The 70,830-nt window shown below is 37.9% G+C and overlaps 1 long non-coding RNA gene across 1 annotated transcript; it reads left to right on the forward strand.

Annotated features, from left to right (window-relative positions):
- Window positions 1-11,042: 11,042 nt before the first annotated feature.
- LOC121674101 lies at window positions 11,043-53,845 on the forward strand. Its single transcript, XR_006019450.1, has 3 exons — window positions 11,043-11,335; window positions 35,357-35,556; window positions 52,413-53,845. It is a non-coding gene; the product is annotated as an uncharacterized LOC121674101 (long non-coding RNA).
- Window positions 53,846-70,830: the final 16,985 nt, after the last annotated feature.

Raw genomic sequence — 70,830 nt, forward strand, 5'->3', positions numbered from 1 at the left:
CTAACCCTGCCATAGGTACAGCATCCTGATGTACCTGGCAGGAGGATTATGGACTGCTGTGTGCTAATGTATGTGGCATAGTCATCTTTGTGCTGATATGAGACTGGGTTTGAAAACCCAGTTATCCAGATGTCTATTCCTTACCACGTTGTGTCAGAATCCTCCTGCAAATCAGTTCATATAAGGACATGTTAAACTAGTTCTGAATGTTAGTCAAGTTACTGTGGCATAATAGCAGAGATTAAATCATAGAATCATAGAATTACTAGAATACTTTGGTTTGGAATGAACCTCAAAGGTCATCGAGGTCCAACCCTCCTGCCATGGGCAGGGACACCTTCCACTAGACCAGGCTGATCAAAGCTCCATCCTGGCTTTGGGAGAGCACCGTCTTTTCTCAGATCAGACTCATGGCAAATGGTGGAGATCTGCAAGCCGGGAAGGGGAATGCAGCTCTTGAGTGTTGAGGATCTTACATGCAAAGACACTGAAAATCTTCATCTCATGACCTTTCTACATTTTCTATGTTGTTTATTTAGTGGTCTGATATTTGTGAAACCCCAGGAATCTTGTGCATAATTAGTTCTGACTTCAGAGGTTACACAAACATTTAGAGAAATCCTATGTTGTCTCTGTATGAGGAGTCTTCTGGTAAAACATAAAGAACAATTACAATAGCTCTGTTTTGAAAAGTTCACTCATTTTTTTTCTCTCCCTCCTCTCAGGCTCAGTTTAAAGGCACAGAAAGTCACAAAATTAATTTCTGGGCATAGAGCAGCGATAGGGAATACACATCATAAAGTCACCCTGAGACAAATAGATAACTTTATTTATTCATACTGAAATTTTAGGACTGTTTTGTGAGCTCAGGATGATGTTATGTATGGTTCTGTACAAAGAAAAAGACAGTCTACGCACATCAGATAGGAGAAAAGAAGTAAAACAACTACCTTTTTATAGCTCAGAATCTGAAGGCTACTGATAGTGGGCAGCCCAAGATCACACAGAAAGTCTGTGGAAGGGTTGAATGTTTGAACTGAGGTCTTTAGTCCTAGTTCAGTTTCTTAATCACAGCACAGCCTTTACTCAGACCAGCTCAACCTGTTTTGGCTGAGCCAAGTTCTCCATATCACGTTCCGCTGTAATGTAGACGCACAAAGCAATTTAGAAAGGCCCCCTTTTTTATGACTACAACTAATTTACCAAAATTCTGTGAGAAAGCATCATGACGTAAGCAGGGATTTGCCTCTTTTTTTTAACTGCAGTTGTTTACATTGCTCCAGTGACAAAGAGGAATATTGTTAATGAAACTTTGAGAAGGAAGGTTGAGTTATGCATCCCCGAAGTCCTCCATTTGCATAGTTTTAGAAAGTGGATATATTTGGCAGGCATTCTTTTTATTCAGCCATGGGTTTGGCACATGCCAGAGTAGAGAAGCTGAGTGAACATCATGCAGCAATTTAAACTGAGAAAACAGATGTGGTTTTGCATTTTGTTATGTGTTGAGTCTCAGGCTACCATGAAAATATCTTTGGGTAATCAGCACACCCAAAGTGCACAGTTCACATGTTGATACCTTACAGCTATGCTACAAAAATAAATATTTTCCTTTTTTTTATTTCTTCATTTAGTTATGCTGCCCCAAATTATCTGAGTATTGTGGATAATTATAGTTGAATTTATCAGGATTAATTTTATTTCACATAATCATCCTTGCGTTTGGGTTCTTTTATGCATTATTCCAATCCTTGGGCCTACAAACCAGCAAAGAGAGATGGTGACATCACAAGATTATTTATAACAGTTTCATATGAGCAGAGTGCAAAACTTCTATTTCTGAATGGGAGCCTATACAATGTGAAAAAAACGAATGAAAATGACAGTTAAGCAGTATTGAACACAGCAAAAAATATTTTCTTAGAAATCACTTCGAATATAGACTAAAGAACTGGTGACTGCAGTGCAAATTTAACATAAGGGATTTAAGACCTGGTCCCATATCATGGGCAGAATTCCCTTGATTTAAATGCATGTCAGTTCAGGTCAATAAAAGGCAATTACTTTTTTGTATGATGTTAAGTATGAAACCCTGAACAATGTCTGGAATGTGTTTGTTGCTGATCTTTGAATTAGATGGGGAAAAATAGCAATTCTTGCATTGTTACACAGAATCTTGCTAGATTGTGTTAAGTGTGAGGTTTCAAGTTGTTAAAGTAGGAAGTTAGGGCTATTAAATCATGATTTTGTGTAATTATAGAAAACACACATTTGTACTTTATGATAGCTATTGGCTTGCTAGATTTTTTCACAAGATTATGCGAAAACAGTACTACTAACTTGTTCATAGCACTAATTTTACAACTGAAAAACCAATTGTAGATCACTTTAGGGCAACCTGCAAACAAGGCTTATAAAGTAAGAGTGAAAGTAGCTGTAAAGTTCCTAGCTGGCCAAAAAAATGTGTTCATTCAGACTGACTGTCCAGTGTGGCTGCAATTGTGAGTGTTTCTTCTTTGGTTGCTACTTTAATCAATCCAATTTTTTCTCCCACAGAAAGTTTTGCATATATAGTTCCAATTTATAGATGTGACCCTAAAGGAATTGATTAAGATAGTATTTTTAATATCACTTGTTACTAGAAGTGAGTTAATACTTCATAAAAATTTCTCTCCAAATTTGATCTTTTTTTGTCTCCTTCTCAAAAAGTCTGCAGTCAGACTGAAGGTTTTTGTGAAAAGTTGTACCAGAGGAAATGGTTTAGCAGATTATTTTGCCTATTTCTGATATTTGGAAAGCAAATTTCAATACATGTACCAAATGTACTCATCCATAACAACTGGCTATGTCAGCTCCCTTGAGGGCCAGGTTTAACAAGGGTAGTTCAGGGAAATAAGTTTATAGGTCCATCTATTTCTGCAGAGCCTACGAGGAAGTGCTTTTGGAACATCCTGAACACTGACAGGATCCTGGATAAAAGCTCATTCATATCTTCAAGAACTCCATGATTTAAATTTTGTTTCTCCCCACATATCAAGGCATGGAGAGCTCATTTCCTCACTTTCAACAAGAAACATGTTAGGGTAGCTGAAGTGGCTTCTTACTAATAGCCACAATATGCCATGAATAGAAGAACTGTAAAAAAAAAATTCTTAAAACAATTTTTTATTATTCAAGTAACTCAATTTCTTAAGTCATCAACTTCAAGTGAGGAAAGACTGACAATATGTGTGCTCTTCATGAGGGGAGTAAAACAGTGGGGGAAAGCTGTCCTTTGATTTTGGTTCATATTCAGGGAACAGCTTGGGTTAATAATTTAAAGGTAGGAAGTTAATTTATGCATCCCTGAAATCCTCCTTTTGTGCAGTTTTAGAAAATGCATACATGTGACAGGATATCTCATTGTTCTCAGGATGTGTTATCGTGTATATGTGGAGTAGCTTTAGTGCGATATGAAATGCAAATTTGACTCACTTTGTTCTTGCCACTTTTATGAATATTAAAAATATGAGTAAAATAATTGTGAACACTTGGAAAAGGTCTTTAGCTCCTAATTTCAGTGCTATGAAGTTTTTATATCGGTGCAGTAGAAAAAAAAATTGAAAATTTTACCAGCTTATATTGGCATGAATGTAGGAAATTTAATTGAAAATCTGCATTTGAGTGTACTCTGAGTGGAACTTTATGATGGCATGAAACCCTAATGCCAATACCACAACAGCCTCTCAGGCCAAAACAATATAGCTCATTCACGTTAAGTCAAACAAAATGTGGTCATTCAGGTGATTTTACACCAGCACTAACCTCCTGTAGCAACATGTTTGTAATAAAGAAGGGGTTAAAGAAGAGCTTATCCTCAACAGACAAGGCAGTTAGCCAGGCATGGGGCACCAGCAGTGCCACCACTCGACATCCCTCATAACACCAGTCCCACTTGATCCTCCCTGCTAAGTGCATTGGCTTGATGAGAAGGCTTTATGTAACAGTTTCTACTCTCACTAACAAATTCCTGGTAGTAAGGATGACTCTAAGGCTGCCACAATGTGCCTTGCTTAACATTGTTAAGCACTACCTTTGTAAGCCATTCCTGATTGTGGATATATGCTGAGCAGTGCTCCAGAAATTGATGCTATGTAAAATCAACAGAATAGACTTGTTTAAATTATTGTGGGAGACCAAAAGGCCAAGTCATTACTTTATGCATATGATTCTTTAATGTAAAAATAAAAAACCAGATACTTTGCTTCCCCAGCATTCATTGATGTTATACCTGTGCATTAAGTGCAGACTCCAATACTTCATATTGCAAGACAAAGAATTATGGTGTAAGTACTAGAAGAGACTATTTTTCTGGTCCTTTAATTTAATAGCACTGTAACTGTGAAACTGTGGACACAGAATCGTTTGTCTTATTTGTTTAGATTATTCAAATAAAACATGAGTAGTAATCACAGCTTGGGCTGAGATTCTTCTTTACTTTAACTCTTCTAAAATCTGGACCTGTTTCAGGAATTAAACATCTTTTCCTCCATGTGGCTTTTAGGCTGCAGTTATAAAGCTCTTCATCAGCACGTAGTGACTTTGCTCATTTCTTTGACAAAAGGCTGATAATCTGCACTAATGGCTTTGGCTGAGTCATATGTTTAGTTCCCAACTGACTTTGACTGGCAAGCTGGGGAATATTAGCAATGTGGAAACGAAGGTTGATCATGGAAGGAGATGGACAAGCATCTTGGCTGAAATCCTGCATACCTTTACTTTTATTAGAGTTCATTTTTTTCTGAGGTTAGACTGTCTTTAAGTTACATTACCTTCTCTGCTAAAAGAAATTTTCAGGTCCTAGACTGTCATTCCTGCACTTAGAAGTTCCTCTTTAGACAGGTAGCACTTAGGATTATGTCTTCCCAGAGGTAAAGTTTCTCTTGAGTACGAACTATCTCTTATCCCTAAACAGGAATGTATGAAAAGTATAAAAAAAAAAGAATCTTTATTTTCCTGTGGAAATCATTCACATCCAGTACCTGGAATTATAACCACTTGGCAATTTACCCACCAGCAAGGAGGGGCCATTTCCAGCTTGGAGTGGGTTCTTTATTTGTTTTGGTTTGGCGGTAGTGCTCTCTGGGGTAGTTCAGTTCTGAGCTACTATTCTGTCTTTTACTCCATATATCAATATAGGAACACATATCCTGACTCATATAGATGGTGATAAATTCTGTATAGAAGAAATTGCAAATTGTATAAGCCTTTAGGTGACGAATAACAGGATAGGATTGAATAAATAGTGATTTAAGATCCATTTACCCATAAATTCAGAAAGATAAACATTGTCCAAAACTTTGCCTAGCATGTGGACTGTCCTTGAGCAAAAGGATTGGAAGGTGAGGTGTAGGTTGTACTATTAATTTAGACAACCTTAAAATAAAATTTGGCAAACCCCACCCCCCAACCTCAAATCTAAAGTTAAAAAATAAATTTAATATAAAAATTCATAATTTCAAAGTTTGAAAGCAAAGGTTTTGGCTTCCATGGGCAAATAGAAATGCTTTACAGGGAAAAGTGACAAACATGCAAGTTTGCAAAGGTTTTGAGTTAAAAGAATCTTTCCTGTACTAAAGTTAAAAACTTGTGCTTAAGTTCATCACTTGCATTCAACAAATATGTCCCTTCTGTTTCTCAGCAGGATCTCCATAAGCGCAGGTGGGAAGATTGGTTTTGCTTTGTAGAGATAGAATGATATAAATCCTGTGTCATAACCAGGATAAATGACTATTTGTCAGCCTGAATGGAGCTTACAGATTTTTGCATGACAGAGGCCTCCAAAGCATGCACATTTGGTTATTCCAAAACAACAGTCAGAAAAGTCACAATGTGAAATGTTTCTTCCTTCTTGAAAGCCAATTTCTTCCTGGAGGAAGCTTTATGTTCTTTCACATACATGAGATTCCAGCAGGTGTTTAAGCTTGACTCTCAATTATTGGCAGGTGATTTTGAAGAACAGTCACCCAATAAAAAAAGAGACAATAAAGAATTCCCACCTGGAAATACCTACCTATCTTAATAAGATAGCTTTATATAAAGATCTGAAGCCTTTTGAGATTGATGAGGACTGTTTACTTTCCATTTCATTCTGAGCCCCCTCTACTACATGTGTTGAATCAAAAGGCTGAGAATTTCGATATGGGAAACTGAAAAAGGAATTGATAAAATGTAAAAAGTCAGCTATTGTGCTGGATTTGAAGTCTTTCTCTCTCCCCATCTTTGCCTGGAGTTGATCAGAAAGACTGGAAGACAACCGTTCTCTTTTATTAACAAAAAACTTTAAAAAAGAAAGAAAAGCTCTCTGTACCTCTGTGGCTCCAGAGACAATCACATAGAAGTACACACAAATATAAAATATGTGTGATGTTACATATTGGTGTGCAGTGGTGCAGTGGTATTGTATAGATGGAGACATAAACCTGTCAGTTCGGGTTTTATTGCCAGGAGTGCCAGATGCACTGTCCAGGAGCCCAGACATATCAGTCAGTGCCACCAGCCCAAGAGGCCATGTCAGGGCTTTCCTCTGCTCTCACAGATTTCTCATTTGATAGACTCATGTTCCCAGACTGTAAGTGCCGTGGCCTCCCTCTGTGAGCTTTTAGCTTTTGATAAAGATGGTATTGTGTGTAACAACATTCATGTTTCTTAAGAGTTCCCATATCGCCTGGAAGAAACTCCTTAGGTGCTGACCTAAAACAGATGCTGTGAGCACTCTTTTTCCTACCCTTTAAACTTTTTTAATGGTTTGTGTATTTTAATTTTACCAGTCACTTAGCCTTCTCATTATATCCTGCTTCTCTCCCAGCTGCCTACAGGGGAGACGTGGAGAGATAACCTTTCCTTTTCTCTCTGTCTAAGTGCAACATAAAAGAAAAGCAAAAAAAATTTACATGCCATGGTGTGGCTGTGGACACTGCTCTGCTTTGCCAGGACCTGTGGACTCTGTTTCAAGTGACTCTGTTTCAAGTGTTGTTCAAACTTGTACACAGGAGTTTTGCTCAGGCTGCTTGGCTCTGGTTTGAAAAGTGCAGTGGTCTCTGGTTCTTTGGGTGTCACCACTGAAGTGGCCATGAACAAGGCTTGGCAGGATGACCTGGGACCTAGAAAGGTGAATGTATAAAGATCTCAGGACAAAAATAAAGTGAAGATAGATTCATCTTCATTATAAGACAGTTACAGAAAAGAAATCAAATTATATTGCAGAGAGACTGGAGAGCTGGGAGGCCTGTAGCCTAGATTCCTGACACTATTAAATATTACCCTATGTTTGCACAGTTTTTATCACCTCTCTGCAACGTTTCTGTTCAATCATGGAAAATACAATGAATTAAAAAACATATGTTAGGATCTTAAAAAGCATTCCTGTTTTTTTGAGACTTTCAGCTAAAAGTTGCATAGACAACTGGCTGATAAAGTTTGACATGTCATAGCTCAGTCTTTTTGAGTCACAGAGACTCCACAGGAGTTATTCTCTCATCGGAAGAGGGTAGTACACCTACTACAGAAAAGGAGAACAAAACAAAGCCTGTAGACATACTCAAATCCACCATGCCAGGAGAATTTTGTTTTGCCTCAATGACACTTTCTGAGACTGTGGGCAGCAGATTGTGTTTGGATTGTCAAGGAAACAGTCGGGCCATTATTGTTGTTGTTAAATTTTTGGTGGTTGAGGGTTTTTTTCCCCCTCCTAGTCAAAGTATTAAAAAAAAAAAAAAAAAAGAAGTTGATTTCTTCAACAAGCAGCTGCAATGACAGATGGCTGATGAATGCACTACCAGCAGTTCCAATGGAACTCGACTCCGTGGGAGTCAGGGCACTGCGCACCTTCCAAAGGGCGCCATGGTAGTCGCTTGGGAAAGGGAGTGAGAGTCGGAATTTCTAACCATGGTGAAAATGTACTGAAGGAAGAGAACATGATGACAAGGGGTGAGAAAGGGAAGGGAGTGATTGAGATCCATCCAGCTGAGTCTTTATCCCCAAGGATGAATTAAGATGAAATAGGGGCCTCGAGCCATAAAAACTTCAGGACTACTTTAAAAATAATGCCTCCTCTGCTAAAACATATCATCTTAGCCACGCACTTTACTTTAGTCTTTGTTGATCTTTCTTCCTTAGACCCCAGATAGACTCCTCCTCCCTCTGTTCTTTCTATACACCTTTTTCTTCTCTTTCCTGTTCCTTCTTTTCCCATAGCTATCTCTTCCTAACTCAGGACTGTGTGTGATTGTGAAAGAAACAGATAAGCTGTTGCTCTTCTCAAAGCTGCTTCCTGATGCCTGCCAGATGTCCCCCATGAGTCTTTCTTAGCACCCAGGGTCTGGCAATCCATGATCAGCCCTGCTGGGTGATGTGTGGTGCAGTGTCCTCCCTTGTAGTGCTCGGGCTTGAAAAAATGATTTGTCCTGGCCAGTAATCACCTCTTTGTCCAAAGGCGCCACATTTAAATGGGTAGTCAGCAAAATTTATGACCTTGTATTGGAAGTCCTGTGCCAGGTGTGAAAATTTGTTGCCCTAATGCCTTTGAGTTTTAGCACATCGTGGAGGCAGAAACATGACAAGAAAGGAACACAAGCCACACTCTCTGAAAGGAATTTGCAGACAAATGTGAAGAGTCAGTTTCCTGCATCATGCAGAATATCATAACCTGCAAAATCCCCAACTTCTCATGGTCCCCAAGACAGTGCAGTTCCCCCTTTCTTCACCTCCCTTTGTGAAGTGAGAAGAAAAGAACTGGTGCCAGCTGGAAAAGCAGCAGGGGTTTGCAACAGGGCAGTGAGTAAACGAGGAACAAAACTCCTCTAGCAGTAAATGTACTGTGTAAACATAAACAATAGCAACAAGCAAGACACATATTCCAAATCTGTCTCCAGTGAGAATCAATTATGTTATATCCGATGAATCGGGGGAGGGGGCTGGTGAGAGAGAATGGGGGCCTATTATTATTTTCAAGTCAAGTCAAACAGCCAAGTCTGCAAACAAAAGCATTTTCTGTCTTTTTCTCTCTGTCTTGTTGATGGCCCTCCCTTGTCTCTCTTCCTTGGCATATTTCCTGCAGTTCCCCCACCCAGCAGTAGTTATATACATCTGAATAACACTGCAGTTCAAACACCAAAAGAATTGTTTTCCTGTGGTTTCTAAATGTCTTTTCTATTTTCTTATATTCATAATCCTAGCATAAGCAGTTCTTATCAAGGGGTGTTCCACATCAGAAAACTCAAGCATGAGACAACGTGTGTGTGTGTGTGTATGCTCACATGTACATGAACACATGTGACCAAGGAGGCAAGAAAATACTGCTGCAGATAATTAATGAAATAATGATAGGTACTTCTTTTACACCTGTGGTTGTAAAAAGAAAGGAGAGGTTTTATTCTTGTGTCTGCACATCACTATCTAGTACTAACACACAGAGGTTTTTTTCTGTATCCCCAAAATCACAAAATGGGAAATGAAAAGGGGAGGAGGAGAAAGAGAGAATTGCTGGAAATTATTGTCTCTTAGGGTGTTCTCTAATAATAAGAAAGAAGCCCCACTTTGAACTCTTGATTCTTTGCCAGAGAACAAAAACCTTAAAGCATTTTGCTACCTTTAATTGTATTACTCTTCTAGTAATCAATAAAGATAAAAAAAGATCATTCTATGTACGATATGAAATCACACAGTGTCTGACTATGTGGAGATAGATTCCACTTATCTGTCTCTAGGGGTAGCTTCTCTTGTATGAGAAAACTCAATTTTTATTTGGATTTTAAAAATGTTTCAAATTATTCAGTCAATGCTACATGCATATTAAAAGATTTATTACCAAATATTCTCATCTTGATGTACTGGATCTATGCACCCAATTCCCACTAATGTTAATGGAACTGCATCTGTAAATCCCTGCACATCAAAGGCAGACAGTACCCATAAGTATTGCAAATACATAGGTAGCTGGATAAATAGCACAAAGATTAACCACCTCTGACATTACTGGTTTTTATTTCTTTGTGTAAACGTTGGTCTCGTCTTTCTAAGGCTCAAGATGAGACGTAAGAAACTAAATGCATTGGGGCCAACTTCCCCCACGCTTCAGCATGGGTGTTGAAGGGAGACACCTGACTGCTGAGTGGTGGCGCCCACTCTAATTGAAGAGGAGAGGGAGAGAGGTGCCTCCACAGGGTGACTCAGATTTTAGGTGGGCTGAGTCATCCCCACAGGTGCCTTTTTCTCTCCACTGACTGTTAACTGGGGGTGTATAAAGAGATGGTAATTTGAGCACCTGAAGGGAGATAGGTTACATCAGGCCTTAAAGTATTAAGCCCTCATTCCTGCCCTCTGGTATGGGGTGATGGGAATGCTCCTGCTCAGGAAATAGGCTGCTCACCCCATGCTGGGGTGCCTATTAGCCCTTCATGTTAAAGGGCTGAAGAGAGATGAAGAAAGGGCAACCATCCCATGTCTCTCATTCACACCAGTATTAGAAAACCTACACTCATATATCAAAGCCAAGATTTTCAAACATGGATTCCTAGAGTTTAAGCCTTAAATCCCTAGATGGAATTCATATAAAGCAGCTTGGATTTCACTGCTCCAGAACTTGGTTTTGGGTTAATTATCTAATCTTAGGCATCCATGCTTTGTAACTTTTGGATCATGTTTTTAAATTAAAAGAAAACTAGTGTATTGTTATTATTAATAATATTATTAATAGATTTACTAATTTCAATGTCAACATATATACCAATATGAACTGTAGTTAAAGTAAATTAAGTATACTAACAACAAAGTTGTATAGAAGTGCACATGCCATGTTGGAATTCAAAGTAAACAAATGCATGTTTTAAAGTGAAAAAAGGATGAGGTGGAAAAAATAATAACCATGGGGCCAATAACTATATTAATTGTCAGAAGAGAATACAGCTACAATAAAGTCACAAGGAGTGTGTACAGTGAAAGATGAGTGGGATGATTAGAGCACAGACAGGCTAATAAATGTTAATTAATAATACCTTTCTGAAACTTCCATTTCTTATCTCTAGATTCACAAGTGCCTTACAAAGGAAGCATCATTAGCCCCATTAAGCAGAGGAAGGAGGAAGAGGCATAGAGTAATAAAGTACAGTGGCCAGCATCACCCAAGGGTACGGCTGCACAAACAAGTTACAGCAAGTTAAATTAGAGGATATATTAACGGAGTCAGATGCTCTGCTCTGGCTTCCTATTTGTCTGCTTTTGGCCTGCAGAAAATGAAACCCGTCTTACCTCAGGTCTAATGAAAAGACTAAGCCTCTTCTCCGGCTGCAGGAGGGAAAAAGTGAGTACCTGATACCGTGAAACCACACTGGCTAACTTGCTCTAACGCCAACTCCGTTAAAAACCTGGCTAGTGTGTGAGATGGCAGCGATAATTCTGTGAGGTTCTGCTAACATTGGGATGAGTGTGGTATATAAATGGAAAGGGTTGACGGGAAAGGAAGGTTCCGGGGGTGAGATACATCGTGTAGTTCAGCACAGAAAAGTCAAAATCTGTTGCAGATCTGCGATGTGACAGTAGGGTTCCAGGAAAAGCAGGTGGTGTGGGAACACAGCTCCCCATTAGGGCAGGGCTCAAAGAAAAGGGGATCCGTCATAGCCAGAGCCTTTATTACTTAAGGCTTTAAAATCTGAAAGGGCCAACTTAAAATCAACCTGCCACTTCAGAGGCTGGCAGCGTGGAAAATGCATTGTGGTGTAGTGTGTTCCTGCTGGCTCACAGGGCTGAGCACACGTGCTGCTGTGCTCGGAGCAAGCAGTGCTGAGCAGCCTGGCTCTAAGCTCCTCTAAGAGGGTATTACAATAATTGAGCTTGCTGGTAACGAGGTCTGCGCTGCTATATTTGTGATAGGCATGGGATAAACTGAGCACGCAGCCGGTGCCTGTAGCAGAACTGGAGGAGGGGGGAAAAGAACCTTTTTGACACCAGGGCTGGAAACCTGGCTTCAACTTAAGCAATGGCAAAACTCCATTAACTTCAGCTTGAGCCTGTGTTTGCCAGGTCCTTTTCACGGAGCACAGAGGCCTAACACAGTGCCAGCACACACCCAGCCCGTGACCTCTGAAACACAATTCTTCAAAGTGCAGGGCAACATAATAGAAATAATTCTACGTGCCATCACCCAACACATGCTTTTACCAACTCAGAGAAGAAGTGTCTCCAGCTGTAGAGCATCCCTCTCCTCCTTTATGGCTGAAATAGAATCAGGATAATGACGGCATAGGATTCTATATAAATTTTATTAAGATATTCAGTCTTTATTTTATTGTTCATCTGTTTTGATCTGTCCCAACTTACTGCCTTTCTCACATTGTAAAATCTGGGAGAAGATCTGGCACAGACTGCATTTTCCCACATGCATTTTCCAGTGGCTCATTCTCATTTTGAAAACCCTCTTCATCAGAAATCCCAAATCCTTTGTCCCAATCACGGCTAATAACATGAAGCTTGAGTTAGAGAAATCTTCACTTTTTAGTGCTCTCCTATGAGTCTCACATTCTTCCATGTTCCAAATCAGGCAAATGCCTTAACTGTCATTTGACTGTGGAACCTGCACAGGCACTGTCTCTTGTGGCCCACTTGCTCTCCCTGATCCTCCTGACTTTGTTTCAGTTGTTTTCTGTTGGGGGCTGGATGCAGTAAGTTCATTTAGGAAGATCTAAAGGGTTTTGGTTGCTCTGAGGAAAGCAGTTCAAGGGTTATTCCAGGGCAACACTATCTTGAAGGAGCTGGGTAGGCAGTTCCTCCCCACTACCAGCACAATGGCCTCCTGGGTTTTCTCTTACAGTGGGGTCTCTGAATGGTCAGTGTGAGGGACAGGCACTTCCAGAGCCTGGTGAGAGTGTTGGAGACCTGCTATGCTCTTTGCCAGTGCCCACTGTGCTCATGAGAAGCCCTGGCAGGATTCTCAGCTAACAGATTAGCATTAGGTCATTAAATGAGGGACCCATATATCTCTTGTGGCTTAAAGTAGGCACTCAAGGGCTTTGGTCTTGCTAAACTTAGGTGGTACTGAGCTAGGGATTTGAAGATCAAAAGCTGAGCGTTAGGATTTAGGTATGCAAGTCTTCTTTGGATTGAGCCCTTTGTCTAACCTTTTTGGCTCAAGAATAGGCACTCTGAAATTCTGTGGTCTGCCTTGTCAGCCACAAATTAATGATGGTAAGTGCATGGAAAGAAATTATCCATTAATGAGTATATTATGTAAAGAATCTTGTGTGTATATGTGTGTGCACCTTGAGTAAAGTGAATGTTTTTTGCACAAATAGAAAAGCATTTTTTAAAAACGAATGTATGATACTCTGTGAAGTCTACAGTCATAACAGGAAATCATGCATTTTCTGCAGAAAGATTTTATTTAAAAAAGCAGAGTGCATCTCATTGACCTACATTCAGCTTCCCCAGCATACACTGTACCTGCAGAACTTTTCTGCAGAGATACACTGTAGATACAGATCAAAGGGAAATGCTGGTGTCAGAATTGTCTAAATGTCCCTTTTTGGGCCTGAAATCCTAGATCATTGCCATGCATTTGCACTGACTTTGTAACTTTAATCAACCTGTAAACTGTTCCTTGGACTGCTGTCTTTAAAAGCCAGGTAGGCTGTTCCTGGGGATAATGAATGTCTGTATCTATAGAGCAGACAAATGAAGGTCTCTGTTGCCTCAGAAAGAAAATACCTATATTCAAAGAGCTATCTAGATACATTGCAGTATATAAAAGTAGCAAAATAAGGTTAGCATCTGTGTTAGAAGAACTGCAATCCAAACAAAGCTAGGTTAATCTTGTTCAACATATACCCTAATTGCTTTGCAGAACATTCGGTCCCCTCTTTAAAAAAGGCCGTGGGGGTGCTAAACATCGCCTATCAGGGTGCTGAGTTTTATGACATGCACATCTGCCTATTCTGACTTAGCCTGAGACCTGCCAACTCATTTCTCACACACCCACTGTAATGGGCCTGGATTCACAAATGTGTCTGTGGGTGTATGGGGAGCTGTAGAGTGAGGGAACTTCAGGGGTTAACACTGGCCACTGCCATGCTGACCTTTTGGTCACCATTCTTCCTGGAAAGGGTAACACAGGGGCATGGTCCAGCTCTCTTATGCGGTGCCTAGCTGGGTGTTTAAGAAATGAAGGTGACCAAGGAAAAATGCAAAGAGAGGAAGGACCCTTTAGAAACTAGGAAGCATGTAAAACACAAGGTACCTATAGACCCACTTGGTGTCTCTCTCCCTGTTGTACAATCAGGTAGCTGTAGACCATAGCTTTTGTTTCTGTTTGTAGTGAAAACACTGCATAAATAGATTTTTTTCTGTAAGATTGTCTTTTACTGCTAGACAAATTCAATAATTTGGACAGTGGTGGTGTTTTCAATTATTATATACTAAAACTACTAAAAAAACAAGACAGCCACATAAAATTTCTATTAATAAAAAGTGTTCACTGAGATGGAATGTATTGTCCTATAGTCTCTGTTTTCAATGTTGTGGGTTTGTTTGGGGTTTTTTTGTTTGTTTATGCTTGTTTGGTTTTGAGTTTGATTTGATTAAGGTTTTTTGGTTGGTTTTCGTTTTGGTTTGGTTTTTTAAATTTATTTTCAAAAAATTAGAATGGTGGATGAAAAAAGTAATTACAAAATATATTCCTACTCCAAAAGTTAATAATTCAGCCTTTATAGAAAATTGTTTAAACATGAAATATTTAGGGGAAATGTATGTCACATAAAGTATAGTTGTGAAATGACTCTGTATCACAAAACATTACCATTTCCAATGAGCTGTACTTGATACCAAATCTGCACAACTGTGAGCCTCTGGAGTGAAAAAATGAATTGCTCTGAAAGTATCTTGTAGCTTATTCTTAGAACAAATTCTGTTGCTTCAGTGTTGTGCCCCTGTACTTCCATTTTCATAGGCTTGGACAATTTCCAAGGTCTTTCATTAACCCTCGACCCCTCCCCAGATTCATAATATCTTTATTTTTTGTGCTACTTGTATAGTAAATATTTAAGTAAAATGGCATTGATATGTCTCTTTCTACATTGGGTAGAAGTTTCTCCTCCTTGCTCCTACATAGCTGTTCAAGGTATCCTGAATTCTCCTGTCTTCCTGATGTCTAGTCACAAGACAGATTTTAATCTCATGAATTTGGCTTTCATTGAACCTAATCATCAGCCTCTTTCTTGAAGACAGATAGGAAACTTTTGCTGGAACATGATACCTTTCATGAGATGTCCTTGGGTCACACTGGCTGGAGACCATAACTGCTTCACACTCCTATGACCTTTACACAATTCCTTCCTGTTAGTTACCTGAAATGAGTAACTAACGCAGATCATAGGATCTGTGCTACGTCAACCAGTGGCAAACCAACTCACTTGTTGCACATCCACATTGTTAATGCATCATATAGGAATGGCACAAACACATCCAGGTGACCCAAGGAACCTAAATTTACTTTGGTGAGCATAAAGAAAATGCTCCATCATTGGATAACTCCATGTACTTGGTTTGTACTGAATAAGCCTAAAATCAGGGACTGAAAATTTGTTTTATGTTAAAAAGGGAGTGGGAAGGACACAGTTCCAGAAAATAGATGAGTGGGAGGAGAATGTAAGTACTAACAGGGGTTTTTTTGGGAAGTAGTTAAGGAAGAAAAACTGGGTAAGAGAACTAGGGAAGGATTTTTCAAAGAGAGAGTCAAATCAGGAAGGGAATATTGTATCTTGAAAAAGACCCAAAGAGAACACATTTATTAACTTGTATGACCATCCTCAAGCATTAGAAAACATGACAATGGGAAATCAGACTGTATGGAATTAGAGACTGCTTTAAAAGTTGTTCAGACCACATTAACACCAAGTAAAATGCTTTAACTTTAAACCCTTATCTAGGAAGGGGTTTGAGGCTGTAGAGGTCAGACCTCCACTATGAATCTGATAAATTGTTGTCTCTTGTCTACAGATTGTGTTGCAGTAACTTGCAAGGATTTTATCATCATATGCTTTAAAAATCTTGCTTTTGGCTGCTGACTAATTAAAGGAAAATGGCCTTTCCGAACATGGTGGAAGGCAAAAGTGATTTAAAGGGAACATGGATGACACAGAGAAGAAGAATTTGGCTGCTAGGAGTCAAATTCTCTTGTTTTGGTGCATTTTGCAAGGGATAAATTTTGAGAATTAGAGCACTGTCAATGCGCGCTATAAAACTGCATGTCCTTTAAGAGGATAATGCTCCACTAGACCTTTTGCCACAAATTACTCTATATAATTGGACCTAAGATCACAAAGAGTGCACATTTACAAGATAAATTGAAAATTAATGAACAAATAATATAGTAATTACCAAATCTTTATTATTTGAAGAATATACACACTATGGGGTCTATTTCTTCCTCAATGAGCATATGTAACCCCCATTAATTTTAATGGGAGTTAAGCATGCACATCAAAGAAAGAATTAACTCATGATTTTAAAACTGACTACTAAGATTAAGACCTGCACTTTTGGCTTTGAGTTGAAAATGTGGCATATCTTTTGATATTTATCTCTTTTTAATTGTGTATTTGTAGCTGAACCAATTTGCAAATCATTGTTATCCCTATCAGTACAAGGCAAAGATAAATTGCATTATATACCCTACTTCTTGGACTCCTTGATGTTCTTTTCTGATTAAATTGAACTGTACCAGCAGTATCATAATTAATAATCTATGCTGATCAAGTTGGCAGTGCTAAGTCTGTTTGGTATCTGATGGCAATGAAAAATTGTTGAAGCAAGGTGTGTCATTTGTTGTTTTTTTCAATAATGTGAGAAATTTACAATTAATAATACTGAGTCATGGAGATTTTCAGATAATGTGAACCCTGCAGTTTAGGTCTGGACGATGTAAAAAACATCCAGTTTAAAAAGACTTCTGAGGCGATTCATGAACTATGATGTTAAGCTTATGTAAAAAGGATTTTACTCCTTAGAAAGAGATTATAAGATGCTCAGATGGAAACTTTCAGTCCCAAAAGAATTGGTACCAGTTGTTCTTTCTACCTCTCATCTCAGGGAAGGGATATTTTCTTGTGCCCTTCTATGGTTGTCCATTAATTAATATTAGTGAAATGGCTTCTGCAATTGTGCACTGTCTTTTTTGTATCAATCAAGGTATTTTTCCCCATATTAGAGCAGGAATTAAAAATATTTTTAAAGTGTAAACCAACATGGATTAAATGTATAAAGACAAAGAACTTCTAATTTATTTTTTAAAAATAAAAAGTTGAAGTATTTGTTTTTTCAAATGAATTATCCAGTTCTTTTTTTTACACTGAAAAACAGCCCTATATAAGTAGTGAAAATCTCAGAAACATGTCTAACATGAAGGTGACCATTGTGATCTTAATGTCAGAGTTGAAGAAACTGCAAAAAGTAAACAAAAAAAGGGGGAAAATTAAAATTTTAAAATCCTTTGCCTTTTATGTGGGCAGTATTTCTTGTTATATTTAGAAAACTTACCCTAGTAGAAGATTGCAATATATATGTTGCATATTCTGTCTCTCCTTATGCTATTACAAAGTAGAATAATTTTCCATTTGTTTGGCTGTGTGAACATATAACTGAAGGAGTGCACTCACAAAAATATTTATCCACAAAGGTATGGCTGTTGAATAGCCCTTTTACATTTCTGTTTATTCTGTTCATCTGTTCATTTAATTTTAAATGTTTCAAACTGTTGCAGCTTGTCGCTGCCATTTGCACTGCCTCAGTTTAGTCCCATTTCAAGCTAGAGAGTGAGATTAGGGGAAGGAAGCCCTAGGTCTCAGTAGTGGAAATCAGTCAAAATAATTTAAATCCTATAAACTTTATTTTCTCAACAGTAACTAATTACAGAAGGTTCCTCCACATTTCTGTGCAGACTGTAAGATACCACAATGGACAATATTTGCAAAATCTTCAAACCGAAATGGGGCACTCAGTATCCTTAGTCAGTTATTGTAATGCTAAGTGGGGTCTTGCTGTCCTCTCATTATGGATGTTACATTTGAGATAAGGGAGCTTCACTGTTTTGCTACATCTGTGAATCAGAGGATGAGAACTTACAATCTGATCAAAAAGAGAGTAGCAACTTTTGAATAGTGAGTAATGTGAAGAAGGTTCAGGAAGGAGACTATTTTCTTGAGAGAAAAAATAATTATGAACTATCAAAATGAGGGTTAGGTGAAATGACTTGAAGAAAATGATCATAAAAGGGTAGCCAGAGAAACTGAAGTATATTAATAATTTTGAAACAGGTGGTGAAGATGTATGGTAGTTGCACTTGTATATTCAGTCAAGGTAAAATTTCAGAAGGGAAACACTAAACCTGTGGAGGGGTCACTCAGCTAATTAAGGGGATGGAGCTGATAATGAATGAAGAAGTGCTAATTGAGCTTTTTTTGTTAAACTTTTAGAAGAAAAGGCTAAAGAGGGAATCCAGCTAGAGCACACATGCAGCTCAGATGCAGCGAAAGGGAAGACAGAGAAAACAAAGTGAATTTTTTCTCAGAGACTTACAGCAGAAGGATGAGAGACTTAAGAGTAAGGGAAAACTCAACTGAATATAAAGAAAAGTTTTCACAAGAAAAGCAGTTAAACACGGACTGTATCTAAGAGAGGCCATCTATACAGCTTTCCACTTATTAAATAAATTTATATTTCCACAAATATTTTCAAGATGAAGACAATTTTTTAAAAAAGTATTCAGAAAGAAGCTTGTGAATTAACATCCAACTTTGTGCACTGGTGAAGCTATACATTGTAAGTGCAGTAAGTGCACTGGTGAAGACATTACCCATGAAATCTATGATCTTTAGAACACAGAAAGTTATTTATAAAAGCAAGAAAATATAACTTAGAAAGACCTCTTCAAAAATACAATCTTTTACTTGATTGACTTCTACATGATAGCTTATGAAAAATTAATAATGATTAATATTACTTTTCAATGGAGATGAGAGTATTATTAAAGTTATTTTTTTTACCTAAATATGGTTAGTATTTAGTAAAATAGCTTTAGAATCCTAGTGATTGTGAAAGGAAAATAGTGTGTTCTGTTGGAAAGCAGAAGTGATTCTTTGCTATGTTTTTTATTGGCTTATGATTCAAACAACCATTTGCTGAGAACAGTATCCAGTGCCTGGTATTTTTTATTTGGAGATCAGGAAAAATTAGTACCCAAATAGAATATTTGCTTCCAAAAAATCTTGGGGTCATTTTTGTCATTATGGTTCTGACTGCCTCTGAATTTGAAAGGATGGATTGCATTTTTTATGGTAAAAAGAGCCCCGAAATTCACTTAAATGTCCAAACTGGGTGCCTCTGGTCTTCAGATAATGACCTGAGTTTCTGAAGAAAATCCATCAAGGCTTCAAAACACCAATCCTAAGAATTTGCCTATCAAATGGCTTGATTTAGTGCCACTGTAATCATTTGGCTCTTTGTCATTGTCTTCATTAGGCTCGTTATCGTGATCAGAAAGGTTTTTACCATCAGCAGGAGAAAAAGATATTTAGGAAATCCTCAACTTTTTTCAGCTGTGCTGTGGTTTTTTTACAGCATCAGCTTTCTCTTTTTCCAAGCAGTTTGCATTTTGGGGTCTGACACAGCAAGTGTGCCATAGCAAGAGTACACTACACAAATATCATGGAAAGCACAGGGAGAAAAGCTTTATATAAACTTCCCCTGCTTGTCTGAGCCAAACAGTTCTTTATTAATGACACTGTCAAAGTTTGTATTGTGCTCACATTGGAAGGGGAAGCTTCATCCTCACAAAACCAATAAAAGTTGATTACATACATATGAAATCTATGGATTAGGGGCAGGATTCTTGGATCCTTTACAAAGGAAGTGTCATGTTTCATCTCCTGTAGGGGAATGTATGGGAATGCATATGTGAAGCCACAGAACTCCATATAGTTCCTTTCAGTAAAATCATACAAACAGAACCAAATTTTCTTTAAAGCACAACTATAGGTTTGTAATTACAAGGGGGAAAAATATCCCTTTTTTTTCCTTCTCATCTTCAGTGCCACCTGAAGGCTGTCAAGAGAAATTAATGATTTTGATCAAGGGACAAAACATGGTAGATATTCCTAGTTAATAATAATACACCAATAAATTAAGTTAGTCAAAGCAATTTGAAATGGCATTTTGAGAAGAGAGAGATGTTGCCAGACCTGTGACCGAAGGGCCAAATATTCTAATGGGATCAGTTAACCATCAAAATAAAAAGTCAGGTTTTCAAAGGCAAATATTATGCTTGATTTTGTAGAAAATACAGGAAATGTGATTCACAGTAGCATGGGTATAAGAAACAATATTATTTTCTTTTGCAATATGTGGTTCAGTTGAAATATAAAGCTTTGTGAAAGAAGATGAATATACAAGCATGTGGAGTTGCATGAAAATAAAAGCGTGGAAATCCCAATAAATCACAGTGCTCTCAAACCAAAGCATTTCTGCTCTTTAATTTCAAAGTGGCATTTCAGAAAATATTTTTTATTTTCTCTGTCACAATCCACCACATAATTACAATATAAAAATATAAAAATTAAATTATTTGACCAAGCTGACATAATTTGTCCTTCTCAGAGTTCTTGAAGTCTGCAAGATTTTGCAGTTTGAATGATATCCAGATTTTCAGAATCTTTCCCAAGAAAGAAATTCCATTCTTTTCATATTTGAAATTCTCTACTTAAACCATTTTTGGTTGACTAAAAAGATGCAGAGCCTTTTGGACTTATTCAAATGTTCTGTTCCAGAATATGTTTCCTAAGTAGACATCCTTGGCAAATACATTTTTATTACTATAGTAGCTCAGATAATCTCTGTGACATAACATTTTCTCATGTATTCCCATCACCTTCATCCGACTCCTTTTTTAAACTGAAGCTAACTCCAAAGGTAGCTGATGAACCCCAGTGAAACAAGAGAGGAGCACTACAGAGTAGGTTTAAGACATAAAGTCAAAAAAAAAAGACTTTCATAATGACAGGACAGGATTTGGCATAGGCAATATGTAATCACCAAAGCCATAATATGAATCAGACTCCAGAGGTTAAAGGAAAACACCTGACATTATGAAATGTGTGATGAAATATTCTTCACATAATCATGTATTTCAGAAAGTCAGCCAGCTTGATTGTTACATTACCTAAATTGAAGATAAAAGATGAAATATATATAGTGGTGTGGTAAATTACAACAGGGCCACCTTACCTTAATTGAATCTAATGGTATGGGAATTTCCCCGTGTTAACTGGATGGGAAGGAGCACCTGGTCTTTAAGCAGTCAGACCATTGGATTGATGGCACACTGCATGCAGGAAGAGGACAAAGCCTCTTTTGTACCTGAAGTTGTGGGCTTCTTCATCAGTTACTGGAAATGAAGTGACATATATTCAGTAGTTCCAGTCTATCTCCAAGACCTGCAGCACTCCCATCTAGGACGTTCTAACACATTCAACATATTTAGATTTTTTTGCAATGATTGTTCATATTTTCTTCCTTTCTTTATTTTCTTGCATGAACTGTATGGAAATGACTCCAATATCAGGTCTGTGGAAAGCCATGGACAATACCTAGGCTTTTAATAGTGCAGAGCGACAGTTCTTGGGCATTTTTTACACTTTATAATTGTAAGCTGCATATGCTACCCTCAACCTCCACAGCTTACAATTAAGTATTCTATCTTAGTACTATACAAATAAATATAAATTTTGTGTGGATCCAAGTTCTCAAATGCAGAATCAAGTCACATGTCTAGGTGCTCAAATGGACATTTGGCTGTGTGAAGGAGTTTTGCACCAATTTGGAAGCTCATTGTGAAGCAGCAAGTCTGTTCTGCTCCTGGGGGAATGAAAATCATCACATAGAGACATACACATCCTTGTTTGAAAAAGCAACTTTGAGAAACTTTAATCTGTAGCTTCTAGAAATTTGGTAATATTAGGTTGCATCTAGTCAGAGTTATTTATAGCAAATGGCCTTTCCTTGGAATACTTTTTTTCCCCACTGTTTTTAAAGGATTTTTCCCTTTCTTGAAAAGGTATTGTTCTGAAGTTCAGACCATCAAAGTGAAAAGTTCAAACATCACTACGAAATATGTTTGATGATAAAACATTAAATATTCAGTAATAAAGGCACAGAAATGATTATATAACTCTTTGGGTTAAATGCGACCCACTTAAACAAATAGCTGGAACTGAAAAAGACAGTCTGTAAAATCAGTGTATTTATTCCCAGTGCTCTGAATGACATATGTTTAAATTGATCTCACAATCAACTCATATCTGCTTCAGCATAGTCATCTGATACCTATTTAAATGAATCTCATCTAAGGGGTGCAAGATCACTCCTGGGTGACAATTCCATGGCACAGTGGGATGTATGCTAATACAGCTGAACTCAGGGACAAATTCTTGCTGATCCTGATTTAAATGGGAATAGAAATTTGTTGTCTCCCTAAAACGAGAAAGATCAAACTTTGAAAGAGAAAGCAATCTATTGAGATCTGCATGCTCCTTGATTTCAAATAAAATCCTTGGTTTTCAGGATCCCTTTTAAATAAGAACTGGCATTAGACTAGGGGAGTATGTGGACAGTAATCCCAAGTAATTTTTTCAAGGGAGAAAGAATGAGGAAAAGAGATAAACAATGAGGGAGCAGAGGGAATTGTAACTTAATTGGATATTTAAAATATAATTAAAATACATTAAAAGATGATAAAATAATTCCATATATGTAAATATAAAGTATCAAGCAAGCTGTATATATTGGCCCTGTTTCAAGTGCACATTCCTGTTCATTAATGTGCATAAGCTTCTGCTTAAGTGCTGTTTCTTAGAGGGAATGGTCTTAAGTTCTTATTTAAGTGTTCTCTTGAAACAGGGCCAACATACAAATCAGTGCCATTTTCACTCAGACACTCTGCCTTTGCTCACTACAGTCACCTATTCCATCTTGACTCCAGTACAACAAAGTTTTCCAGGTTGAAACCATGGCTCTACATTTATTGATAGAGTACAGTTTTGCCAGCTTTAAGTCCTGAATGGGGTTTTTTGGATTTTCTGGTGTTTCTTAGCTGAGCTGTTAATAGTGGTAATACAAATAACAGTTAATAAATCAATCTGTCTCTTCCAGGAATTTTGCTAGGAGGCATTAACCCCTTCTCACCATCTCCCAGGCCACACCCCTGCACTCTTTACAATGAGTGCAGCATATTTTTTATTTCTTCAACTGGCATTTGCAATCTGTCCTGACATAATTTACACATTTACACATTTTACAGAGCAAAGCACAGTCATGCAATTTAATTCCAAAAAACATAAGCATAGGAGACTCGGCACACTCGATTAGCAAAGCATATGATCGAGTTTTGCCAGTATGATATCAAAGGCACACGTTTGATTTGAATTTGTGTCAAAATGTACCTGCTGCTCTTCATTTCAAAACAGACATGTGCTGATGTGTTAGCCCATATTCACACACAGGGGGCTTTTATATGCTGCAAACTGCACGTGTAGACCAGTGTCCTTTACAAATGCACTTTCTTTCCCTTCCTTTTCTCTTATCCAAAGGCAGCTGGTCTTCACATCCTTAGGGAGAGGGAAGGCCTGTCACCACCCGAGAGACAGAGCAGGGGAAAGCAAGAAATCACTATTCAACCTAATGAAATAAAGTTCTGACCCAGATAAAGTCATCTGGGTTCTTCCACTGATCATTGCCCTATTGAGCCACCATTCCAGTTCTATTATTTCTTTTAAATAGGGATTTAATGCTCATGAATGGAAGGTGAATGCTTGAAAATGAAAGGTGATCAGTGCAGTAAAAGACAAATCAATACAGAACCAAAGTGCTCTACTTATCCACAGGGCAAACTAAAGTGAAAGGAAATGTCTTCGAGACCCTCTCAAGCAGTTGTACTAATAAAAATGATGATTAAATTTCCATACTATTACGCTTGGACTTAAAAAAAATCAGTGATTAAACACTTACTAGAAAAGGAATTGGCAGCTACCTAGATAGTGGGCGTTTTGTTGTTCACTTTCCTTTAGCTTCATTTAAAGGAAATTTATTTGATTGAGTTTTGTGAATTTTTGATTAATAAAGACTGATAGCTGCAAAGAGCTATCTTAGAAGGACCGGAACAAAATTTCTCCTGCAATTTGTTTAAAGTTCAGTTTCTAGGAGTGCAGGGAATTACATAATTTGCTTGGGTTCTTGTTCACGTAATTATAAATTAGTATATTTGGAATAATAGCTGGAATGTTAGTTTGTTCATCAGGTGTGAAATAGGCTTTTTTTACCTCTAGTATTGGAGGCTGAAAATAATATGATAGCAAGAGAAGGGCTCATGTTCGCAGGTAAAATATTTTTCAGTCTCATGGAAACTGCAAAAAATGAAAATGGAATTTGGGCCACGAACTTTCTGTGCTAATCTGGTACTGACATTTGGGGGTGTTGGTGTCAAAGATTTTGGTTTTGGGTCATTCTCAGCAGTAGATGGAACAATAAAGGATTCACTTTCTTTGATCCCCCAGCAAACTCTGATTGGCTGGAAGCAGGGAGAGACAGTTAACTTCACAAAGTCAATAAATGTGGCCATCTGGGAGAATGCAAATTTAGACAAATGTGATATATGTGGGATGACACTTTTTCCTTAGAACATGCCACACCATAAAAGCATTAAAAATACATTCGTATGACCCAGAGCATTTGATTAAAGCCTTTAATATGCAATAAATTCAGCCCCAAGCAAACTAAAAGGGACAACATGTACAAATTCCAGACTCAGATCCATTCAGGTTCAGTTTTCTGCCTCCTCAGCCTCTTCTCTTCAGGCATCTCTGTCTGTGTTTCTTTTCAATTAATTTGAGAGGAATCTGTGTAAAAAACTGTAATTCATTGTGCTGGAACTCCTTCTTTATGTGGAAAACTGTTTTTCCTCTTTCAGCTCTTTACATTTCATCCTTTTGAGCCACTGGCTTGGGAAAAAGTTAAGTATGTTTGCACATGGGTAATTTTTACTTGGGAGGACTCCCAGTATGTCTAAAATGAGTAAAGCTGACCTGATCAGGACTTGATCCCCATAGCTACTGGTAAGAATACTTCATGTCCAGCAGCATGTCCTTCCCCAGCTGCAGGAACATCTCTGGGGCTCAGCTAGTTCCCAGGCAGGAAGAAACCCAAAGCTGCTCACTGTTCTTGTCCAAGTGCTGCTAACCCCTAACTTGCTGCCTGCAAAGCAATATTTATCTATCAGTGTGCATCTAGATCTTTAGATTATTCACAGAGTGTTTTGGTATGATATAAAATGGAATGTTTCCATAGACTGCACTGCATCTTGGACATGCTCACTCAACCCAGAGACCTTACTAAAAGTCCACTTTAAAGCAGTGAGTGAACTTACCTGATCTGAAACGGTAGCTATCCTTTTTGTAATGGTTGAATACCTACATTGTCTGTTCCATGGTAGGAAAATGGGTAAAACCAGGGATAGCCTTTTCCTTACAATGTCTGGACAGAAATGTTATCATAGTGTACACTATGATTTTCTCCTTATATAAATCCTACTGCACCCAGGACAGGATAGAAGTTTAAAAAAACATGTGTGTGAGCAATATAGCTGCAACACAGCACCTCCAGGAGATACAGCTGATGTGGTACAGTTCCTTCAGCACTTCTTTTTACGTGGAAATTGAAAGCTCACCCCAGCCTTACTTAAACTTTTTTTTTTTTTTTTTAAGAGGAGACAGACTAGTTCTACTTAAAACAAACACAGAGGACTTGACTGCTTCCATTTTTTTTTGTGAAATTTTTTTTTTGGCAAATTATTTTGACTATTTGCATTGAACAAAATAATTGAAGGGATGAACTTGCAGCCTTTATTTTACCTAGCAATAGTGAAACTAGCTGCAGGAGTAAAACTTGCCTAACTAAACCTTTGATGTGATAAGAGTTATAAGAAAACAGATAAAGAGTCCTGACGTGTGGATCAAGATTGCTGCAGAAGAAAAGCTGTAGTTAAAGCTTTTTAAAAAAAAGCTGTAGTTAAAGCTTAAAGCTTGTTTCTTCCAAAACAAGCCACAGCTCTGTGTGCCTGGTCCTCAGATGGTGTAACCTGCCATGGCACCAGCATGACCTGCCAACACTGAAACATTTCCTGTCGCCCACTGAACAGTCCTGGCTTTGCAGTAGGTGACCAGGCTATCACACCGTGGGCATAGCTGTAATACTGAAATGAGGTGGCAGAGAAATGAGGTGGCAGGCTGAGTGGCATTTACATATGATGGGGAGGTCTGCTGGAAATCATGGTGTTAAGCAGAATGCAGAGGACATGACTGCTACTCTCTGTGAGATACACACAGAAAAAAGTGAAGGTTTCTGAGAAGGAGAAAGGAAGGGGTGGGAGACTCTGCCTTTGAAAGAGCACGAGTCCAAAGCCCAGTTTCCTGTAAAGTCTTTTGTGATCACATCTACTTGTGGTTGGAGAATGAAACATTCCACAGGACCAACTGTGCACTTGTTTGTTCGTACTTTCTGTTCACACCAGTCCTCTAACGGCTCTGTGCAGTGAAGTACACAGTGCTAACCACCACAGACTACTTCATCTGCACTTCATCAGATTAGCATTAGGTTGAAATCTCCAAGACAATATAAATGAGATCAATAAATAGTGCAATCAATCTCAGCTGGTTTTAAGTGTCCAGAGACAGACTGAAGCAGAACTCCTGTAGGATGACACTGCATTACCAGCAGAGAGAACACCAAACACATTGCATTGATGGCAACATGAGCATTGCCCCTTACGATCCTTCTTGCATTTAAACAGCAAAGACAAGAGGACTTGCTGTTGATTTATGGATGTTTTTGAAGAAGTATTTAAAACATTGTTTGAATTTGCAGAGAGAGAAAAAGAAGATGCATCTATACAGTCCTTCCTTTTCTTTAGTTTTCCAAATGGGTTGAGTTTTACCTTGCTTTGCATATCTGTACATTTCTCAGGTATTCAAGCAGGGACTGAACAATTCTTGTTCAGCTCTGAGTGCTTTGTCAGTGGCAAAGGAATAAAGTGTAAGATTTGAAAGGAAAAAGAAGAATAACCCAAATGCTCCAAATGAAGAAAACAAACGCAACATGATCCCAAATGTTTAAAAGAACAGTGACAAGCATCTTAGAAAGCCAAAGCAGCATAGCACAGTCACAAGTTCTACAGGACAGAATTCTATCTAATGGACAGAATTAATTGAAATCCATATCCTGTAAAAGGTTATATAATACTGGGGGTAAAAATCCTGTGCGTGATACATATTTTGGAGTTTTCTTCGTCACTTCATCTTTACACTGAAATCAAAGCAGTTACAGCAGTCTCACTCTGTAATGATGACTCAAGACATGACATAGGCTCCAGAGCAAAACAGGGCAAGATAATTCAGAACATTCCAGGTTTTTTTATTATTGCCGTTTCCCTAAAATGGCAACAACTGTTTCACTGGGTTAAAAGAATCTTCCTTTTCTTGACAAAAGTCATAAAGTAAGCTTGATTTTTGAAAAGCAAAAAGAAGGTAGGGCATTTCTTATACCCTCTTTTCTTTTTACCTTTCTGTGACCCCTAGGAAGTCACATTCCCCTCACAGTCTAATCAGCATGGGGAATTGCAAAATGAATGGGCTGGAAAATTCCTTTGAAAGGCAATAATAATATTTTTTCATATATGAATTCCAGCTTAGGGGCTCAGCAAAGTGAAGTCACGGTTATTGTTCTTTTAATTTTTTTGCGCCTTCACAGAGCTTTTCAAAGGCACTTGCGTTTGCATAAGTTGTAAGTTTATGTTAAAGTCCTGTGCTAGTCTGTGTTACACGTTTTAGTGTGTTCTGTACTGCCCTGGGAGCTAACCCCCCTCCCCCAAAGAACTCTTTCTCAGCCCCTTCATCTGTAACCTTTCTGCAAGTAAATGCTAATTGAAAAAGAAAGAACACCACTAATCTTGGAATTTAAATGCATTTAACAAAACCAATCTCGGTCTAAATTGTTGTTTCACCATTCCCTTTTCCCCAACAGATGTCGAGAAACTGCAATTCCTATTAAGAACACTTGACTGTTTACTCAGCAAGAGAACTTCAGGCTCAGGCTGCATCAATCTAAATGCGTTTCAGGACGTCAGTCTTTTGAAAAGTGCAGACTGTTAGTTGGTTATTTTTAAATGTAATCTTCACATAAAAGAGTTGCTGCATTTTTTTCTTTTCACTTTGTCATCCATCTCTCCCTCCTCCCTCTTTTTATTTTTTTTTTTAATGATAACATCAAACATAGTTGTCCTGAATTTTTAAGTCCCATTCCATTTAAGTTTCCCTCTCTCCATGGTGTTTTATTTCATTTTTGCTCCCTTCTTTTCATTTTTGACCAATGAAATATCAGTGAAGACTGTGAACATTATTACAGGAAAAAAAATAAAACCCCAGAAATATTATGTGGTAAGAATGTTAGACATCAAAAACATGAATGTGTTTTCTTAGCGAGCTTTAGAGTAAAGCCCCCGTGGGCTTTGACCACAGACCTACATAAAGTTATCTCTGCAGATAAAGGTGGCTCTCTGGGGTTTTGTTTTGTACCCCGGGTGTCACTCCTTAACTATGATCAGGAAAGTAAACATGTGTAGGGTTTTTTCCCCCTTTTTTGTCTTATCTCTTTACTTGATTCTTCAGTTAGTAAATGCAATATTAGTGTTTGTAAATACATCCTCAAGTGATAGTCACTGAAGTGTAGTTTAGGCCCTGTTTAGCACAGGTCCTTCAAGCATATTTTACCACAGAATAAATTTTATTTGTTTTACTCATCAGGTGTTGAAACATGGTGGCTCAATTCTTCCCTTGTTAGGGGGAGCTAACAAGGCTGAGGACCAGAGGCAGGTCTGAAGTGGCTGGGGCAGCCCCACCTTGAGCTATGTGGTGCCTGAATGGGGGATGTTCCTTTCCTAAGGTCTTTTATATAATCCTCCATTTTATTGGACAAAAGCAGGTGGGGAGAATACTCTGGACCACACAAGGTCAGACTAAGACACATGGCTTTAGGTCCCACTTTTCTTAACTATTGCAATGCAGAGAAAGTCAGCAAAAGCACATCAGTTAACACAAGTCAGAAAATGGCATGTAGGTGAAAAAAATAATTTAAAATTTGAATGCAAACAAGCAACAGATAATTGGGTGTGTGGGGGTGTATGGGTGAATGTCTGAAACTGAACTTCTGAACTCTCAAGCAGAAATCTACTACTTGCTGGCTGCAGTCTTTATGGGCTGGCTGTAAATTTTGGTAACACCTGGACTGAAAAAAGCAGCACATCTTGAATCCTCCGGTTAACAAAGAGGAGTTAAACACAACTAGCAAGTTCATAGCTGCTCATCTGTTTGGCTTCTGCATATAGACTATGTAGAGACTGAAAATGGTTCCAGAAAGAAGACCCAGTGCCTAAACAAAATGCCAGGGGATGACCACCATCATTTCTGTCCAACCTCCCAGAGGGGAAGTAAAAAATTAGCAAACACAGATCTGGGGATGGTAATGTGTAAGTGAGATAATCAAATTGGGTACTATCTCTGATCCCGTTCGTTCAGATCCACCATGGGGTGTTTTTTGATCCATCTCACTTGTGGCACAAGGGGGAAGAATGCTGAGCCAAGTGTTAAAGAGTGATACTCAAGTACTGTGAACATTGAATATTGGTTTTTAAAATAGGGCAGGTGGTTCTTTAAGACTTCTAGGAAAAATGAAAATGTACAAGAAGAAAAGTTAGATAAAAAATGGACTTTAGGATTACAGCGAAAACTACAATACTCCACAATAAACTGAAAATGGAAACAGTTATAAGGAAAATGTAAACTAAGTCAAATGAAGTGCCATATGCAAAGAAATGTCTCACAATGGCAATCTAATGGGTAATTTGCAGTCTTTATTCAGTTCCATATTCAGAAATCCATTGGAATCAATTACTAGTGGGAAGAGCAGGCATGAAACCATTTTCCACCTGCAACATGTCATATCAGAAACAATTCCATTATGCAGCATGAAAAAGGAGACAAATCAAACCTTGAGAAGTTTACCATGTGGTTTACAAATCTTTTTTTATGGAAGACTGTGTCCTTCCGAGAGTTTACTTGGTCTCTGAAAACTCCAGAGAAAAATCCAGAAAGTTAAGTTTATTCTGTCTTCATGCAAATCTTAGTTGAAATAATAGATTATTTATAATTCAAAAATCTATTATTAAAAAACTCACCACCACTGAAAGATTTTTAGAACTTAGGAAACTCTTCAGGTATCATAGAATTAGCATGATCATGCTAATTGACTACTTTGACTTGAATACTAAGTACCCACAGAGAGCCATGAAAAAGAAGTCAAATAATAATTTGGCAAGAGTGTATTAAAAGTCTGTGATCCTTTAATATGATATCTTTATAGCAATGAGGCATCTACATAGTTGGAAAGAGTCTGAATTACATGTACAGTTTCTCAGAATAGCCCCCAACATTCTAAGTAAGTTTACTCTAGTAAGCTTGATAAACCAAAGTTGATGGCTCTCCCGTTTCTTTGGATAGCTTTCTAAATTACAGTAGCACAACCAGTCATCCTAGCAGCCATGACAAACACAAATGCCTGGGCAAAAAGGGCAATCTACTTTTTGGACACTGCTGTTTAGACAACATAGTTTAAAATTCAAAATAAATGTATAAAGTCGCCAGCACTTTCAGTATAGTTAAAAATGTTTCTGTAAATCAGATATCTAATTTTGGTCCAAAAAGTAACCTTGGTAACAAAAGTCCTTTTTTGAAGAAACTGAATTAGAACTGAACAATTTTTGTTTCCAAAATGTTAGAACCCAAGGAATTGTTTTTATGCTTTGCTTTTCTTTAAATATAAAAAATGCAGGTGTTTGTTCTCTGTTTATATTTCCTTCAGCAAACACATTCATTGTGGCCACTGTAAGGGAAATTTCCCTCTCTGTGAGTGTGTGTCTCACCTTCTGACCCTCTCTTGTAGAATCAAGGTCTAACGAGAGAACAGAAAATCTTGTACATTCCTGTTTTGCATGAAAAATCATCATCCTCTTTCAAGATGTTAAAATTCTACTCATAGTGTTCAGTTTTCTTCTCCAATATGATTTCATTTTAGATTTGTGCTTTTTACATGTTTTGTGGTGGATTTCTTTCTTCATTCTGTAGTGGGAAGATGCTTAAACTCCTGCTCTCTGCTCCAGTAGTGAGCTGAGGGAAAAGCCAGCATCTGCAGAGGGGCAATAACAGAAGAGGAGGATGGCTGGGCCCATAAAGACATAAACGTCCATCCCTGGCATGCCAGGCTGCACTCACAGTACCACAAGGAAGCATAAGAGTGTCTCTGACCTGTGTGGCAGCATAGTCAAAAGCTGGAGCCATTGATGTGCACCTTGCAGAGGATAAGTGATCTGGACTTTCTGCTCTGTAGGCAAAGCATCCAGCCTGAGACTCAGAGACCCTGTCATCTAAAGCTGTTCCATTGGCATTACAAAGAAATCTTTTGTGTTGAGTCTGAAATGTTGTGTGTTGAGCCTGGAGCCCATTCAGAGCTTCCTTCTACTGCCTGCTGGCACAATGGGTTCCCTTAGCAGCCAACCCAGCCACATCCTAAAGGTAATTCAAATAGAAAATGTCCCCAGCCCAAAGAGAAACTCATCTCTTCTGATACAAGAGTACTCATTTACTTCACTGTCAAGGGCCAAAGCTGAACCTTTTGTTGTCACCTATAACTTGCCATGTGAGTTACATGGCTACTAACCCTTTGGTCTCACAAAAGTTCAGAGGAATACTTTATTGCTGTGCACAGCCCAAGTCATCTCCCACTGATAGAGCAAAATAAGGTGCTAGTGACACTTTCTCTCTACTGCGGTTTTTCGTTGAGAGTGAATTGATGTTTTGTTCAAGGTTATTTTGTAGTAGGTTTGCAAACTGCAATTAGGCATAAGAAAATTTTCCTTCAAGAATGAAATTTACACTCTCAGTAGTGGAGGGGTAATGGGTAATGGGAAAGAAAATAATGCTGAAATCTTTAGGAAATTCACTTTAAAAGATTTGTTGGTTCAGTTAGGAGTAAAAGCCTGTAGCCTTGGTACTCCACCTCCCCCAAATTCACCATGCTGCAAGCTGTGTTTGAGAATCTTTTGGGAACAGCCATTTTTGTACAGTGTTCTTCATACTCTGTGCCATGAAAAGTCAGTAAAGTTGGAAATATAACTTTATTTCTGAAAGGCATGAGGTCTTTAAATTCTGGGTCTTGGTTCAACTTTTATGTATTCTTCACTTTTATTCTTCTTGCCTTTAAGTCTTAAATTAAGACTTTGATAGACAAAGCAGCAAAAAGAAAAACGAATACTTTTCTTTTATCTTCTTCCCCTTTGTGAATGAGTAAGACCAGTTTAGACCCCAACTGATATTTCCTATCAGTGGTAGCACTAATGTTACCACTTGTGATACAATGAAAATTTAATTTAATTAATTCTAATTCTAGCTAATACATTTTAATAATTATTCAGTATAAAAATTTTTAAAACAAACTGTATGGTAATTTACAGATGACTTTTGCAAGGCTCACCTCTATTACTCTTCTCATATAACACCTCATAGAAGGTGATAGTGAGAAACACAGAGGTTTGCCTGGTGTTACAGGAAGAAATGCTCTGTCTGGAAGCAGAAACTTTGACTTGTGCCATGATTAAAATCCACAAGATACATTAAAGACAATGAACAGCTTACTGTTCACTGTTATTCAATAGGCAAGTGATATTCTTGCCTCAGCCACTACTAGCTCCGAACTTTCTGGAAAGTAGTATTAGATTGTTAAAAGAAGTTTACCTCTGGTGAAATGAAATATGATGAAAATCAAATACAAATAAATATGATGAACTTTCAGAAAAGCTGAACCATTTGTAAAAATTAACATGCTTTCAAGAAACATCTGATATCATTTCACTATTAGTTCAAATTTATACCCTTCGCATTTTAAAAAAATATGTAACCAGATCTGCAAGGTGTTTATCCTTTTTATTGCTCATCTTCTCTGTAAGGTTTAGCAGTATGTACCCCACACAGAAATACTGGAGGGCTCATCTCTTATGCCAAATGAGAACCCTATATTTCATGTTAGGGAGCACTTACTCAAAGAATGCCCACATTTTTTATGGATGAACTGTTCATTCACTTGTGTGAATAAAATATTCAAGGGTTCAGAATTCATAACCTGTTTCTTTAAGATGCTGCATAATTGTGGATAAAAGGTGATATTACAGTGAAAAACACTGCTAATTACCATTTATTATTATTTTCATTCATATCTCACTATTTTTAAGTTGCTCATAAAAATATCTCTTCCTATGACTTAGTCCAGATTGTATGATAATAAGTGAATAAATAATGCCAGTGCTTTCCTATCCTGTTTTCTTTTTTTTTTCTCATGAAACCAGATTTCTAAATGTGAATCGTCACTTTGCATTCCCCACCCGAAAACACAGCTATAATTTTGTAGACATTGCTAAGTATCTGAGGTGAATGTTTGGTAGAATTCTGCTGGCATGTGACAAACAAACAAATACGTAAACAGAATAAATACAAATACAATACATTCTGCAGTATTTACCAGGATTCTGGGAAGATATTTTACTGACCTGAAAAACTATTTTATTTTTTTTCTCACATTGTGTCACACAAAGCATATTCTCTACAATCTGTGAAGCCTCACGTTAGGCAGAGTGAAAGTTAAGTGAATTTTAGGAGGATTATTTATTATATTGCAAATCACAGCCTGGCATAGTGCATTTCTTCACTGAAATATGCTTTTAGCACTTTAGAAATCCCTTTGTATGCATCTGAGTCGATTAATTTCTCTGCAACTATACGTGCTACTCAATATACTTGTTATGTGTTTGTCGCTCTCGGTGTGTAATGAGACATTTTTGCTGTTGCTGATAATTCTGTAGATTCCATTGTACCCAGACATATGGTGTCAGTTGTTTGAAGGCTTTAGAACCCCTCGGATTGGCTGTGATGTAAAAATTCAATAATCCCCATAGAAAACTTCGGACTTCTCAAACCAGTTTAAAATCCTCATGCTCGCTTGCAGACTGGGGAGTTTTAAAAACAAACGGGCCCTTGTAGATAATTTAACATTAATGGCCCGAGTCAACAAGAAGTGCAAAGCATTAAGCCCCCAGGAAGAGTGATACATAATCTGAGCTGTGCTTCCACAAGGTATGTGCCAGATGGAAATATGTATAACCAGAGTTTTACTAGTAGTCAGAGTGTATTAAACTAGTCTTATTAAAGGACAGGTTTTCAATACTTTAGTAAGGAAGAATGACAATCTGCCTTCTCATTGTAGTCCTAATCCAAAGACAGAAGCAGCCAATTGAAAGACCCCATTGCTTTTGATGTGTTTTCTATTGAGCCAAGTTGAATGCAAGGCAGCTGCGGGGAATTGGAGGGCCCTGGTTTAGCAGATGCATCCGGTTTCCTCTAAACTCATGGAAGTCACCACAGGTCCTTCATATCATGTGTGTCTGGAGTGAAATAATGACTCCATCACAGTCATTAAGAGTCTTACCGACGACTAGGAGTGGATTTAAAATTTTACCCCTGGTATAAGTAGGCCAGTTTATTTTATTTGCTCTGGATATTAAATTTCCCTGACAAGGGTGTTCTGCTTGGATTGTCTCAGCGGGCCGGTAAGCAGAAGTGTTTGACTATTAAGTGTCTATAGCCCTGTTACCTGATTTAGGCCATAAATACATACTTTCTATGCTCAGAACCTTGGTGCAAAGCATTTGTTATTGTAGCTGTCTAATAAAAAATAGTTGGTCAAAGGCCAAAATTAAGTGAATAAGGACCATTTTCCTTTGCCATATCATGCCCTTAAGCAGTGTTTCACCAAGGCTGCAAAAGAATTTGTTAAACATGGCTCAGTACAGATAGTGTTTGAACAAAGAAGGAATAACATTTCCTCCATCCTTCTAATACATTTATTTCCGTGTACTGTGGTCAAGCATGGGTTTTTTAGGGAAAAGAAGTACATTAGTCTTCCATAGTTTTTAATGAACCACAGGGCCTGCACTTATTTTTATGTGTTACTTTTATAACTCTTTTAGGGCAGCAGTGCTCTGAAATCCAGGTTGTAAGTAGATCCCAGAAATACAGAGTAAATCAATTGAACAATGCACAACAGTTTGTAACCTCATTGCTCTTGTATATTGCAGGAATACCAGAATGGGTGCAGCCCAGCTAAAAATATTTCCCATCTTCATCTCTTTCTGAGAAAACTGCTTAAACCCCTTGGTTGAGCACTGGCCGAACACTGACCAGCCACTGTCCAGCAAACAGAGGTTAAATATGCAGCATGCAAGGCAAGGCAAGATCAGTCTGGCTGCACAGCCTACATATGGATGTACAAAAAAAGGTAAGTAACTGGGAAAGCAAAAAAGGTTTTGGTCTTTAGGATTCCTTGAACTGCTTTAGGCTAAATTAATCTTTTAGGTCATGCCAGGAATAATATATCCCTGGTGATGAAAAGACACTTTTTCCTTGTAACACCTTTTCACTTTCATTCCCTCCTAGCATTAGTGCCAGGGGAATTTCCAGATGAGATATTTGAAAGCTTTTTGGTTTTTATGTGCTGCTGGACCAGCATTAAGTGGTGTTACGTGTGCTGGAAGATTGAACTCCATTCATGTCTATATGATTTCTCTCCTCCTGTCTCTATGCAAGATATCCAAATGAGCAAACTCCATCCAGAGTTTCCCAAAACCACAAAATGAGAGTGTTTCCTCCTTTAAAGCTGGCATGGAGGGAGAGGAGCTGAGCCTTTTCTGAAGACACCTCTATCTCAGCTCTCTTTTGAAGTTCAAAAGATTAGGAGTACCCAGGTATACCACTCAGAAAACCAAAAAATGGTTTACTGAAGCCAAAAGTTTTGCCAAAATTTGATTTTACTCTCAAATATTTTCTTTTATATGACCAAAAAAATTCCCAAAATTAATCTTGCTGGAATTATCTAAGTAAGACAAATTTAATTCCATGATCCTCTCAGACACAGAGGCCAAGTTCGCTTGCAAGGTGCAATTTTCCCATTTCTTGTTCTTTGGATCATCAGAAGACCCAGCAGTACCTTCAAATCTAGTTGTTACCATTGCAATCTCTGATGTTTGTGTCAATATTTCTGCTGTCTGGAAGGAAAGAAAATGTTATATTTGACAATGGGGAGCTGTGTCGTTTGGAGATATATTGTTTCCCTCTCATATGTAGGCAAGAGACCGTAGCTGATATCAAAAGAGTTGCACATGATGAGTTTTATTCTGTGGATAGGAAATAGTGTGATTCAGAGTGCTTGTTACTTTTTGCATGCTAATGCCCTGTTTCCCTAACTGAAAGGGTTCTATAAGTTGCAGATAAGTGTTTTGTGAATCAAGCCCTAAATCCTCTCTTTATTTTAACTGGAGACTTTAGCCAGTGGATAAGCACCATCAGACATTATTCAAACATTTTACGGCTTGCAAAGAAAGTATTTTATTTTTTTTTTAAAGAACACTTTAAATAAGAGAAAACAAACAGTTTCATTGGGAGAAGCCTGGTTATGGATATCTTCTTTCCACCCCAGTGGCTTGATGTGACTGTTAACCAGCATTTGGCTGCTTTATAACTGGTGCAATTATTTTGTCAAAGGTTGTAGGGTTTTTTTCCTCCTGTTGAAAAAAAAAGTTAGTTTACAGTTTATTAACTTAGATTACTGCTAATAGCTCCCATGAGTCTTTCTACTGAAACAAGGACCAGGATAACTGATTTCTTAAGGCCAATCTGGAAGACTTTAAAACACATTAATAGCTATCACTGAAACAGCAGGAGGAAGAATAATCTGTCATTTGGGTTTTTTCTTTTTTTCTTTCTTTTCTCTGCATAAACTTTTCCCCCAACTTTATCTATTTATCTATTATTGTTGCTTGCTCTTTCTCTCCCTTTTTATCTTTTCCTTCTTTTTACAGCTATTAACAGGCTAAGTTTTCAGTGAGTGCAAATAATCAGCAAGGACTCATTTTTGACTGTTCAGGGAACACATTAGCACATAAATAGGAAACAAAGACTGGTTCAGGGAAAAAGTAAAATGATACTTTAAAGTGTGGAGGCCTGGAGTCAAAACACCCCAATTTCAAAGGAGTATAGATCCAGTGCAGAATATCATTCATGATTAACATTTGATACCCACCCCCCCCACCCGGGGGGGGGGGGTGATGCATAAATATTTGTAAAATCAACACATCCAGGTTAAATAGTAAGGCATGCAACTGTGTGGTTTACATGTGTTTGAAGAAGGCAATAACTTATTGTATGGTTTTATCAGAAGAAAAGGGAAATTTCCTTCCTTCACAGCTTTGGCATGACTTCTCCAGTCATATCTTTCCATCCTAATCCTCAGTTTTATGGCCAAAAGAGGAATGAATGAATGAAGGGTGAGCAGAAGTCCTTATTCAGTCTGTCTGAAATAGTGTCTGGGATATCTGCTGAAGACTACGACAAAAACCTTTTGCTTACTTTTGAGTCCCTTGTCACAGTTGCTATAGTGAATAATGGAGGAAATCTGATTTTCTGTGGAAGGACTTTAGGCAGTTAAAACAGCTGGGATGTTTGTTATCCAGGTACTAACATTGCAGTACTCAGTGCCAAACATCATGAGGAAGTGAAAGTATGAGACCGCATTTTCAGGAATAAGAGTGTAGATATAAACAGGGAAATTATACTATTCTGAGTGTTCTCGTTTCTTCTATGGATTGCAGTTGTGGTGTTAGGCAGTCTGGAGCATCAGCCATCCAGCTGAGATGCTGGGTGAAATTTCCTGTCTTTCTTTCCTGAGTAGTGAAGTCATGCACTTGTTACATGTCTTGATTTTCATGGATTTGGTGCATTGCCTGATCAGAGAAGGAACCTTTACAATGATAGGTGCTACACAGTTAAAGGAACCAATAATTGTCCTTTCCTGAAAGATTTTATAATGAAAACATTCTTATTTCTATTATCTGAAATAAAGAGGAATTGGGGTGGGGGTGGGAAGAAGGGATGCTCCTCTGATATCTAATGGGAAGATGCAATAAATCAGATATAGGCTTTGAGACCTGAAAAGATCGAGTAAGTTCAGCTTAGATGTTTCAGTATTGTTCTTCCCACTACTTTGCAGGGGGGTTTTGATCAGATACAGCATTGCACACATGTGGGAAGTGAACTGAGACAGTTACTAAATCACTCGGTCTCTGCCCTTCAAGACTGCGAACTGGTGTTTGTCATAGCAACGTACTTTGAATTGTCCCTGATGTTATTAACCAGAAAGTAGAACATGAAGGAAAGATCTAGCCTACCTGCAGCAGAGGTGTATTTTATAAAACAAGTAATAAAGTAAGAGCACAGAACTACTTCTTAAGAGTAATTCCTGAAAATGTTACCTGGGAAATAGATTAAATTATGCAGATTTCAATTATTGGCATCATCAGGTGCCATAAATCAGCATAAATTCCCTCAAGGTTGGTTTTATCATATTTACAGTATTTTACTGTGGTCTGTATTTTTGTTTAGCTGAAAAGCTTTGCAGACATATATTTTCATTAAAAATATATGCTTCCAGGAGTTTATGTCAAACCTACTCAATGCTTTAGTAGAAATGTTTTATTTTCAGTCCTGAATGGGGGTCATACCATTGTTCTCTCTCCCCATCACTTTCTGGTTTTGTTCTTTATCGATTCACAAATGTGTACTGAAGGACCCAATGTTATCAGACAGACAAGTTATAGCATAATCCTATTTTCCTGGAATAAGTTTTGCATATAGTTCTGTAGTGTGCTAGAAACATCCACTTATATGAGAAAATCAAAAAGTTAAAAAAAAATGCCCAATGGATTTATTGGGAAAATACACGTAATTTTCTACTACCAGTCCTTTTTGACACTCAGCTGTTGATGTTCAAGCACTCCTGTAGTAAAAGTGACTACAGTCTACGACAGATAGTATGGTAATGAAGTGGCATACTTTTCTGTTACACTGAAATTTCAATAAGGGTGGAATTTTGCCTTAAAAAGAGGGCAGTGATCTTCTCACAAACACTGTCCTTTGTCCTGAGGCACACAAAATCCCTAAATCCCTAAAATATTTTATCTAAAGATAATTTTGCACCAGCCCAGGCATTAAAAAGAAAAGTATATCAGATGCAGCTGGAAAGGTCCTGTTGCTCAGGGAGAAGGTAAATTAAAGGTTTCTATCTTATCTGTATTTCAATTACAATTTTATTTTTGGTCCCTGACAGTGCAGACAGCTGAAGTCTTGGGAAGTGGAAACATTCACAGGTGTAAGAAAAAAAGAATCTTTAATAGTGGAGATGTATATATTTGAACTATGTGGCTTTTCATGCAGGGTATACATGACATTTAAATAAAAATGTGGACTCTTTTGGGGGGCCTATCTGTTTGAGCTCATTTGAAGATGTCCTTTATTCTACCTTTTTTTTTCCTTAGCAATAATGACCTAGTTTAGGAGTCTGCAGGTCCATAGACCCCTAGAATGACTCATGGACACCAAACAAAGTCAGACCAGCACCTTTGTGATTAACAGTTTTGGTCCTTGCACAACTGGTTTAGTTAAGGCTGACCCCTAGAATGAATCATAGGGGTCAGCCTTAACTAAACCAGTTGTGCAAGGACCAAAACTTAATCACAAAGGTGCTGGTCTGACTTTGTTTGGTGTCCATGGTGTATATTTGTATCCAGTTTTCTGAGAACTGGATGACAAAGTCTTGAGATAAATACCTTTTAGCTCTTGGACACCTGGATCTGTGGGAAAAGACCAGAGAAGGCTTCTACCTCCTCTGTCGGGCTGTATGTATCCTTACATCAGGATGACGTAAGTCAGGAAAACAGGAAAGCTCTTCATGTCAGTACAGAAAGAAGATAGGTGAGTTGGAGCTCACCTTTATGGTTTCAGAAAGGCTAAGAAAGACTCTAAAAATCCAATAGTAGATTTGGGGTAAATGTGGATCTGAGCTGGGCTGCAATTGCTAAAACTAGTTTCTACTTGGAGCTTTACTGCAGACAACTCTGGTCTTTTCTGTTTTCTCCCAGATAAGAAATGCTCTGAAAATGATCCTGCTGACTGAGATTTCAGTACCTTCTGATTTTAGCTGCAACAACGCTATTTTAAAGTAGAGGGTTAACATCACTGAAAACTAGTGAGAGAAAGAGGCTAGAGAAGGTGAGAGGAGGTGAGAGAAAAAGGCTGGAGAAAAATTATAATCGTGAAAAAATGTCAAACACCAAAATTTTCTCAAATCTCATCATTTTCACTTGCTTAAAAAAGTTACATGTGAAAAGATCCAAACCTTTTAAAATAGAATGATTTAGTGAGTCTCTTATTGTCTACATGCATTCACACAGATTTATCCTCTCAAGAATACTTGTATATTTGTGCCTGTGTGTATCAATAAGAGTCCACACATATGCAGCATTATTTTCTGCCTTCTCATTTGGGAAAGGAAGACTGAGAAGAATTTTCTGTCTTCTACTTTTCCTCTTGAAAATATTTTCTTGTGTCTGTCTCAAATTCACACACAAATATTCACTAAGGCGATTTCCACTCAACAGTTCCATGACTTGTTGCATTCTATATTTCATTATCTTCAGCAAAATGTGTGTCTCATCTTTGGTATTACAGAAACACATCAGGGTTTTCATGTGACACAGTTAAAATTCACAGTGTGTTCTTGGAAAGTGTGCCAGGCAAACATTTTAGGGTCTGGTGGTATCCTATGGAGAAAGACCTGCAGAAATCACCAGGATAGAATGATGAATGGATTCTGGATTATATTGCAGTTGAAAAGTATCAGAAAGCTATCTAATACATCTTCTACTGTTTAGTGAACAGGACTCACATTAGGTAATGGCAGCAGAAAACATTAAAGACAATTGTATATGATGTAGTATTCGGTCAGATTCATTCACAGTGTATAGTCATTTCCAAATGGCATTTTGCTGTTCTTTGTTCTGCAGCAGTGTCTAATATTTCTAAACATTTTTAGGCTCTGTGACACCTTAATGGTATACAATAACAGTATGCCTCCCTCTTAGAAAAATGGATACTCTCATTTTTCTAAACATTGTGCCTTTACCTTTAACCATTTCCATTTAAATGCAAATTTCAATCATGTCCACCTCTCTGTATTCCAACAGAAACCTGGGGAAAAGACTATACCTTAAATCCTCATTTCTCCATAAAGGGAGCTGTTTCCTTCAGGTGTGTCACTCCATGTTATCTATCTTCCTTCTCATTTTACACATCACCATTGTGGCAAGTTTAACTTGCAGAATTCACAAATAAAAAACAGTTTTCTTTTTTTGTTGAAAACTCTGCTGGTTTTATGTGCTAAAAGAAAATGGGCGTTTTTAGTTTTATTTATTTCCTGTTAAATTTGTCTGACATAACTGTAATGAAAATTTCCCCTTCACAAGCCTTTGAATTATTCCCGGCATTTGCAACTGTTTATACACTCAAAAGTTTATAATTTCCTAAACAACTGTAGACAAATTAAGTTAATTTGTATCATAGGCTTGGATTAATCTTGCAATTATTGTTCCAGTTTAAAGTAAATAATTGAATTTCAGGGTTAAGGATAAAATGTGATGCTATGAAACATATGTGATACTGGTGTCAGTTTCCTGAATGTCTGTTCTTCGTATGCAGCTTAGCAACACATTTGAGCAATTCATTAAAGTGTCTCTGCTTAGTGAGTCTTCAGAGAGAAAGTTACATTTGAATCTGGTGTGTAAAAAACACTCAGAAAACAGCCAACTGAAACAAAACATCTCCCTCCCCTCTCGTCCCTCACCAAAAAACCAAATCCCACACCCTTTATCTCTTGTTAGTCCCTCTTGATTTACTTTTGACAAGAGAGGGCACTGTGATAACATTCTAAAGAGTGGACATATTTGTATATTCTTGCCTCTGAGACAGAAAGGAAACCAGGGATTAACCCCTGAAGCAATTACTTTACAATATAGCAACTACTTCAACACAAAGCAGGATTGGCGGCGGGGGGAAGAGAAAATTTAACTAATTAGTGCAAGTCATGATGTTATTTATGGGAATTAGTTGGAAGAAATATTGTTGAGTGTGCTCATAGAAAAAAAGACTGATTTGAAGTGTATTTATTAATTCTCACTTTGAGTTATCATTTACTGGCTGAGAAATTTAGCTGAAGATACTTACTGGCTTCAGCCCTTCAAGAGAATTAAACATATTGGAAATACTGTGCGGGTATATTTTTTCAGCAATATTTGTAAACCTATATTAAATGCAGTTGTGTGGATTTCTAACTCTCCATCATATTTCTGGTATTGGGGGTTCTAAGACCATTTCTTGTAGGTCAGAAATATCTCGTGCCTGTCATTTTAAAACTAACCGTTAAATGTTCTAGCCATGATATACAAATTGCCTTGCAAATAGTGTGCTTTCTTTATTCATTTGGATGAAACTGATTTTGAACACCATTTTAAATGTAGATAATAAGTTAGGAGCAGTTCAGTTCTGAGGTGGCCAGGGTTCAAGGAAGGAGGCAACTCAAGACTTTAAGCATCTGCACTTTGAAAATCATATTATTTTTAAGTGTCACAGGCTGGGTACCTGGAACTGCTAGTTATTTTCAGAAAATCTTGTCTATGTGTGGATTATTGTTGTGGTTTTAGGAATGGCATTCTTCAAATTTAGTGCCCCCCCTCCCTTCACCCCCAAGACTCTCTTAAACCAGACACCACTCGCTTCCCCTGACCACCCCCCACCTTCCCCTTCCCACTCTGGGGATGGACTTGAGAACTGAAGGCACAAAAAGATTAAAATTGCAGGTTGAATTAAGAACGGTTTACTGGAAACAGCAATGAGATAAGAAAACAAACACTAATAGCAACTATATTAATAACAAAAGTGTACAAAAATGTTCATTTCAAAGCCTAACCTGACTGCAGCCACATTTTCCTCTCAGGAATAGGAACACCTTTCTTCACAGAAGCCAGAAAAAAAGAATCCCTTTCTCCCAATCCCTGGCAATGACCTAAGATGGTATCGAACAACATTTGGGTCTTGGCCATGCCCACTCAGCGCAGCACATGGCAGACCAGAAATCCCAAGCTCAAGAGACCCGATGGGCTCAGCCTGGCTACTGTAAAAATATTAATTTTGTTCTGGTGGGAGCTAGGACACTTATGAATGTAAAACTGTATTGGTGGTAGGGGCAGAGCATGTTTATCCTGTCTTGTTGCCATATGCCAAGTGCATTCTTGGTGAGATATTGTTGATAAGAATAAATGTTATCAGAAGGAAAGAAAAAATTAGAGGAGGTTTTTAGCATTTTAAATTTTAATGACTATATTGTGGACCCTTAATTTCCTTTTTCTCCAAACTGCAACAACTACTGCAAGTATTCAGACAAATAAGTGTTTTCATAAATATTGCAGTTTATGTGAAATATATATGTTTAATCCACAATATATGTTTGTATTTCACTGTACTTTCAGATATCAGAGAACAGATTCCTATGATGACAAGAGATGGATTAATTTGGTTATGTAAGCCTTTGGGCCTTTGACTTTAGCTGTTCAGGGTTGATATCAATGGCTGGCAAGAGATGTGTGGGAATGATTGTGCTCTGTTAAATTTTACTCGTTTCTTGTAATACTTAGTTGGGGAAAAATCCCTGTGGTAGTTTGAGGAGTTATGTGACTACCTTGGTTCTCTTGTTTATATTTGTTCATGTGAACTTCATGCCAGGAGTCTTGAAAAATATGGAAGAGGTCCTTTCCTTTTCATAACAAAAAGTCCCATGTTCTTACCCTCAATTTTTTTTCTCCAAAATGTGAATTCTCTTTGTCCTATAGAAAAGCTATGGGAAAATGAAAAAAGAAAAAGTACTCTGAAAGTTTCAACTTTCTGACTTTAGTGGAATAAACGACTATTGTTTTCCTGCTTTATAATTATGCTTGTTTCTTTCTAATTCATGCAGGCTGGAGCAGATGACTACATGACACTAAGTTATTAGAAGAGATTTCTATTTCCTGCAGAAGTGAGAAAACATCATTTGAGTCTACTTCTCCATTCTATTTTGTTCTTCTGCTTTTGAGCTTGAAGGATATATTAGCTAATGGGTAGTTCCCTGCTCTCTGTCTTGATCCAGAAACAGACAAAGAAAATTAACAGATAGTGCTTGAAGATTAGCTATCATTAAGTCAGGCTTTGACATATGTGGCTAATTGAAGAAATACCAGGTACAACAGGAAATGAAGAATAATGGGTAATACTTACTTAGAATAGACTTGTTTAGCTTTAAATCCAAGAAAAGTGTGATAGTGCTTAGATAAACTTAAGGGAGTTAAGATCTTACAGACTCCTCACACACTGATTACTGTTAAAAACTCTCTATCCCAGATGGTAATTCTTTGACAAATGTTATTTTTTTTAAGTGACAACTGATAGACCTTGTTGTTAACAAAATTATAATCCTTTTCTTTAGTATGATGCAAAAACTTGTTTCTTGGATACTTTTTGTTTATTTTTGCATTTTGGCTTCCCTTGACTTACTTGAAAGGTAGACAACTGCAGAATTGGACCTGAGTGTTTCAATAGTTACTGTTTCCACATGGGCCACTGTAAAAACAGGATGGAGTCATGGAGAGCTGAATTATTGCAAAGCTGAAGCAGAAGAGGAAAGACTTTGTAGATCCAGACTCTGCTTACATCTCATCTGTGCTTTCATCTCTCCAACAGTCGTTGCACAGGTGTGCATGACAGATGAATCTATATTGCCAAAGTGGAAAGCACACACATTAGCTTCTGGGACCTTGTCAGGATTACACAAAAAAAAGGGGGCTTATGGATCACTGTAAAATCCAAAGGTGTACCATTCAACCTGGAATTTGGTCTGATACTTGCTATTTGCACAGCTTTCAGGAAAGGCTGTTTAAGTGAATAAAGCATGATTTTAAAAGATTCTTATCAAGAACCATAAGAAACTTCAGAAAACATTCTGGTACCTAATTTGAAATACAGTGCAGAAAAGTCATCAGGATATACTGATGGCTTTTATGAAATAAACCCATTTTCTTCAGGCAAATAGATAGGGATTCATTCTCTTTTTCTGCCTACCCCTATGGCATGATAATGATGCGTGGAGCAGTTTGTGTGTGAGTGTGGGGCGTGAGGGTATTTAAGCAAGCAGCCTCTCTATTACATATTTATATTGAGAGCATGCATAAAGTTCTAGCACAAAAAAAGAAAAAGAAAAAAACCCCACCAATCTAAACAAAAAACCCCAACAAAAACCTTTGCAAGCCCTAGGCTTATGTTCATCTGCGGCATGTGGTTGACTGGCAGGCTGAATTTTGTCATGAATAATGTTTAAAAGGCACTGGCTTTCTTCCATGAGCAACACATAACTTTTCTGAGCCACATCTAAGGAGGCAAGTATGTAAACTACACACTTAGAACCTGATCATCTTTGTGTAGTTATTTTCCTACTTCCTATTTTCAATTGTCTTTGCCTAAAATGGGTCAGAGTTAGCAGTTACCTATGAAGGTGCTATAATGTTGATGAGTTTTGGTTTACTGCTTGCTGTAGTGGGTAGAAGAAGGCAAACCATGGGTGAAAGATGAGCAGCCAGGTCAGCAGCTACCCAAACTGACACAGACAATGAGGCTCCATGAGTTTTTTCCAGTGGAGATACTGCACCACACAGTTCCATTGTATAGCATGTCACACACAAGAGGCTATCACAGCTTCTTATGATGTCTTGTACATCATAGAACAGAATTTGACTTTTCAAAATTAACCTGTTTAAAGATCATAAATTCTGCCAACCGTTCATCTGCATGGGGGAATCACATCTGAAAATTAAATCCTGAAGTGTGATCCATCTGTTTTTGCTGTCAGGCTCAGCCCCAGGAACTCCTAAGCAGTTGTTGTTGCTGCTGCTTTTTAATAGGGTAGGACAGTAATGCACAGTCCTCCAGATGTGTCCTGATCTTGTCTTGAGATTCACACACTTGACCTCAGGTTGACATTGAAAACCCATCTGAGGCCCAGCAGAATTACACTGCCCTTCATAAAGAGTACAAAAAACTTCTGAAGCAGAAGTGCTGGAAAATGTTCAGTAACCAGTGGATGGCTCTGATATAAACTTTAGTAACCTAGTGAGAGTGGAGAGAAAAAGGAGGGAGTTTTTCTGACTTCTAGTGTAGCACAATACTTGTTCTTGCCTCCTGAAGTCTAGTTATTGAATGCTTAATCATGTGACAAGGAGGACTGTGTTGCAGCATATCAGAAATATAAAGACAGATCATTTTCTTTCCCCAAAAGTTTGGTAATTATTAACTCAATAAAAAGCAGACCTTTTTTATTTTTGCCATCATCTATGGGTAGGAGTGAGCAGCAGGTAATTCACTGTCAGAGCATTTCTAATTTTAACTAGTGTGGGTATTTCTCAGATAAGCGAAGAAAGGTAGTGAAACTGTGCATTGATACAACTCAGACAATGAGCCTCTGGACCTACTGTAAGTGCTGATAATACAGACCCAATGCCATTCAGTGTCTAAGTCATTTCAAACAACCATATTTAATGAGATCTGAGTCTACACTGCCCTGAGCAGAACATTAATATAACACAAGGCACTGAACCACTCTAACATCCCATTCACTTTATACAAAGCAATGCGAGGGTGACTCCAAATGACAAGTTGGCACTATGATTCCTCTTCTGTTCCTTAGAAACACCAGGTGCTGTCCTGAGAAGCAACCAGCTTTACATTTTGAAAACCTGAAGCTTGTTTTCTTACTGGCTGCAGTGGACTTCTAGGGATAGTTTTGTAAACCACCCAAACAAACCTCATTTTTTACTGGAAGTGTGCACAGAACAAATAGAAGGGGAAATACTTTGCACTGGAATATTTCTGATAAGTGCAACTTTAAGAAGAAAGTTGACATGAAGGACTGCCTTCATCATTAAAGAGCTGCATGGTACAAGCTGCCCTGCCTTAATCACAGCTGTCATGAGAAAAGGAAATAGATTTTTAGGGTCCAGATAGGATTTCTCCTTGGAAATGTCAGGAGTGATTGATGTAAGACACAAGTAAAAAGCTACTCACTAAACGTGTGTTGTCTACACTTTGAATCCTGCCTCCCCCCCACCCGATATGGTGTTGTCATGATTTTAACAAGTCACAGGAAGAGTTAAGCTGTGCTTCTGAATAAATTAGTACAGTCACAAAATGACACTTCCCTGACCTTTGCAAAAGGTGGAGAGTATAACGGTAAGACATACAGGGCTGTTAAACAATGTTGTTTTTTTTTTTTAACCACTCTGACAAAAGGTGCAAGCTCTTTAAAACAGTTTCCTAATGCACTTCAGCAAGAGAGCTAACTGACTGTCATAAGATGACATGCGTAACACAGAGATCCTGCTACACATTTTGATGCAAAGGAACACCCTGTTAGTTGAAAATCACTGCTAACTGGATTCAGATGTTAGAGATGAAGTACATGGAGCACAGTACATTTGGTAAAGCTTAAAGAAGCTTTAAAAAAAAAGAACATAAATCTTTAGCTGTGGCCTTTTATCAGCTCTTAATTTGTCATGGTATTTTAATTACTGACAGTGTAAAAGTTTTAATCCATATGTTAGGGGAGATGATTCTTATTTCTTGCTCCTTTCCTTGAAAAACTGTTTTTAAAAGTTATCAGGCCTGCATGCACGTGGAAGTTTTAAAAGCTTGCAATGTGCCGTATCAAAGTTCTCTTAGCTCCATGTTGTGCACATATTCAGAAAGTTTTATCCACGTTGACTTTGGAAGTTATAAATTCAAACCTTAAAAGTGACATAAATTTCTTTGGATGACTCCAGTTTGATGGGACCTGATTTTCAGAGGGCTTCTGCTCAGCATTGCTGTAAGTTGCATTTTAATTGTTTCAAGACGGGTATTCAAATAGAAAAGTATAGGATTTGGGGTGTTTGAAAATAAAGAGCAAACCTGATCTCTTATGTGGTGAGACCCTGTTTTTGCTATTTTTTTTTTAAATTTTTTTTATTTTTGTGAGATTGTTGCTGTTTTATTTTCAGACTTACATGTGTGACTGCTGAGACATACACAAAATATGATCAAATTGGTACATGAAGCTAAGGGAAGCAATAAGGTATTCTCAGTACTGCATGACTGCAGTTAAGTCATTTTGAAATCAATAATCCCCTCGCAATTCACTGTGCCACTTGACTGGACATACAGATGCAGCTGCCCTTGTAAATGAATTTACATCGCACTGTGCTTGTAGCCATATAATCTTTCTTCCCTTCTCAAGTCTGTCCCATTTTTCCTTGCTTCCGTTATGCATATGAAACTGAAATTAAGATTGCATGTAAAGTTGACTAGCTAATCCAGGTTATTTATTGGAAATGAAACTATATAAGCATACAATATATGGTTTGTTTAAAATTGATTTACCTAACTCTTCCCATAGTCCCAGGCAAATACAATTGTTATACAGCAGAGAATTGTATTGTGGAGGAAAAGAAACAGAAGAAAAAGAAAGTATCAATAGATAATTTGCAGCTAGTTTATGGGGGACTTCAATTTGGTAATAAAGAGGGTAATTCATCAAATAGAAAAATTAGACATGACACTAAATTTAAAATTCTTATTAGCTACAATAAGTAAAGATTTTAGCATGAAAACTATGCGTATTTCAAATGCTATCTCAACATTGCTTAGACACAAGCTTAGACTGAAGTCCAGGAGATGGGTCATCTCTAGGAATGCAAGGTTCTTGTTAGCACCTTTCATTGGTCCAGCCATGCCTTCTCCTCTCCCTGCACTGTCTGCCTATCTCTACCCACCTGCCCAGGCGTTGACATCAAGACACTGAATTAGCCAGAAAGAAATTTGTAGTGTCTGAGATTCAGCTGTGTCAGAGTCACAGGCTGCAAGGGAAGATGGCATACAGAGAGCCTGAAGTTCATCTGTGCTACAGAAACTCAGCCCTGTGAAGCGTGCAGTGGAAGTGTGAATCATGAGCTACAAAGAATGGCATGGCTTAGCAAGATTCCTAAACTGATTTCTAAGGCTGTGATATCACCAACCGTCATCACTGGTGTGTATTGCAACATCATGAAGGAATCCAGGCTCTGACAAACCAGACGTGATATTTGATGGTAACATGCCTGCTCATGGTGGGACTAGATGATCTTTAAGGTCCCTTCCAAACCAAGCCACTCTATCCATCTATGATTCTTTCCATGATCTGGCCTGGTCCAGAAGTCTCTAGGGTTTTGGCTATCATAAGCTGCAGGTCTGTATGTTCTTCCCCTTCACAAGGAATGACAGCTAAAGCAGAAGGTCTGTAGCATGGTAGGTTCTTGCATTGAAGTCTGAGAAGTTACCTTTTGCTGACAGCCTTCAGGAACTTGAACACAAGGGAAATGATCTCTTTCAACCATCAGTGCAGGCTGCCTTAGGGGAGAAAATGGAACAGGGCAGCTGAGGAATAATCAATCACAATGACATGCCTTCCTTACTCTCAATAGAGATTGGTTTCAATTCTGAATCATGCCTCGCTTTTCACATATTTCTTTTATGTATATATAAGCATATGTATCTATGCATGTATGTATTTAAAATACATATGGACACACACATGCAATAATATTTACCAGTGTATTTTTATACTCCAAAAATGCCCAGCTTTTTTTGAATTCCGTTCAAAAAAACCAGAACCACTGGGCCACAGTGACCTTGTGGTAATCACCTCCCCAGGCTAAGAGTATGCTGTGTTCACAACCTATCATTTTTGCTGAATGTTCTCTGTGTTCTTTCTCATTGCTAGGAATAATATTCTTACCTTAAGACTAGGACAATATCCACATCATACTCATGGAAACCGAGATGTAGAGAAGACAGATAACCAGCATAGATGGAAAGAGGAGTAGGTAGGAAAAATGGCTATGGTTCATCACATCTAACTTATTAAATAGGCTTCTCTTGGGCCCATCTATGCTAAAAGTGCAGAAGCTTTGGGTTTCTACATTTACTTTAGGTAGCACAACATAACTGCTTTTCTTCAAGGAGGTGGAAAAAGCAGACTACAGAAGGCCTGTGCAACACTGTACACTTGCCTGTGTGAATGTGGACATTCCAGCCAAAGATGCATTTATCTTATTCTTAGATGCCATTTTCCATTTTCTGTAGAAACAATAGTTTCTTATTACTCTAAGTTGGCATGACATTGTGTGAAAAATCAGATGCTGCTTCATGCAGACTGAGAAAGTCACACACATTTTCACTCTGTTTACAATCTTTCATAACAGCTTCAGTTTGGAGAGGGATCTACCTGCATCTTGCTTTCCATTGCATTAAAAAAATTCCTCTTTCATTATTTGTTTGATGAAAAACAAAGGAAATGAGATCTACGGCCTATATTGGTAAGTCATAAGGTTTTGTCAATCTCCAGAGATTTACCTGTTCACCTCATAATCTTCACTAAATCCCTCAATGTTGAGTTGGGATATCTTCATGTTGCTTAGAAAAAAAATCCCTAATCATTACCTCATATCCTATTATCCCATCTCAAATCTTGAAAAACGCTTTTTTCCTGTCACACACTGATAAAAATCAAGGCCAGTTGGATGGGGCTTTGAGCAAGCTGGTCTAGTGGGGGGTGTCCCTGCCCATGTAAGGGGAGTAGGAAATAGATAATCTTTAAGGCTCCTTCCAGCCCAAACCATTTGATGATTCTACAATACTGTCCCTGCTGTAAGTTGTTCTAATTAACTGTTATGGCTAATCTAACATTTGTGCTATGTCTGGTTGCATGGGCATTGCTGAGTCTGGCATAGTGCATGAAATCCCTCATTCCACAGAATATTTGAAAGAAACAACACAGAAGAACCAGAAATTCTGCACTCTAATAATAAAAAAGTGAAGCAGACCTAGGAAGAAAAAAATCAATTTCCTTCTTGTATTTCAACATTCTGGAATTTACTTCTTCATCTCATCCAGTTGCCCAAAATTCCGCCAAAAAACTTTTTCCTGCATGAATGTAGACATCCATCTTTCTTCTGGTTTTCTCTTTTTTTTTTCCTAATCAGAATTAAAAAGAGAGACCTCAAAAAACTTCTAGCCAAAAAAAATTAAAATTCCTTTGTTTCAATGAAATTACTTTGCTCTGATGAAGCAATGTTTTTTGGATGAAAGTATTTTCTGTTATCATGTTCCTATAAATTCCGTTTAAAAATATATATAATCATGAGAAACTCAAAGTGAAGTAGAAAGTTCAAATGATATCATCATCAGTGTCCTCTTAGAGAAAACCTATCCTAGCTGTCACATACCTGAAACTTTCAGCTTGTTTTTTGTGCTGAAACAGTACAAAGCAATGAATTTTTTATAACTTCAAATCTTTGTTACTGCTGATTTACTAAAGATTTACATGGCACTGCTTTATTTCACTCTCCAGAGGCTTTGCATCTATGTATCTATGTCTGCTGATGCATATGTGCCTGTATGACTGAAATGAGATTTGCTTGACTTTATGAACTACATGCCAGACCACATCTGAAGAACTACTGAGCTTGCAAAGTGCTGTACCACACTCCTCCTTCTATTCTCTCTCACTCTCTCTCTCTCAGTGCTGATAGTTCTGGCCCTTCAATATTTTTAACCATTTCATGACTAAAAGTTCAGAGAACAAAAGGGATTCTCTTTATGTGTGAGTAGGGTATGCTCTGTGACTGGAGTTTATTTGCTGGATGCCAAAGCAGGACTATGTACCTTTCTCAACTGAGTAAGTTACATGATATGGTCAACATTTCAGAAATGTTCAGACTGAGACTCAGGCCTGCAAAAATTCTCAGAACTGGGAAATAGAAACATTTGGAAAATCTGATTACGCACTAAGTCAGAACAGAAGTTTTTTGGATGCTTAGAGTGCTTGAAAAAACCTATCCTTTTAACATTGCTTAAATGAGTTCCTGCAAAATATGGCCTTAACTGAATGTGTTGAGAAATTTGAATTATGACCCTGCATACTCTTTTCCTACACCTCAGACACATTTCTGCTGTCATTAGTGTTGCTGTCAGTTAGTTAGCTTTAGGCTTTAGTTAGCATGATTAAAATTAGGATGTTCTTATTTTGGAATTTTTGGAAGTATTTTTCCTGATATTTCATATAAGTAGTAAGAGGGTTTTTTTTTTTTTTTCCAGATTTGCACAATCCTTGCCAGTTGGTCTTTGCACTGCAGGTCCAGGATAGCATCCTGATTTTCTGAGTATGTCATCTGGCAATGCTGGTTGATGTCTTTGCATGAATCTAAGGAAAGAATGTGCTTTTTAAAAGGAAGACTTTGACTCTGTCAGAAGTAGGCTGTGTGCTAAAGATTTGTTACTCCATAACAAAAGGCAGCCACTGATTTGCAGACACAGCTCACACTGATGTCAACGAAAGCTACACATAGAGTTCAAGTGTGCAAAGGGGCCCTTTGCCTCTAATTCATCTCAGGGCTTGCCTTATTTCATTACACAGCTTTGAGCTGAATGAGATCGGGACATATTTTTAAAGATGTTGGCTGCAGATCCACACCGATGAGAAGTGAGAAAATCCTTGCAGTTCCACGGACAAGTCGAAAACCTGCCTGAACAAACTGCCAGTTCAACTGTTCTTAAAGCAGCCACAGACCAGGGAATTTGTGCACACAACTGAGTGTCAAATACTCTCCTGGTGTGTTTTGGCGTAATTTCTTTTGCTTCAGTGGAGGCATGATGGTTTTCATCAGCTAAAGATCTGGTTTTAAAGTACACATATATATTTTGAAGCTCCATCCTCAAAGTTCACAAGCTTGGGTTTTGTTTGGGTTTTTTTCTGTTCTCTCTGGGGTAGTTTCACTGAGCTGTTCCTATATTGTTTTATTTTTTCTTGAAGAATCTAGACACAATAAAAACTGTAGGGCTGGTCAAGGAATGCTATGTTAAAGTGTAACTTCAGAAGAAAAGTAGCACAATTCTACACTGCCCAGTACAAACAAAGGGTTTTTTTTTTTTAAATAGCCTCTTTACATACTAAAAAAATCATTACCTTTTCTGCCCCTAATTTTTTTCTCTATAGCCTTTCTTACACTGATACTCTGTGTGTTGCAGACTGATAAACAGCAGTCACTGACTCTATTGCAGTTAAACCATAGAAGGAAAACTAGAATGGTCCTGAAGCAGCCACATGGAAGGGAGAGGGGGAAAAAGGTAAGTCAGAGTGTTAACAACTCCCGAAGTCTTTACACACCAGGGTAGAACTTACTTTGAGTTTAAAATAATGCAAGTCTATGCCTCTACAGCAGTCAGAGAATCACAGCATTGTTAGGGTTGGAAGGGACCTCTGGAGATCATCCAGTTCAACCTCTCTGCCAAGGCAGGATCACCTGGAGCAAGTTACACAGGAATGTTTCCAGGTGGGTTTTGGATATCTCCAGAGAGGGAGACTCCACGACCTTCCTGGACAGCATGTTCCAGTGCTCTGCCACCATAGTCCCCTAGCTAGGCAGGAATAAGCAGGCTGTGCAGTAGATGACATGTTATTTCCTAAGCCAATGAAGCACTGTAGGTGGAGAGTTAGAAATTTGTCACTATATTTTGTTATTGTTATTTTGATCATCTGAGTCTCATACAGATTCTTGAGGAATTTCTGAAGGTGAATTTTTCACCACAGTCATGAGCTAGTCATATTAGCAGAGCTGACCAGATCTGAAGAGACACTTATCCATCATCTAACATTCAGAGAAGATTCATGACAGTTCTGAACTGTATCCAGTGTGGACACCACAAATCTGGCAGGGCTGCACCACTTAATTTCAGGGCTAGAGACATCACAGCCTCTTCACCACAAGGCTCTCTGCACATTAGTTGAGTGCTCAGCCAAGCCTCCTTCCCTGGAAGACTCTTGTCTCCTTTCTGTGAGCTACTTCTAGAATTCCCCTCAGCTTGTCTTTCTAAAATATGCAGTATAATCCTAAAAATGTTTTAGGTGTGTGACTTGTATTGTCTGGAAAGTTGGAGTATTCTCCACTGCCAAGACTGCACTGCTCACAAGCAGTGTGTTCGCACTCAAGATCCTTGCAGACCAGAGCGGTCACCATAATTGAAAACAGTATCTGTTCGGCATTCAGGCTGAGCTGAGAGTCTGTTTTCCATGTTCATCACTGCTAAATTAGTTATGCTGTTACTGAGTGGGGAATTAAGGCGTAGGTTTTCAAAGTCTCCAGCATTAAGTTACCAGTCGCTGTCCCAAACTGTCATTTTGGTTATGCAATTAAAGTTTCCCTGAGAGCGTTTAAACAGAAACCAGAGTGTACATTTCCACAAAGTGTTTCACATCCATTCTTTTTCATAGAAGGCTGAAGAAAAAATTAATTTTGATAAAATGTTAGGTCAGTGTTTCAGAATGTACTATGACAGAGAGCATGAGAGAATTTGTGGCCAGTATGCCCACCTAGACTAAAACCCAGCTGTACAGTGGAGTCTGAAATGATCGCCCATTGGCTTTGCAACTCCCAGTCTGTATATTTGCAGGATGAATTCTGTTGTGAGCAATTCCCTTTCAACTTTAATTTTCCCTGGCTGTTGCAAATGGGAGGATCATTCACCTCTTTGACATAAACTGTTATGTTTTTGTACATTTTTCAATAGCTGCCACAGAAATGGATGCATTCTAGCAGGAGGCAGAATTATTCAGCCACATATCTGTACTCCTTTCGCTCATACATTATACTACATTCTAATTTTATGTGATTGTCATTAATTTACTAACAAATTATTTTTCTTATTTCAGAGTCAGAGCAGAGATACAATTTTATAAGTATTGAAACCAGCCAGGCATCTTGAATATTTCCTTGACATATTTTGGTGTATTCCTAAGTTACTTTATCAGTCATTAAAGCTCAGCTTGCAGTACTTAACAATCTTGGCCTTGATCCTATAAGCATGCATATGCCTTGCTTTATGCATATAAGCCCTCTCATTGAAATCAATATTCATCCACATTACATTAAGTACACACATAAGTGTTTGCAGGATTGAGGCTGCCTTTTTTTTTTTTTCCCTGTATTCATACTATTTTCTGCCTGGTGTCTATTGTAGTCTTTTGAGTAAATGATTTGTAGGCTGAATAGGGCTCTTCAGATCACATTCCTCACTGAATGATACAATTCCTCATGTAGTGCCAGGACCCACTCAAGGCTTTTCAGTTCTGGAGGCAACATTAACTTCCAGTTCCCCAAAGAGCAAAATTGAATTTTGTGATAATGACACAAAATATTCAACAAGTGTGTACAGGGAGGTGTTGAGGGCTGAGGGAAGCCAGTAAGGACAAAGTGGATGAGGGTTCAGAAAGGCCAGAGGATGTTATAGAGAGCAGTGTGTGTGTATTGGAGTAGTCCATAAGATTTCAGTAGAGCTCTGTGTTTTCGAGGGAGCCAGAGAAGCCATGCAGATCTTGAGGGAGGAAGGGAGTGACAAAGAGAGGAAGTACTGCTGTTCGTGGTAGCTGTATATCTTGTTCCATCAAATAGATGTGGATCATCTATTTGCACAATAAGTTAAAAAAGCTTTCAGGGAGGCTTCCTCCTGGAGATGCAGAATCTAATGCTTTCATGGCCCTCCGTTCTTTTCTGAGGAAAAGAAAGCATTATTGATGAGAATGGATCTTGGAAAGTTTTATTACAAATGTTCTGTTTTAAATATTAGACCCTTCCAGAACAAATTACACTTTATTAATATTTTGTGTTAGGATCATTATGGATGACTTAAAATGTTGGATGGAATAGAGGACTTTATGCCTCTTACTAGATCTTGTTTGTCAGGCTATTTAATCTGTCATTTTTCAAGGGCTTTTGAGGTTTTTTCAAGAATGACTTGTCTCTTAATTCATTGCAATTATTAAAATTCTTCAATTTAAAAAAAAAAAAAATCCTATTTGTTTCCTGCCATTTGTGCTGGCTCTTTGTGTTCCATCTACCACAACTAAAAAAGGACCAGTCATATTCACTGCTGTTTGCAGTAAATTTATCTCTGAAGTTTGCGTGTACCACCACTGGAATTTTTGTCTTACAATGGTGATAAGACGGTTTTGTCTCTTATTTAACTTTGTGTAGCTACACTGAAAAGTAAAATATGGAAGCATTTTTTTGTTCTGATGTTGGAGTTATAAATATAAAACAGAAATGCTGTGTTTTACCTGAAAATGTTTCTGTAAATCTCAAGAGTTATGACATTTTATGGTTGTTCATCCACTTAGATCTTGTCTCATCATTCATTATTTTTCCACTTTTTTCATAGCATGGGAATTTTTTTAATAGATTAAGTTTTAATTTGGCTCTCCAGTTTATTAAGTACGTGACTAAAGATATCCATCAATTATGCCCTACTTCATCTGTACAAATTTCAATACCTTGGAATTTAAAAACTGAAAAACTGTGCCTGAAAAGTGTGTTCTTTTTCCACCTGCATCAGGTTTTTTAAAAGAAAAAAATTACTTCTCCCTAAAACTTTGTTTCTTTTAAACCCTAAGCCTGTGTGGCTACAAGGCTACTTTCCTAGACATGAAGGCATTAATCATATCTGACAGATTTTTCCCTTCTATAATAAGCAACATTTCTCATAATAAGACATAAAAATAGGACATGAATTAACATGACACACCACAGAAGATCAGTGAGTACAAACTCAGATTTAAATTTCCAAGTCTTTTGGGGCTATGTTAATTTTTTGCACCATTAAGTAGTTTCCAGTTTCAATCCCCATTTATTCTAGGCAAAACCACAACAGAAGCATACAATGCATTACAGCTTGCACTGGTGGAAGGTTCCAGCAGCTCAGCCTCTCTCTTGTCCTCCAGAGGGCAGTGGGTATTTCAGGCGCTCCTTCAGCCCCTGAATTACTGCCTCCAACATCTGGACTTTCCAGACATTCCCAACAATGGAGTACTGGGGGCGAGGAATTTCTGCTGGTTGAAAGTGGAATTTGGCTTCAATTAAAAAAATAAATAAATAAAAGAGAGGGGGATGCTGGGTTTATGAGTTATACACTCTTAATTTACAGGCTTGTATCATACTTATAACCACTAAATATCTGGAGTAAGCTCCAGCTCCAGGACTCTCTCTTTTCCACTGTCATGTAACCACCAATACTATTTTAGTTCAAGTGCAAATATATAGTATTAGAAGATTTTTTCAGATTTCCTTGGGAGATGAGACAGAACGGGGAGTGTAGTGGGAAAGTGTTCATTTCTCCTGTGTGGTGGCCTCCAAATGCATTATAAACTTTTATTGCCTTGGAAAGTGTTATGGAGTCAGACTGATTTGCATTTGATTTGATTGCAAAATATAGATAGATGGGAACTTCTAAGGAGAAGCTGTATTGGTCAGAAGATTCCATATGGTTGCAAGAAGCCTTCTCCCTGGTCTCAAGAAACCTGTTTTTGAGAGTAAATAACTGAATGAAAACAGATTTCTTGGAAAACTGTTGTAATTTAATGCATGTAAACAAAAGCTTATAATAGTCTCAGGCACACTGGGATTTCTGAAAGAATTACTTCAAACAAATATCAGTTTTTAATTGAGAGGCACCCAAGAGGGTGGTGATGGTATGGTCTTTTTCTCTTTTCCTTTTTTTTTTTTTTTTTAATTTTTCTTTCCTTTTTCCATCTGAAGTGGGAAATATGACAAGGTTCACAATGCTTTTATTTAAAATTCCTATCAGACTTTTCTAGCACTAAAACTTCCACAGGATATCACACAATCACACAAGAGTTGAGGCTAGAAAGAACTACTGGAGATTATCTAATCCAATCACCATTCAGAGCAGGGTCAACCAGAAAAAGTTTCCCAGGGCTGTGTCCAGTCAAATTTAGAGTATCTCCAAGAATGGAGACTCCTCATCCTTCCTTGGAAACTTGAAAATTCCAAGGAATGCCATTTGATTGCTTCCCATTTTCAGGAACATTTCCTCATCACCTTGACCTTTCAGATATATAAGAGAGTAGCCTCACAATGACATCTGCCAACACCCTCTGTTCTTGTGGCTGTATTCTAGTAAATCCCACAGACTTGTGTATGTCCAACTTGTTTAAATGTTTCCTAACCTGATCCTTTTTCACTGAGAGTAGGTCTTCTTTCCCTCTTCCCAAACTTTCTCACTGTTCTCAGGACTCTGGGATTCCTGAAGGCATATCTTATTCATAGAATCAGAGAATGGCTTGGGTTGAAAGGGACCTTAAAGATCATGAAGTTACTACACTCCTGCCGTGGGTGGATGCCATCCACTAGATCAGGTTGCCCAGGGCTCTATCCAGCCATTCCTTGAATGCTTTCAGGGATGGGGCACCCTCAACTTCTCTGGGCAACCTGTTCCACTGCCTCAACACTGTTTGAGTAAAGAATTTCTTCCTAGCACCTAAATCTCTGCTCTTTTAGCTTAAAATCATTCCCCCTTGTCCTATCTTTAAATATCCTTGTAAAATCTCTCTCCCTGTTTTTTATACACTCCTACACATACTGAATGGCCACAATAAGGTCTTGGAGGCTTCTCTTCTCCAGGCTGAACAACCCCAATTCTCTCAACCTGTCTTCATAGGAGAGGTGCTCCATCCCTCTGATCATCTTTGTGGTCCTCCTCTGGACTCCAACAGGTCCATGTCCTTCTTATGTTGTGGCCCCCAGAGCTGGAAGCAGCACTCCAATTGGGATCTCACCAGAGCAGAGTAGAGGGGCAAAATCCCCTCCCTCACCCTGCTGGTTGCTCTTCTTTTAATGCAGCCCAGGACACGGTAGGCTGCAAATGCACATTGCCTGGTCATGTCCAGGTTTTTATCTACCAACACTCCCATGTCCTTCTCTGCAGGGCTGACCTCAACGAGTTCTTCTGTACTCTTGTCTGGGATTGCACTGGTAGAGATGCTGCACCTTGCACTTGGAATTGTTGAACCTCATCAGGTTCTCATGGCCTAACCTTATCAGGTTCTCAGCCTAATTCTCTGAAAAATTCCAGAACTTTTAAAATAGTTCCAAAACCAGAAGTTTAAGATTGCACCAATATCTAAGCAAAATGACTGTGGTTATATATAATTAATAATAATTCTTTGAAAATGACCATTGTTATAATTGTAATAATAATGTACAATAACAATTGTACAATTCTAACCAGTAACATAGTGAGATGGAAAGGAGGTGTTTATATAGGCAATCAAATTTGTCTGTTTTGGAGGCGAATAGTTCTATATAAACTATGTGAGTGCTGAACTGCTTTTACAGGATGTAGTAAAAATAATGGCTTAATCAAGAAATTCTGATAACAAATACAATAACTGAAAATAAACTTTGTTCAGCGTATGCTAGCAAAAGAACCTTAATAAATATTTACATAAATATTTGCTTATCTTTCCTGCTCAGTGAAGACAAAGATTTTGGAGGGCATGGATGGGTGCTGGATCACACTTAAGAATTTCATATTCTCCAATCTGATTCAACAGATCAATAAGAGGTCTCAACTAGTGCTGACCTCACCATGCAAGAGTCACACACTCAGGGGCTATTTGCCTTTTGTTTATGTATCCTCAAGAGAAGAGTACATTCCTGAGCAAAACCCTGATCTTTGGAAGAAACAAGATTAAGGGGAGAAAAAAATGCGCTAATCCTCTCCTGCCTACTCAAAGTTTTAAACCCATGTCACCCTAAGAAATGAGAAGTGCATTTTAGAAATGATCATGTCTATATTCCTATAGAAAAATGTCTGGTGTTTGATATTGTGGAGTCTCCCTAGTTTTCTCAAACTACTTTTTAGTGGAGGAGAACTGAATATTAAAGACATATTTTTGAAAGATTCAGGTTTTTGGTTTTTTTTAAACTAAGAAAATAAAGCCTCATATTTTTAAGGGTCTTTATTAGAACATATCCTAGTTTGATTCTGTGATGACAAACTAAAATTTTCTAATACTGGGAAAATAATTTTCCAGGAAGTTCTTCCTGAGGTGTTGTTAAGGATATATCCACCGAGGATATACTGTATGGGCTGATAGAACTGCTGAGTAGTCAATGAGAGAATCTGCATCTAAATTACAGATAGAGTTTCTGATATAACGTTAAAAGTAGATTTAAAAAACATAAAATTTTGGTGTGTGAATATATGGAAATCAAATGATGATTTTGTCTCCCTGAAATGTATGTATCACAAAAAACCAGAAGAACCTGAAAACAAAATGAAAATAATTTACATTTTCATTTTATTTGGTTTTTGACTCTTTAAAGCAATAAGCTCAGCGCTTAAAGCTGAAGAATCTTACTCACAAGAGAGTGAAAAGGTTGAGGAAAACAGAAAATTATAAAACTAAAATGGAAAGCTTTCCTTCTCTTCATCTCCCTCTATATTTTTAACCAATTTCAGATTATGAGGTATTGAGCTTTGACTATGTGAGAGGCTCAGGTGACACCACTAGTCTTGCTTACCAAATCATGAAACATGCTTTGTCCAGCTACTAGTCTGTGGTTTGCTACTGGTTTGGGAAATGCCATTACCTTAACTTCAGTTGTGGGCAACATCGATAAGAGATAAGATTTCAACACATAGTGGCAAGAGCCTTATGTGTAGGTCCTTCAATTTAATTCTAGAATAATTTTTGCATTGTGTACTTCATCAATAGATTTCTGTGTGATAGACTAGCCAAGACTATATGTGTTGGATAGGATCCATTTCATTCTTTACATTAGTAGTTAAGTGGGGTTGGAAAAGGATAGAGTCCCTGGCCTCCAGACCAGCATAGTTGTCTTTCTTCACTACTGGAACACAGCCCATAGCCAGGTTGCAGACTTTTACACTCCTACTGTCTCAGTGACAGTATGTGTCCTTACATCCACCTTAACCTTCATGAAAAACAAAATTATTGAGTATCCCCACGCCAATCTATACTCTTCAAAACTCTTGCAAAATCTTTAGACAGGGGCTATTTGGTAGAAATGCTCTAAGTACAAGGTCTCTTCATGCTTCCCTGTTGAAGTTATGTAAAAGTTCATGAGGATGCTGAAGAGTAAGAAAGGATTATGACTCCACTGCTGGAAGATGAGAACACATGTCTAGGACAGAGGCAGACCTTCTGCAAGGCTTCCATATTCTATGAAAACCAGCTTAGAGACTTCAGCTCAAAATAAAACATGACTAAGGCATTATGCAATAGTCACAAACTTAACATTTCTTGAGAGAGAGCATTAGGAGGCAGATAGATTTGACAGAAGAGACAAGGTTGCCTACAAAATTTAGCCACTAGCAAATTTAAAGCCTGTGATAACACCATCATAATCACTATGGGAGAAAATTAAATACAAATGGATGACTACTAGGATGCCTATATGCTGTCTGGAATCAGAGGTTGTACAGAAATATTGTTTGATGAAAAAAGCTCAGTAATACAGTTTTGGCCAACATATTGTAGCAAAAGAACTCTTGATATTTGCAGGAGAAAAAGGCCTGATGAAACAGGACATTTGTTTAGATCTTCTGTGCATGTCAGAAAGACTGATTTAGGTAACAGGAAGGAAAAAAAAACTTAAAGAGAAAGTCTGATTTGAGCTCACTTTCATAGAAGGAAAATAGATAGAATAAGTGGTTGGCCCCTTACAGTGACGAACTTTCTTAACCCCTCTTGGGTTATGGAAAACAGAAATAGTCTTTTCATATCTGCCTAATTTAACCATAAGGAACAATGGGAAATCCCACAGAAAATTTCCATGAAAGGAAAAATAAAAAAAAACCCAAAGAAGGATTTATTGTTTAAGACAGTCACTAATTCTATAATAGGAAGCCACCATGAACTGTAGCTGAACACAGCGCAGAAATACTGAAGCTATTGAGATGACTTTTCCTGAGCACCTAATGTGAACTTGCCATACCAGCTGTGACATGAACTGATGATATTGCTGTCTGCTATGTTTACCAGGAACTGACAGAAGGGGTCAAGATAATTTTTTTGGTCCCTTTACATCATAAACTTCTCACTGGATCCCATCTGAGGTTAACATTGAAACATGTGGCTGATTTGGCTGCCTGGTTGTTGAATGCTATCTCTTGATTTGCTGTCCTACGGAAGAGGTTTTTATACTCTCTGTTGGAGAGTAATGTTCTGCAGAAATCTGACAGAGGATCCAAATATTAAACCCTTGCTTGCTCTCTAATGACAGCATAATATTTACCTGCTATATAAATCTATATATAGCCTTTATGGCTCATTGACATCCCAGTATGTACTGTTGGTTGCTTTTGGTTTCCAAAGATTTTATTCTTGTGGCTCAGGAATGCACAATCACATTGCCAATTCAAGTGGAAAATGTAACTTGAGTAACGTTATGTTTCTTGCTTACTCTAATACAGGGAGACTTGGATCTCAGTGGCTTCACAAGCAGAGTAGTAAAATCCTCATTATTATACTTAAAATATTTGAATTTTCAGTCAGAAATAATCAGAAAATAACCCCATGGCTGCTACTTAATCGAATCTGAAAGCACATGAGTAAAATGACTGTAGGTTTGTTGTAGAATACAGTTAATAAACCTCTCTTATTTGGTCACATTCCCTTGTGCTGTCATAAACAGTCTTATCCCAGATGCAAAGATCTTTCTTTTTTGAAAATATATATGAACTTGTAATCTGCAAAATGATGAGAGGTTTGCTTTCTTATTCTGAAATATCTTGCTCTTTTTAACAATCATATTTATTAGATACTTATTAGATGGTTGGAACCTCACTAGTAATCTTATGAATTTATCATTACTTGTCAGAAACTGAACTCACACCTGAAAAGAGTAAATGGTTGACAATGTGGGGATTTGCTCTAACACAGTAAGGTCTGAAGTATGTCATTATATATTGGGATTCCCCAACTGTTTTTTTCTTTCCACAGTGAGATTTTTCTAACTCCTCCTTAGCAGCCAAGAAGCTAGCAGTGCTTGAAGAAATTAGTATTTTAATAGTAACAATTTTTCCTTTCAGGCTATCTAAGAACATCACTTTGTACAGATATTTTTATTGTTAGGGGTCTCAAACTTGCACAGTCATCACTTCCTTAAGACTTCTGGCATTCAGGTATGGCTTTATCTCTGTTTTTTAAATGAGTAGAAATAGGGATTACATGAAATGTAAGTGAGAGTCTGGAGTCAAATATGTGTGTCCTGACTTCCACAGTCATGCTGGAAACTCAGCCACAGGAGGGGCTTAATCATAACACCATGCACAAGGGACCATTGGTCTCCCTTGCCATCTTAATCAAGACACCAAGCAGAGGAGCCTGAGGACTCTGAGGAAGAGAAGCTGAATTGGCTTAGAGCTGAAATATAATGAGCAGACATAGCCTCTGTAATTCTTTTAGCTGAAAACCTCACTGTCTTAGTGAATCAGATTGGTGTATTACATTCTATTAAAACTAATTGTCTACAAGACTCACAGGGTAACATAATATTATTTTAACATTTTTGGCTCTAAGACTGTCCTTATACCTTTAAATATAAAGATTATTTCTTGGAAAAGTGATTAGAATATTAAAACTCTATAAAAGTAGGCATTAGCTGATGATCCTGTCATTATGTTGAGTACCCATGGATTCACCTCAGCACACCTAGTGATTTCACAAAGGCTATTATCTCATGGCTATATCCCCTTCTTCTGAGCTTATTACTTTAAATAAAAAATGTTAATGGTTTCTGAGAAGCTCATGATGAGAAATGGAGAATTTCTTAACAAAGAAGCATGCTTTCCAAATTTCAAAGCTTGCATTAAACTTTCCAGCAAATGCCTGAAATTCTCAGTTGGCCAATAATATTGCAAGGTGAATTCAGCCTTCTTTTATACAGAGCTGCCATTTTGATATGCTTTATTGCTATTTATTAAATTACACAGTACTGCTTGTTATGCATAGAAATTACATAAGAATGTGCATTATGCTTTCACATACAGGGACAATAGAATGAAATTATAATTTCTGAATTGTAAACGGGGTCAGACAGGATGATCTAAAAGCTCCTTTTGACCTTAAAATCTGAGGTCACACATTGATCTCAGAATAATGGGTACATGGGTAGAGGAAACGATGGACAATTTTCAAATCTGAAGAGCAAACAGGATGGCATGTAAATATTTGGCTGTATTGCATGTGTATGGCATGTATTGCATCCCCTGTGCTGGGGAGTGAAGAGAGATGAATGCTTTTGAGTGAGTCACAAGCAAACAAGAGGCTGTAGAAGGAGCAGCAGGTGTTTAGATGGAATTTAGGCCTTTGCAACAGGACCTCTAGTCCTGTGCAGACTGTTGGCACTCATAAAAAGGTTTTGGGTGTCAGTGAACAACAGTTTCCAGTAGTAATCTGCCTCCTTTCAGAGATAACTCCAAGACCCTCCTCTTTTTAATCCCCTAGATCAGTGGAAGTTGGGACTCCTTAGTCTCAGACCATATCCTTTTGATTTATGTTTCTTCTCTGCTTTCAAGTCCTTTCAGAGCTACAGAAGTAGTATCTTCTGGGATTTTTGCATATACTAGCGCAAGCTACAGGGAACCCATATAATTATTTGGGACTATGCCAAACTTAATCACAATCCAGAACCATCACAACGGCTGGGATCCAGAGGTGAGTCAGAGAGTATGAGTGCTGGCAATATTTTTGGTTAGTCCAGGGAATAACCAGCCTTGAAGAAACCATGCACAGAGTTCTTGGCAATCAATTAAAACATTTTGAGGGGAGGAGTAATCAGACTAACTTTTCCTGGAAGGCAGTGAAAGGAGGATAAACTGGTGGAGATGAGGAGACCACACTGTTGACAGCATGGCCAATTCTGACATAATCTGTGTATTTTGTTCTTCTTAGTCACAAAAAAAAAAAAGGCAAACTACACACACCCCCACTCCCCCCCAACCTAAACTAAAACAACCTACCTGGACATATGGAGAAGAAATGTCAGTGCAAACTTTACTGATACAGAGAAATATACCCTAAAAATTAAGTCACCAGGGGTACAGAGATGTTATTATTTACTAGGGCTAATAAAGAAGGGAGAGAAGGCAGAGGTATTATATTTTGCAGGTGATAAGCCTATTCAGGCAAGAAAGTATATCAGCCAGGGAGTAGAAGAGAACTGGCACACACTGTGCACTAGGAATGATGCTGGCAAAGGCCTATCTGAGTGAAAGCCAGAGTGGCTCAGTGTGCTGGGTTTCTCTTGCTGCAAATAAAAAATCTGTTAAAAAAGGCATTAGAGAATTTCAGGGAACTTGTCAATGAGATTTCCTGCTAGAATATTGAAGGATGATTATGTTGTACTGAAGGAAGAAGAATTTAATAGCATTCATTACACATAAGGAAAATAGACCTTAACATTAAGAAATGTTTCACCTACCTGAGAAATGGCCCTTGGTGTACTTCTGAGAAATTCTGAGAAATTCTCTTTCTCTGAACAGGGAGGTGAGCTGAGCATAACATATCTTCCTAAGCAATGCCACCTTTTTCCAGCTGACATCTTTACAAAACTTTTATCAATTTTTCTCCATTTGCCTTGCCAACATCACCGTGGAGATATGAGAAATATGGACTGTGCTGACTAATCTTTTGGCTAGTATCCTCTAATAAAGAATCAATAAATTAATAAAATGGAGCGGACAAAAAGAGATGGAATTTGCTGTAGGAAAATATCTATCTAAGCAGCATTTAATAAAACAGTAAGATTTTTAGCACAGTAAGTGGATGGTCCCTGCACTTTAGTGTGACCCCTTCTCCTGCATGTGTGGGTGGAGTAACCCTGCTCTGTGTATGATCGACAGAGATTTGTCTGCTCTTGGGATACAATCATAGCATCATAACCTGCAGTTTATGGGCATTCAATACATAACTGATGATGAAATAACTGCAACATAGACTACTCACAAAGCAGGAATTGAATTGTACTTTTCCAGTGGTTATGATGAGCTGATCTGGGAAAGATAAAGGTGTCTTAATCAGTTGGAACAACTGTCTGGAACAAGGACCGATACCTTCACCAGAAAAGATGAGCACTACAATGCCAGTGCAACACAAAAACAGTAGGACTGAGAATTCTGGTTTACCTATTTCACTTTTCTTTAAGTTGTCAATTCCTACTCGTGTAGCCAGTACAAATGTGTAGCCAGTCAGGACAAGGACTAGAAGGTTAGGATGTGATGAGATATTTGATCTCTCCTCCACTTCTGAAAAATGAAGTAGCTGGACAGCAGCACACGACAGACTTGCTTTGAATTCATTAGTAAAGATGTTTTTGACATATAGCTTGTGGTTGTTACCCACTATAAGCACATTAAAGGCATATCAGCATGGTATAATTCTGTACCCTACAGCAATACTCTAGGCATCTATTCACAGAGCTCTAGTGTTAAGAGTTAATATCTAGATTCAGAAGGGAGTCAGAATGTAGAGCTCACAATCCCTGCAGCATTCACTGCAGTATTTTGGAATGCCAGCTTAGAAAGCTAAAGATACATAGGAAGAAAGTATTAGGGAAACTCAATAAATTCATCCAGTCCTTGGAAAGGTATGACATGAACAGATTTTCCATTCAAGGAAGTTTAAATCAAGGGCATACTTAAGACACTAACAAAGATTAAGTGACAGATGCTGTTTAAACTCTGATCAGGCATAAGGGGAGTGTAGGAAACCTTTTCACAAAAGGGCCCATAGCTTGCATGTATGAAGTTCTAACCTGGATCCAGAAAGATGTAAATGAATCACAGCTGGGGTAGTCATAGGAAAATTAGTTGTGGACCCTCTCCCCTCATGTCAGAACAGGGTTCTTTTTTCCATCCTTATCCAAATGTAGGGTGTCACATCTGAGTCCTGTGCACAGTTTCTTGTGTTCATATTCTGATAAAGAATACAGAACACTCAGAAATACTTTCTGGTGCAGTCTTCTCACTGTCTGTCTATATCAAAAACTTTTTAAAACAGTACCAATGAGGTCTATACCACAGACTTGTTAAGAATATATGTGAACTGCTGTCCTAAAACTAAGCATTGCCACATGATTTATCACATATTTGTGTAAACCTATACATTTCTGCTCTCAAGGAGAGGGTGTTATATGGTCAGAAAAGGGCAGGGAGGGCTGGTTACCAGAGAGATTGTGTCATGGCTGAGCCAGTATTTCAAAGAAGTTCAGACTTCCCTGTAGAAGGTTAATTTTGCAACTTCTTAAGTTGCTCAGTTCATACATTAAAGCACATTTTTGTGTCCAGATGATACATTAATAGCTGAAACTCTTGCTGTACCCAGACCCAGAAAAAAGATCTGGCAAATCTGTAACTGCAGTAAACAGTTCCTTACATTCTCTGCTTGGGTGGGGTGAGGAAAGACCTTGCACTTCAGTCTGAAATGTAGACCAGTTCTGTAAATTCAAACTCTCCACTTAGGTTCCTGTTGGGACTTCACAGAGTACTTGCTTTCTTTCATGCTAGATTTATTTGAATGACCTTATTATGGAAAATGGGATTTTATATCTCAGTGCCCATTACATGTTTTTTTTTTTTGTTACAATGAAAACATTTCATTAAAGCCCTTATTGAATAGCGAAGTGTGAATCTTGGGAATGAATAAAAGTCATTTATTGAATCAGCCCTCACTGGAGCTAAGAAAGCATGTACAGCTGCAGAACTATGAAATGCTCAGTGCACTTTGAGTTTCATAGGAAAATGCTACAAAACTCAGCTCAAGTTTACTTTTGAAATAAATAAATAAAGGGCCCAAGTTCCATTTCAGGGCCAGCCTTCATCTTTTTTGTGGAGAAAAATAGTACCTCCTAGGTGGAGGGGAAGTGAAGTCACTGCTACATCCCATCTGTGACTGTTAGTTGCCATCCTCACTCTGGCAGTCTTCCTTGCAAGGATGAAGGGAGTGGACTTTTCAGCTCCTGGACCTTTTTTGTCCTTGAGGGGAAGCAGGGAATCATCAGGATCTGTTTCCACCAAAAGAGAAGATAGAGCCACTGGGGCCTGTGCCACGGAAACACAAATCATAACCTCCCTCAGCCCTCCAATTAATTAGATTATTAGAATAATTCTGAAGCTTTAACTTGCATTATAATTTAGTTCTTTCCTCTTTTTAAATTATTTAAAGTCAAAATGCAGATGTAGAAAATTCAAATGTACTTAAAGATCAGGGATTTTAATTTGGGGTCATTATTGGTGTACACTGTGGTTGTATTTCAGCAGCTGAAGAAAGGGGAACAGATTTTGCTCCTTGGTACCCCACTGTAAATCTAGAGAAACTCCACTGATTTCAGTGGCATTTATTCCTGAATTACCCTGGCTTAGTTGACAGCAGAGTATGGCTGACAGTGACTCCATAGAGACATAGACTGTTTATATGTTGAGTCTATTGTTGATTAAATATGCACACAAATGCAACAAGCCATCAGTCAAAGAAATCACATTTGCTCTGCTGCCAGGATATAAACTAAAATCCTGAAAAGATAATGTATTCCTCTGATATATTGAATGATACAATTTCAATAGAAAGAATTGCTCCACATTATTTTACTGTAATTAGCGCCTGTGAAAGGCACTGATTTGGAAATAGGTGTCCTCTGTTCACTGATTAAAAACCAAAGAAACTCTCAGCTGGTATCTCTACCCTGTTCTACCAGTCTTTCTGGTCTATGGGTCTCCTATGAAAAACAGGAGATTTCCTTTGCCATTGCTGCTTATTCTGAGGACCACACAAACAAGAAACCAGCTTTATTTATGATGACTTTCCTGAGACATGAATGTTGGCCCATAACATTTCTTATGATCTGGCCTGCTGTAGCAGCACTCAGGTGCTCTCAAGTTGTTTCAGGTCTGATCTTGGGATCAAAAATTGGAAGTTCAGCCAGGTAATATTAAATAATATTATTATTATTTAATGTACTTAAATGCACAACCTACGCATAATAAGTCTACTTCTTACCGACAAGAGTTACTTTCTTCAATGTCCATATACTTCCAGTCAATGCTCAAAGTATTTTATATGATACTTATCACAAGAGTTATAGATAAGTAGATATGAGTCTGTAGATACTACCTGCTCTGCCCAATTCTAATTACAAGATTCACAGATTCTCCTGTGCATCTTTGGCATCTTGTACCATTTTGGTTTCAGAGATGTTGCTGTAAAGTCTACTTGAAAATATTTATGATAAAGAGGCAAGATGAATAGTCAAATATCTTTCCAGCTCTGAGCATCCTAGTAACCAATATTTTTCTGAGGACAGTTGAATACATTGCATTTAGCAGTACATGAATAGTGACAATGATATAGCACTTGGATTTAGTACTGACTTAATGTGTGTTTCTTGTTTATTTACTGATGTCTTGATTCTCCATCATTTTGATCACTCATTCAAGGTACTTGGAATTCATACTCAGCTGATTCTTTAAGTTTGTGAAAATCTGGTCCTTTGTGGGGTTGGGTGCAAAGGTCAGCTTGTTCCTATGTAGAATCTTGGTGAAGAAAAAAGGCAAATATTTCACAGATACCCGCCTAAGGATCTGTTTCTTGTCTTTCTTTTTTGCACCTTAATTGATACCTTTATTTTATTGGCTAATTTTTTCTGTACTTAGTGATGTGTAATATTTATGAGTAACTTCATTGACTCAGTAGAACTCTTTGGGGAATGAGCTATAACATGCCATTTTTTAAAAAGTGACAAAATACAGCCATGCATTAGGTTTAATATTCTTACTGGCAATGAATGAACACCACTACAATTCTCAGCCATAATTTTTTTTGCATAAAGTCAAAATACGTTTCCACTGACTGCATTAATAATAATGTGAATTATTAATTTTGTTATTTAGAGCAAAAGAAAAAGAAAAGGAACGGAAAAAAAGCTGTCTGAGATTCAATTTCCTACCAGTGTGTTCTCTGGACTGCTGGCACACAAAGGTTAACGAAACCTGGAGCAGAAGTCATAAGTGATGTCAGCAGTTAGCACACTATCTTTTTCTTTCATCTATTCATCTAAAGTGCAGAGCAGATAGCTTTAACTATCATCTTCAGTACCAAAAAAAGAGAGAGTTCAAGGCATTGTCAAGGAGCCATTCAGCTTTGGCTCTTAATTAAAGTAAACACAGTAAAAAACATTTCCATTAAAAGAGAGAGTTTTAACCTCTCATAACAATCTGACCACATTCAAATGAGGGTGGAATGCATGCCACCTCATGGGAAGAGCTTGCAGAATAAAATTTTGCCAGTATAGTGGCTCCCAATAAAAAATATTATGATTTTCATTACACTGTGCTCATTTATCATTGGAAAAATGCAAGGATGAGATCTTCCATACAAGTTCAGACATATGCCCTTGAGAGCTACAGAATGACTTTCAGTGCAATTCCAAATGTTAATATCCCCACAGGAATGCAGATCCAACAGAGGAACCTACTATTCTATATAGCCATCATATTCACCTCAGTGAGTGAACATCATGCATCAGTGTGGCTTGATACTGTGATTAGCTGCTTTGGGGCTGTGCTGAATAATCAGCAGAACTGACAGTTCTTCCTTAGGCTCCTGGGTTTTTTATGGGAAGACTCTCCTTGATTTTTTAAG

The sequence above is a fragment of the Corvus kubaryi genome, unplaced genomic scaffold (genome assembly GCF_017639235.1).
Source record: "Corvus kubaryi isolate FWS band 111438036 unplaced genomic scaffold, C.kubaryi_AGA036_p1.0 66, whole genome shotgun sequence".
Taxonomy (NCBI): domain Eukaryota; kingdom Metazoa; phylum Chordata; class Aves; order Passeriformes; family Corvidae; genus Corvus; species Corvus kubaryi.